The sequence below is a fragment of the Crotalus tigris genome, unplaced genomic scaffold (assembly GCF_016545835.1).
Source record: "Crotalus tigris isolate CLP2741 ecotype Arizona unplaced genomic scaffold, ASM1654583v1 scf7180000018371.15429387391:27106975, whole genome shotgun sequence".
Taxonomy (NCBI): Eukaryota; Metazoa; Chordata; class Lepidosauria; order Squamata; family Viperidae; genus Crotalus; species Crotalus tigris.
Window position 1 is genome coordinate 3,144,857 of NW_024096970.1, and position 55,284 is coordinate 3,200,140.

Sequence of the window (55,284 nt, forward strand, 5' to 3'; positions counted from 1 at the left end):
CTATTTGAATGTCTTTCAGGTTTGTTCTTTTAGCAAATTTATATTTTTGTTGTGATTATAATATGTACTTGTCTCCCCCTTCTGGAAAGGAATGTGGCATTACAATTAAAGATTTAAAAATAAAAGTTGTTAACAACTGGTATGTTGAAAAGTAGCATGTTAACAAGATTAGCCATCCCTACCCCACTCCCTAAATCTAGGATGGATCAAGTAAGGGAATCCATATCATTAGGGCATCAAGTGTCTTATAATGTATACTGGAGGGCAATGCGTAGCAGTGATGTCAGGAGAAAAAAATTACAATCGCTACATTGCTAATGGAAAAGATGTCACGAGGAGGAGATCATCCGGAAAGGATCTGAAATATATGTGTCCAATTTAGCCCTTTATATTTATTTCTTTTTTCTTTCCTATTTCCTGCCTTTCATTTTCTTTACTTACTGTCTAATTCTCTCTCTTTTTTTCTTTTGCATAAAGCTTCTGACCTGAAAGGGAGTAGCATAATGGGTTGGGCTTGCATATATCTCTTAACATCTTTCCAAATTGGAGAAACAGATTTTTTTAAAAAAATCTAGCCATTATTGCTTGGTACAAAGTCCCTCCAAATGTACGGGAACATGTGCAGAAGGCTAGCAGAGGGTTAGAACTGTCTGTTGCTTCCTAGAAAAGTTACATTCTGTGGCAAATTGAGGTTTATATTTCACAGTATAATATGGGAAAGGATCTTGAAATAAAGTAGCTGAAACAAAACCCTGACATGAAAGAATAGTAAAAAGAACCCTGTTAGATCAGATTTTGGGAAAAGTCCATTGAGTCTTCAAGATACAGTATGAACTCCACGGTGGCCAGCCAGATACCCACAATGCAAGGCACCAAGCAAGGAGATGAGTGAGTACAGTTACAGCATGTTTTATAACAATTCTAAATGTTCTGAGGTTTCCTGGATTTATTATGGCCCTTGACCCTTTTGATTCTCCTTTCCTGCACTTGTAGCCTACATAGCTTTTAGAGGGACAATGTTCAACATTGTGGAGAATCTACTATAGTAGGTGTGATGCAGTAAAGGTTATATTTTTTAAAAAAAAAATTCCTAATATTTAGGAAAATGATATCCAGGAAAAAAGTGCTTTATTTTAGCTTAAGTAAAGGCACATAAAGAGAAATGTTTCATATTAAGCACATGCTATGCAGAATCCAAGTCCTTTTATGTGCCTTTTTTATATAGACTCTTTAATCTGCCAAGTGCTCCACCCAAAAGACACTTAATGTGGCTATAGTCCTCCCAAATATTTTTGAGAATTTCTTTTTTATGTCAGATGAGGGGAAATAACAGATTAGTGTTTTGTGGTTTCACTTTACAAAAACCTTTTTTTAGCTCTTAATGTCAGAACCTGAATATATCCTTTTTTATTCTTTATTGAGAAAATATGCTATTAAAAAGAATCTTTTCTTCTAACTCAAACTCCTGGCTTCAGAGAATCTAGTGAATGGTTGGTAAGAGAGTTCCAGTTCTCTATTTATCATACCCTTCTTGATACTTTAAAGCAGTGGTTCTCAACCTGTGGGTCGGGACCCCATTTGGGGTCAAATGACCATTTCACGGGGGTCACCAAACCCTGCTGTCTGCCATTTTTTTCCCTTTTCCCTAGCTGTCCTACTCCCTCTTATTGGTGGCCACACCCACTTGGGGGTCACCACAACATGGGGAACTGTATTATGGGGTCACGGCATTAGAAAGGTTGAGAACCACTGCTTTAAAGGAACAAATAAAGATCAACAAGTCAGGACTCATTAACGTGGCAAAAACTGTAAATTCAAGTTGTTCCTGTTACATGTGAGGTAAAAATCATCTCTTGCCTAAAGAAATGTACCCAGGATTATGATTCATTACCACATAGTAACAAAAATAATTATTTCCACATACATATAGCCTAATGTTCTCCCCACTCCAAATTTCTTAGCAACATGCCAGTGTTGCTTAATGATGACTTGAATCACAGCAGCACCTATGGCTGATCTTAAAAACATATGCAGTGTTTGTCAAACAAGGCTAATAGTTAAATTGTGAGACCGTTAATAAAAAAATAAACAGGGCTGTAGAGTGGAATGGAAAGAAAAACTTGAAGACCACAGCAAATCATTTCCCTCCTGCTTCCAGAAAAAAAACCGTAAGTGTACCTTTGTGGATATCAGGAATCAAATTTGACTTGAGGGAAATTTCATCTTTTGGGCTGTTCCAGGCTTTAGATACAATAAATAATTTACTGCTCAAACTATATTGGAAAACATTTTGTTGGCAGAACTGTTTTCAAAAGGAAATTACTTTCATATTATAGTTCGATATTATGAATGTGGTGAGCTGAAAAAGCAAAACATTATCTCTGTGTGTGACAAATCTTTCTGTATAATACTTGAATGTTATATAATTATAATGTTGTGGATGACAACTATTATATTACACTCTAAGCTTTAAACTCCAAACTTAATAAGCCAACAGTTGCTTTTTTTTAATAAAACATTTTCACATGCAGAATGTTTTCAAATTTTATTTGCAACTACTGCAATTACAAAGAGAAATATCCATGTAAGTTTGCATTGAAAGTGACAATCTATTTCATAAACAGGGTCACAAATTAAGGAGGTCATTTGTCCTTTGGGTGGTTTCTGTTATATGAAAAATCTTCCTGTGTGACCATTTTTTTGTCAAGGGTTTTACAGTATTTTAGTTTTATAGTTCTTTAACATTTAATTATAAAAATCTTTCTACATGATTGACATCTGAATGTATTTCTACAGTTTCTAACCACATCAATAATTATATTTATTACATGGGAAGAAACAGTAGAATTTATTGCAAGATTTTGCTTCTTCACAGAAAACATGTGATCTATATTTAATCAAAAACAACTGTTTTGGGAATATAGTTCACATTAATATCCTCAGTAGAGAGGAAAAATGAACTATTACAATGTAAACTTTTATCAAATTTACTCCAGCTTATTTTGAATTGTTCTGAATAAATACAAAAAAAAACCATTTTCTTAATGTGTCAGTGTGTCTGATTTAAAAGGCTTCTGACAAAATAAAGTAGATTGAAAGCCAAGAATTATAGATTTGATATCTTTATATTTAGAAAAGGATATTGCCACTGCTTGATATAATATATGGTCCCCAAACTCTTAATATACATACAGGTTTATAAAAAGAAATACTGTATGATTTGCTAGATAGTAGGTGCTTAGACATATTTTTAACCATTGAGAAATATAGATTTATAACCTGCATGAGAATTAGGGGCAAGAACTCCCCTCCACTAAAAGTAGATTTAAGTCTCAAAAAATAAGCCTATGGGTGTGACAATATGGAATGTTGGGTTAAGATACCAAGTCCAAAGCAAACAAAATAGACAGAAAGCTGTAAGCAATCTTAGCTCAATGTTCTTAACATCACTGCAAAAGGTCTTGCAGATTTTCCTAAGGTAGAAACTCAAGTGGATGTTAATTTCAACAGAACTTGTAAAACAAATTGCCTAATATGAAATGTTGGTTTAATGATTGCTTCTATTTAATAACAGTATCTGTTACTATACTGGACCAAAAGTTGATCAAACAAGGTAGCCCACACTTCTGGACATTTAGAATAAAAAAGCTTTTATTTTCAGTTGGAATAAATGCATCCTATACTTAAAGGCTGTGAAGAGCCTTAAGAATCTCCCAGGTTATACCAACTGACTGACAGACCTCCACTGGGAAATTACATGAAGTATTCATCATTGGTAAAAAGAAACTTGAAAAAATCTTCAGTTCATCTGCACTGCTTTTATCTTTTCCCAGGTCACGTTGGTAGAGATATCTTGTGCCACACAGTTCGTTCGTCCTACTATTTAGTTATCCTCTTCTTCTTCCTCTTCTTCTTCCTCAAAACTGTCTTCAAAACCTTCGCTGTCTTCCTGGTCTTCATCTCCCTCTATTGCTGCATCCCACTGTGGATGGTTTTCTGGCACAGGTTTTGCTTCATGAACTTCCAGCTGTAGAGAGTTCAAGTGATTGAAGAAGGGACGGAGGCAGGAAGGGGGGGGGGAATATAATTTAAATGTTATCATTGGGGGGAAGTTATTAAAGTTTCTGCTACATAATATTACACATTAACTGAAGAGCACTCGAAGGTTAGGAGTAAACTGCAAAGTATTTTGCACATGTAATAAGTAGTTAAGCGAGTTGTTCCCCTTCTTCTGCAAGATTCCATATTAATCATTTTTTAAAAAATCAGGCATAGCTTGTGTATTTACGGGTCAAAATACCCAGAAAATTTGTTTTGCCCCTCCAGAAGTGGGTACTTATTTCTCTTAAGCAGAGCTGCTCAAAGTCACAAGTACCAAAATGTTTAAAATGGCTGTTCTCGGACAAGAAGCCTTAAAAGATTTAGCTACAGGTACTCCTACCCTTACAGCCACAATGGGGACTAGAATTTCCATGGTTAAGCAAGGCGGTTATTGAGTGAATCACACTTTGTTTTGTGACCTTTTTGCCAGGGATATTAAATGAACCACTGCAGCTATCAAGTGGATCACACAGCCGTTAAGCCGCAGTGTTTCTCAACCTTGACAATTTTAAGGCATGTGGACCTCAACTCCCAGAATTCCACAGCCAGCATTGCTGGCTGTGGAATTCTGGGAGTTGAAGTCCACATGCCTTAAAATTGTCAAGGTTGAGAAACACTGCATTAAGGGAATCTGGCTTCCCCCAGGGATTCTGCTTATTGGAAGTCCCTTGGGAAGGCGACCACGTGACTGCAACTGATATAAATGTGCTCTAATTTTGATCCCATGACCCTAGGGATGCCGCAATGGTCATAAGTGTGAGGACCAGTCATAAATATGAGGACCAGTCATAAATCACTTTTTCCAGTGCCACTGAGCTTCAAACAGTCATTAATGATTGTATGTTGAAGAATACATGTATTTTATCTGATTTCAACCACCTTTATTATAAAACATGAGTTCAGTGCTATGTGTGCGCCCACCCTGCAGATGACTTACATTGCTGATATTATATTGCTGATCCCTGCTTCACAAATTAAGATTTTTCAGTCCCAGCTCTTAGGGTTTGAGCTTAACATCCGTTAAGGAACCCATTGTACCCAACGGGTATTTTGCTACAGAAACGCGAAGTAAACACCAGTTTCTGGCCAACAAACACTGTAAATCATGCTCAAGTGACTGCAGGACTCCACAAACAAGACTGAACAGCAGGTTGCCAAGCACCCAAAATGCAATCAGGTGATCACAGGATAGGGGAGGGTTAGAACATCAAAAGTGAGTCATGCGTAGCTTTGAGAAGGTTCATTGTAACTTCAAATTGTTATTAAGCGACTAATCATAAATTGGGGACTACCTATACAGGACAACTTTTAGTACAAGAAATACAAGTCAGTTGTATAGTATGCAGCAATATAAGTACTGAACTTGTAGAATCCTCCCCAATCCCCAAACCCATCTATTAGAGAAACCTACCTTTAATGGTTTAATCTGATCCAGGCCCATGTAGGAATCCGATCTTAAATAAACGGTATATTGGTAGTTTCCAGGTTTACCTGGTGCAGGAAATTTTAGTTCTACCTGGAAACACATGTAATCACTCAGCTCAGGTTATAAAAGTAGAACAATGACTTCAGTAAAACAGACAGCATACAACTTTAGAAACTGCTAGGCTTTACTGTTGCTCCTTCTAGTGCTGAATTGTTTATATTAGAGAGCTACGTACTGTGGCTTAACAAATCCACTTTCCGAAATTTAGTAAGAACTGAGGAAAAATTTTGTTATGGCCAAAAAGAAAAAGTTTGAAAAAAATGTATTGACAGATACAGATCACGTGGAATCTGTTGTGACTGGAGAACAATTATAAAGATGTAGCACATTTGAATATCAAATGTGCTACATCTGTATAATTGTTCTCCAGTCACAACAGATTCCACGTGATCTGTCAGTATAAAATACCTCATTTCTCAGTTTAACTCAGTCTCACTTTAACATTACAAAGGTTAAATTAGCCTTTTCTTATGCAGCAATTAAAGCCTGCAGAAGGAAAAAGGTCTTCCTTAGAATGAGTCTCTGATTTCTCTGTCAGTACTGGGAAGAAGACAGGTTCCAAGGAAGGATTACTGCAAGATAGCAGTCTAAGCTGAATGAGGAGCTATGAATCAGGCAGGGTCTAGGAAAAACAAAGGCTGAGACAATAATTGAGATCCAGAGAATGAATAGGAGTGAGATGGGGATGACAGACCATACAACACACAGCTCCATATTGCCTACTTTTATCAGCGAAAAAGAGCAAAACCAACCATCCCAGTTTTTAAGAATCAGGAATAAATGCAATACTTCACCTCTTCTTGGTCTTTTAATGTACACACATGATATGGCATTGATATTAGTGTTTGTTCCTTCCTATCTGCTATATATAGCCACCACCACTCCTGTTTTTCCTGTTAAGGAGAGGGAAGAAAGAGATAACATCGGAGATCACAATCCTGATCTGATTTTCATCAACAAAACCTGTTAACTGGAGTTTTAGAATAAAAACTGTAAGTTGGCTCATTCCAAGAGAAAGAGTCAAATTAGGTTCTGTTAACTTTACTCCATCTCACAGAAAGCAAGCTTTGGTCAAGGAATCAAATATTTCTTCTTAGACAATTTTTAGGAACACATTACTACTCTGGCAGTGGCAAGATCAGTAAACATGGAAGCACGTAAGCATTGGGATATGCCCATGGTATCATCCAGTTCAAACCTCTGCCTAATTCAGGACTCTTATTGTGGAATACCGAATACATTTAAAAAAAATAAATTAAAACTTGGTGTCACAAGTTCCGACTAATGAAGCACTTCAAAGAACTTTCAGGCATGTTTCCTAAAGTCTTTATTTGCAGCTACAGTTTTGCCGGTCACCATGATAGACTGGTTGATGCCAGAATCTGAACTTCCTGTCGCTGGCATCAAGCTTTCCTTGCTCAACCCCTCCCTTCTCATGCAGTCACAGGTCACATTATCCAATTAGTGAGAAGGTCAAAAGTTTACTTCCTCTTTCTTTCCCGGGCTTTTTCCCCCCGCCCAGTCTAAGCTAAGTATTAACCCAATAAATGCCAGACAGTTTTGCATATTGTCAAAGCAAGAATATACAGTATTTGCAGCATTGACACTTGGAATGAAGGTGAAGATAATTGCCAGGCTTGAACCACATTCTGGACCGGAAGATAGTGCCTGACATTCAAACTAAGATGTGACAATGTTAAGAAATGAAAATGTAATGCAATATTTTCTCATAAGAGCCCTAGTTGTTTCTATTTTGTCTGAAGCAAAACTCAAGAGGGCACAATCAACTTCCAATAGTCAACAAAGTACCGTATATGCCGGCGTACAAGGCGACCCGGCGTATAAGACGACCCCCGTCTTTGCCGAGTCGCATTCTTAGAACGTCGTCTTATACGCCGGAAACTACCAGTATTTCCGGCATATAAGACGACTCGGCGTATAAGACGACCCCCGTCTTTGGCGCCGATTTTAACGCTTGTGGAAGTCGCCTTATACGCCGGCATATACGGTAGGTTAAATAAAATTATTCATGATTTTTGCAAAAATGCCTAACATGGTTCCAGGTTTCAGATAAAAGTAAACATGTGACCCATATGTAGGTACAGACTGCATGACAACAAAATAAAACTTCTTTTGGTGAAGGTACAGATTGCATTACAGAAAATAAAACTTTGAACACCAAAGTATATGCTTGGTCAAGCTGGACCTGGAACTGTCAAGCGGGCAATGTTCTTTTTAGAAGAGAAGGGCGCTAAATGGGGTCATGCTAGGCAGCCAATATGCACATGTGACGGGCTGAATACAGATATTCCTCAACGTACGACAACTGAGCCCAAATTTTCTGTTGCTAAATGAGACATTTGTTAAATGAGTTTTGCCCCATTTTATAACCTTCCTTGCCACAGTTGTTAAGTGAATCACTGCAGTTGTTAAATTAGTAACATGACTATTAAGTGAATACGGCTTCCCCATTGACTGCTTGTCAGAAGGTTGCAAAAGGTGATCATATTGACCCCGGGACATGGCAACCGTCATAAATACGAGTCAGTTGCCAAGTGTCTGAATGTTGATCACGTCATCATGGGGATGCTGCAATGATTGTGTGTAAAATGGTCGTAAGCCCCTTTTTTCAGTGCTGTTGTAACTTCAGATGGTCACTAAATGAATTGTTGTTAAGTCGAGAATTACCTGTACTAGAACAATCTTTATTATTTTAATGACCGTTTAAACAAAAATTCATCTAATGTTTATCTAAATATTGAATGTAAAAGGAAGATGCAAGAAATCGGAAATCCAGCCTCATTAATTCACAATGTGAATGGTCTACCAGCCACTCCACACAGTCTATTCACTGTGACTTTATAACTATAAAGAAACCAGGAAGATTCAGAGAATACATCTACAATGGCAGGACCATATAGCCTGCTTTAAAGCAGGTTTATGCAATCATTGTTTCTTAACAATTAGCTATAAACCTAGGTTCACATTTTATAACAAATTCCTCCCTTCATATTTAGATTCTTATGAAAACAGAGGAACAAAAATAGATGAACTATGTGGATTTTTTTTTTTTACATTAGCTCATAATAAGAAACTGGGGCATATTGTTAAAACCTAGTTTAATATTCTGCCAAAAACACAAAATGGAACACTAAAAAAAATGACAAAGAAACATTAAATGATGGCAAACTTGACAGATTAGAGCTGCTTCTTCAATCTTAATAAAACTATACTGGGCTTGCTCCCTAATGAATATGGCAGTTCATAAAAGACTGTAACTGTGCATAAGAACAGCCACAGGTTTTGAGTAACTCCAAGCGCTCAAAATCTACCTTACTTTTCTGAAGATATATTGAGAAATTAAATGTTTAAGGCCCAAACAAAAACTGTTCAGAAATTCTGCATTCACTTTATAACTTGTCAAAATGTGAATATTTTCATCTCAAGCTTGTTTAGCTATCTTTTTGCTGACCTCGGGAAAGTAGAGACTGTAAACAGGATGAGTTATTTTTGACTTGGTTTCCAAGAGAGCCCGTTCTTTTCGCTGTATACTCTGTTGTAATTCTTGCCATTCCTAGTAGAAAAAGAAAAGTATGGTTTATTTGTGTCTTCCTTAAGAAAATGACTTTTCTGCAGTTTGAGAAGAGTATGTAAATTAAAATAGGAATGCAATGTATTTGTATCGTAATAATTTTGAATGGAAAAGAACTACCAATTTTAAATGCATTTTACTAATTTCACTGTATGAATAAAAACATTTGGATGGTTTACTCTATTTGGACAGCGACACATTACATGGAAACAGGAAGCTCATATACTTTACAAAGACTTTCCGATTCTATGTTTTACCTAATTTTATTAATTACAAAATAGTATCTCTCCCTTCACCCCACTGAATGGACTGATGAGAGTGTGATGGACTGATGCTTGTGCAGGGAGTTGGACTAGATGACCTCCAACTATTCTATGTTCTATGTGTGTTATCATAGAAAAGGCTTTGGGTTAGATCAAATGACCATCATGGTATTTCTCCAACAGGTAACAAAAAGAAATCTTACAGCTTCGTCATCCTTGCTTTGCTTTTCATCTGCTTCTCTGTCAGAGTCTCGGTCACTGCCATCATCTTTCTCACTTAATGATTCCCGATTAGTGTCATCTTCTTCAGATTCACTTCCTTTATCAGAAACATCGTAATCATCATCCTTGACAATTTCCTAAATTTAAAAAGGGTAACTTTTTTTACATTCCGACATGTTCACAGCACTACACTTACGCAGGTAGCAAATTGTAGCCAATGTTGACTGAACTTATAAAAGTTACGCAGGATCAAACCTGATTAGTCCTAGGACGCAAATACAAACAACAACCGAGAAGGCAGCAGTGTCAAACTACTTCCATGTTCTTTTCCTAGCAACAATACAGCTGTGTCCATGTAATCATTGAGAGTTGAACTTGAATCAAAGGATCCTTTGCCTTTGACTATTACCGTAAATGCCGGCGTATAAGACGACTTCCGCGAGCGCTGAAATCGGCGCCAAAGACGGGGGTCGTCTTATACGCCGAGTCGTCTTATACGCCGGAAATACTGGTAGTTTCCGGCGTATAAGACGACGTTCTAGGAATGCGGCCCAGCTATAAAGACGGGGGTCGTCTTATATGCCGGGTCGCCTAATACGCCGGCATATACGGTAGATTATTTCAGTTCATGAATATGTAGTCTTTACTAGCTTCCTCCTTAGCTTACTTTGGATAATCTCCTATTGCAGTGGTGGCGATCCTATGGCACGAGTGCCAGAGTCAGCACTTGGAGCCCTCTCTGTGGGCACACATGCCATTGCCCCAGCCTTGCCTGCCCCCATGACCCCCTCCTCTCCAGAAGCCCCCCTGAAGGAGAGTCACCCTCAAGGGTGGCCCACATGGAGCAGCGCAGCCAAGGACATGGCAGCCAGGCAGCGTAGACAAGACTCTGCCCTTACACCTCATCATGCAGTTGATGCTGCAGGGCGCAGGCAGATGATGTGGCTGCCATAGCGCTGCTGGGCTGCCTGGGCGATCTGCAGTGGACCCTGGAGGCGTTGAGTGGTCCTGTGTGCAGATGTGACGGGAGATGGGGGGGCAAAGCAGGGGTGGGGCAGGGGGTGGAGTGGGGGTGGGGCCAGTTTTGGGCACTCGATCTCTAAAAGGTTCACCATCACTGTCCTATTGTGAAATTTAAGAGATTCTCTATTTTTGAAAAAAATAAAGGCATGCTACCAAATAAGACTGCACTTAAAACAGGAAGGAGGATATGATACAGTCCTCTGTAAAATGACAAAAAGAACCTCTTCCCTTCATTACTCATCAGGATTTCATAATGCTCAGCTACTGTATTCCACAGGCTTCAGTTAAGCAGTATGGAATTTGCTGTATAAGTTCTAAATAAAAGTGTTGGGTCTCATAGAAATCAAATTATTTTGCAGCTTACAATCCCCCACATAATTTTGCTTGGTAGAAATCTCCATTTTTCATTAAACTATAAACCCTGGTCCACAAGTTTCTCTGAAATGTAAGTACTTCAACAAGCCTGAAAACAAAATCCCAATTCATTTTGACTGATACATACACTCCCAGCAACCCCATTAGCTTGTTTTTGTTTCAACTGCTTTGTTTGTAGCACAGGAGCAGGAGCTGGCTTTTTTTTCACAAGTTTTTTCTTCTTTGATTTGGAAGTCTTCTTTGCTCCTTTATTCTTCTGCTGCCATCCTTTATTCTTCCCTTTATTAAGGTCTCCTTGCTGCAAAGTCAGTAACATTTAAAGTGGTTACTTCAGTCCTTGAGCCACCCCAGTGCTTTAAGTATCAGAACAGAAATTGATAGACTTGTTAATAACAGGCATTTGTGGAGAAAAGCAGCTGACTAAGGCACCGCTAATATCTATGGGCATCTCTACAGGGAACAGCTGGCTCTACAGAAGAGTATTACACCAACAAAGCCCCACCTGGCTATCATTTCATGTATTTTTAACATATGTCTACAACTGTCTTCTCAACAAAAGCTGCTGAATACTATACGCAAAATTTATGTTCTAAATCAGGGGTCCCCAACCAGTTGGTGGCCTGTAAGGAACTGGGCCGCACAGCTTGAGGTGAGCGAAACTAAAACCATCCCCCCACCTTGGGTCAGTGGAAAAATTATCTTCCATGAAACTGGTCCCTGGTGCCAAAAGGGTGGGGAACATTGTTATAAACACAGAAATCAGATTAAATTAGCCTCCTAAATGGTTTTACCCTCCAAGGATTAAAATAATCATAAAGTACTTGGCAATCTTGCAATTTAGCAACAGGACTCATTCAAAGAGGAAACCTCAATGGTTACTAAATAAACTTCATGGAATTACAACACAACCGTCCACACCTATTTATTTTGAACTTACGCCATCCTCTGCAGGTTGTTCTTCAGCTGAACAGGTGGACTGTTCCTTCTCAAACACTTCCTGAATAAAGGGAGAAATAAATTACTTTAGTCTCTTCTGTATCAACAGGAGAAACTGATCAATTAAACATTAATAATGAACAGAAAGTGAAACATTGGTTTGCATTTCTCAAGATGAAGAATCCAGTTATTAATATAGGGCAATTTCAATCAGTCTAATCATTAGTGGAAAGACTTTGGGCTCCTGAGATATTTTTAAATTTAACTGTAAATAACCATTGAAAGCAAATATGTACATGGAAGAATTAAGGAACAGAAAGTGCATATGGATTGGATTAAGAGTTGGTTTGAAATGCCAGAACTACATTTGCAGTTGTGTATGGAGAGTCTCAGTCATCCGGGTCATAGTTGTCTCAAAGGTGTCTTTTGGAAAAGCACTTTTGAGACATATATTTGCAGTTCTTTTTACAAATTTATTTATTAATTTTTTATGCTGCCCATCTCACTTATATGACAACTCTGGGCAGCAAACATTTCTTTCTTCTTTTTTCTTTCGCCTAATTTAAAATGAAGGGTTTTTCATTGTCACTGTTGTAAAGGAACTGCAAGGAAATCGGACAGGTAGATCTATTGTAGATCACCTAGAGATCTACTTTTTGACCATATGTAAAGATGAATGAATGTTACATCTCCCAGTTGATAAACGCATATCTGTAACCTGTGCTATTAACAAAATAATAAAGACAGAAAAATTAGTTTATTTAAAAAAATCAAGAAGCATATCCTTCTCTTGGTAACTGCATTTCCAAAAAGGCATTAACAGTATCCACTTCCACAAAGTGAAAAGTGAATGTAAAATCTTTTGTTCTAATGCCAAGCAAAAAATATTTCAGAGATCTGAGTTCTCAGGGAGAGAGAAAAGACTGTATAGCTCATTTTAATCATGACAAGTTTCTTTACCTAGCACTGAATTAGCTATTTAGCACAAGTACTTGTGATTTTTCTTGAATACCAAAGATCTCTCCCCATCCCAAATCAGCTTTGATAACAGAAGAGCTGCATTTGTGCCCTTCGAACTACGGCATCTTGATTATCAAAGCATAGTCCATGGTTCCATAAAAATTGACCCAGAAATACTTAAGTAGACGGGGAAGGGGGAACTTTTAAGAACAGCTAAGGACTAAATTATTAAGTGCTTCCCAAACTATTTGCTGGAAACCTGATTCCAGGATAACTCTATCTGGAAGGAACAAGTTAGGCTCACAAGCATCATTAGATTCTGTTTCACATTTTAGCAGAATTAGATGGTATTTGGGGCCCTAGTTATCTCTATATGGCATAATATATTTGTCTCTTATAATCATTTATATCAGTGGTTCTCAACCATTTTTTTCTGGTGACCCTGGTCATAAGGACGTGCCGCGCATGCGCGGTGGCACACATGCGCGGCGGCGTCCCCACGCACGGCGCGGTGCGCATGCACGGTGCCGCCAGCTGACAAAAAAAATGGCGGATCGCGTTGTTTGGCGACCCCCGTGAAATGGTCGTTCGACCCCAAATGGGGTCGCGACCCACAGGTTGAGAACCGCTGATTTATATATTACCAATTCTTGTCCATGGAAACAAAGCTTCAGACTGGGCACAAATCAGATTGAGCTGTTTTCTGAGTCATAAAACTGGGATCCAGAACAAATCTTGCAGTCAGTCAGTATGTCTAATTTGAAGCAGAGGGCATGCTTAGAAGTCTCCCTTCATATACCACACAAAAAAGCCAAAAGTGGGGATTTTGGCATGAACTGAGGTCTTAGAGAATTCCACAACCTTGTGCAGTTTGCTTCTTGATGCATTCAGGGATATGATCCGATAGAGCATAAATAAACCCAAGAACAGTGTGTACCAATATGAATACTTACTGCCATTGTCTGTCTTGTCAAGGTGACCAAAACTGTGACTAGCGATCCTACAGTGATGTTATTACTGTCTTCATCATCCAAAACTGAAATAAAGGTTCCCCAATTATATAGCTTTCTTGTGAATAGGTTTTACTCAACTTTTAAATGCATGACTCAAAAAAGCTAATTTTTTGCAGCTTGAGCTCTCATCTGGATTTTATCCAACCACCTCATTTAATGATAAAACTCAAAGGACCTTAAAGATACATCACAAGCAGCTGCAGATTGAAGGACAAAGGAAGAATGCCAGAGTATATAAGAATATAAGAGGCTTTTGATAGCTGCTCAAAGACAAATTTGTATATATATTCAATTTCTGCTTCAAAAACTCTGCACAGAATCCTCTTTTTAAAAAGTTAAAAATGCATACTTTTGAATAAAGGTGTGTAAAATGTTCCAAATCTGGACTATATCAAATTTGAACCATCTCTGTTTTCAGTCTTGAAATAGTCTGCTTTGCACTCAAAACAGTTTTGCATTCAAAATGTGGTATTTCATACTTTGAATTCAAATTGTTATGTGCACTCCTATTTTGGAACTAAAGAACTTTAGACAGCTTGACGTATAATACAAAATAACTAAGGAATCTAAAACTGTATTTTTAGTGCCGTATCTCCCTGGCATCATCTGATGACTGCCAAATGTGCAGGACTATTGCATTGATTATACCTGCTATATAAATTGGCATCAGATAAAGCAACATATCTGAAGGGAAACAGGTTGGGAGAAGCTGTTCTGAATAATGGTCTATGTTACAAATGAAGAATAAAATAAGGCAAAGATAACCCATCAAATCACATAAATAGAAATTTAGAAAATCAAACCATTTCTTTAAAAACAATCCTTTAAAAAGTAATATTAAGAGCTTCAATTAAGCATAGGTAAACAGGTTTAATGGATTAAGGAAAAGAAAGCTATTTAGACAAAATGTTCCTTTTTTTAAATTATCAAATTTCCTCACAGGAACTCTTTAACAAGTAAGAGGGACTATTTCCTTACATGATACTGCACAACATCTACAGCTTCATATGTACTTAGGTTTAAAAATGAATTGAATGACTACTACCCATTTAGATCAATCAAATCTATTTTAATGGGTACATTAAAAACATCAAATAAAATTTGATGTGTTAATTCTGGGAAAGGTGAAAAAGATGCAGGATCAAAACAGGAGTATGCATGCATGTGTGCATGCCTATACATGCAGTGAATTACTACAAATGCAATATTATGTATGATTAATTCATAACCTATCAGCCTGGAATTAATCCAGTCTATTGCCAAAAGCAATTCAGGCAACAGGTTGTTTACACACCAGCTAGCCTAAACTGAATATGGGCTATGTCAAAATTTGTCAAGCTTTATGTGAGAAACACTTAATAGTAAGCTGTGGTTTTCCATCACAGCTGGGGTATGCACAGTATTTCATTCTAAATCGTTAGAATATGAAATTTCACAACATTCTCATTTCAAATATAAAACTATTGTCTTAGTATCCTTCGCATTCTAAAATGATTCAAGCTTGAAAGCCATCGGCTAAGAAGTATTTCATACTGAGAATAGCTTTTTCAAGCTTGAAACCTGAAGTAGAAGCTTGGAGTAGCCTGTTCGATGGCCAGAGTGGTTTCATATTTGCAAATAGGTCATTTTGAGAAATTCCAACCTTGAAACATTTTTCACAGCCCTTGTCCAGACTTATACATGTTAACCTGTCAACATGGAAGCTTATTATGTCCTCTTTATTTGAACCTCAAATCTAAGACAGCCAGTGCAGGGGATTTCAAAATTCCTAAGCAATTAACAGTGTAAATTCACTATTATTATTAAATATGTGGCATTAATTTGACAGTAAGAATCCTGATCAACTCACTAAGAAAACACATATTACTTACCCTGGGGTTTTATATCCATGGTGATATGTGGAAAACTGCCAAGGACAGCCATAACGTCTTCATATTTTTCATCTTCAAGAAAGTGTAGTAAATTGTGACGATCTGAGGCTTTCAAACTCACCAAGTCTTGGATAGATTTAATTTTATACTGTTTTTATTAAACAAAACAAAACATACATTTCTAAGTATTAGATATGAATTATCAAGAATGTTGAGTTGTATCAAACTTTAAGTTTGCTTTTACTTTATTACAAAAAGATTGCAAAATATGTTGAATCTCTATATATCAGGCATGTCAAACTCATGTCACGTGATGTCGCACAACATATTGCGACTTTTTCCCCATTGCCAGCAATGGGGTGGATGCGGTTTCGATGTGACGCATTGGCCCACGAGCCGGCAGTTTAACATGCCTGCTATATGTGATTCTCTGGAAATGGAGTAATGTTTAATTAATTAAATATAAAGATTAACTGGATAATCTTTGAGAAAGGAGACAGGAAAGTGGGAAATGAATATTGCTTCCTTTTTCCTATCCACCCTCTCCTAGTCAACTCAATAACTAGCCTCAAATTATCAAATTTCAATCTACTTTATATTTCACTGCCTCTCTCTGTCTCTCTCACACACAGACAGACACACACAGAGAGACAGAGAGAGATATAATTGCATTTCAGGCACTTGTCAACTGCTTGCATTTATGATCTGTTGCAACATCCTAGAGGCAGATGACAATTTGTGACATTTTTTGCCATTTTCCAGCAGAAAACGGCAAAAACTGCCCATTGCCCATATGGTGGATTCATTTAACAACCAAATGGTTCACCAAACCACTTGATTTTACAACCACAGTGATGAATCAAGTCATAAAATCAAGTCTGGTCACGTGGTACCACTTGTTGCGTGGTACCGCAACAACTTGCAACTAAAACTCTGGGCTCCACTATGGTCTTAAATTGAGAACTACCTGCAGCTGTTTGCTTTTCAGGGACTTGGAACAACAGCTTTTGTAGACTTTTTCTTGTTTTATTACTTTGAAATATAACACTTCGGGACAAATTTTTCTATGAATTGTTCTACTCATTTATTAGATTTTTTATCCTGACGTTTTATTTTATAAGTAACTCAAGGCAGCAAATAAAAATAATCTTTCTACTTTCCCCATAACAAAAACCTTGTGAAATGGACTGTGCTGAGGGTGAGTGACTGGCCCATGGTCACCCAGCTGGCATTCATGCACAAGGTGGGACTAGAACTCATACTCTCCTAGTTCCCAGGCCAGTTCCATAAACATTACACCAAACAATTAAGTGTCTCAAAGAACAAACATTTTCCAGAATGTGGTCAGATCAAGTGAGTTCTAAAATGCTACAGATTATCTCAGTGTCTTCTACCTTTTTATGATTAGACACCCTTCTGAGATTATCTTCTTCAATATGTGGGAGTTGAAGGAGTGGAGACTTAAACTGCTGAAGCCCCTGGACAATCATCTGAGAAAGTTTCATGCAGTTTTCCAAAGAAGCCAATGAGGGAGCACGAAATTCTCTTTCTGAGGGAAAAACATAGGGAAATATTTATACTCAATTGCCAGTATTAACACACAGTACAGGTAATCCTCAAATCACAATGGTAATTGGTACCAAAATTTCCATAACTATGCAATGCGGTCAAAGCACAATGCCATGTGACCACACTGCTTGCAGTTAAGCAAGGATTGTTCTTCGTTAAGCCATCACCTCCTTGCAATTTCCTGCCAACTACCACCAGCCAAAATCAGTGGAGAAGCTGGCAAAAAATTGCAAATCCCAGGCAATTTACAAACAGGTCAGCGGTGTGTGTGTGTGTGTGTGTGTGTGTGCGTGCGTGCGTGGGGGGGGGCTGCTGCCAAGTAGAATGTAAAAGTAGCCAGGAAGAGTGTGCAAATGGCCAGGGAGGGACAGCATGAGTGCAGTGGGACCTAGAGGAGGGTGTATGGTTGGCCTGGAGGTGCAGCACAAATGCAAGGTTCAGGGAGAGTGTGTGAGAATGTGTGGGTACCTGATATGGTGTTAATTGCAGAAAGCTGGGGGAGGCTTACCCAAGCAACTTGTGACTGTGCTTGCAAGGAAGCAGTGGGGAAGATCATCTATCACAGTGATGGCAACCTTTTAGAGACCGAATGCCCCAAAACCGCCCCCTGCCCCCACTCCGCCTCCCGCCTGTCTGCTCTGCCCCCACCCACTCCCTGTTCCGCCCACCCGCAGAGCCATGCACCGCCTCCATAGCCCACCGCAGATCGCCCAGGCAGCCATACAGCACGACAGCCACACCCTCCACCCACACCCCGCAGCATCATCTACATGCTATGAGGCACAAGGGCGGAGTCTTGTCCCTGCTGCCTGGCTATGTCCTTGGCTGCGCTGTTCCATGCGGGCCGCGCCTGGGGGCGACTCTCCTCCAGGGGGGCTGCTGGTAAGGAAGGAGCTGCAGGGGGAGGCGAGGCTGGGGTGATGGTGCGTGTGCCCACAGAGAGGGCTCCAAGTGCCACCTCTGGCATGCGTGCCATAGGTTCACCACCACTGGCCTATCACAATCACATGATGACACAACTATCGTGAAGTGCAAGCCAGTCGCCAAGCACCCACATCAGGATCAAGCGACTGCAGGAGTGCCGGGACTGCCATAATTTCAAAGACTAGCCGTAACCATCACTCATTCAGCATCATTGTAACGTCAAAGGGTTGCTGAACGATTTGTCATTCACTGAGGACTACCTGTTCATTCACCCCGGAACTGTAGTACTAGGTACTTCAGTGAAAATGGAACATGGACTCGGAGAAGGAATAACCTTAAAAATACCATCAGGTCTCTTGGTCTAGTTTAAGGATGCCTTGATGTAATTTAATTTCAGCTATTTAAAGAAAGTTAAAATAAATACAGGTAGTCCTCGACTTGTGACCACAACTGAGCCCAAAAGTTTTCACTGCTAAGCTAGGGTGAAGTGAAATTAAGTGAATTTTACCTCGCTTTGCTATCTTTGTTGCCATCACTGTTAAGTGAACATTGCAGCTGTTAATAATAATACGACTGTTAAGTGGATCTGTCTTCCCCATTGATTTTGCTGGTCAGAAGGACGCATGAAGGTGACCACATGAGCCTGCGACCTTGCGACCATCATAAATACCGACCAGTTGCCCAGTATCTGAATTTTGATCATGTGACCATATGGAGATGCTGCAAGGCTTGGGTGAAAAACGGTCATCAGTCACTTTTTACAGTGTAGCTTTGCCGTAACTTCCAACAGTCACTAAATGAATGGTTGTAAATTGAGGACTGCCTGTACAATGTTACTCCTCCTTTACAGGTTACTTGTTTCCACAGAAAGGTTATAGCAGGGGTAGGCAACCTTGGCTCTTTTATGACTCGTGGACTTCAACTCCCAGAATTCCTGAGCCAGCATGGCTGGCTCAGGAATTCTGGGAGTTGAAGTCCACGAGTCATAAAAGAGCCAAGGTTGCCTACCCCTGGATTATAGGGTTTTAAATATTACTAGACAACCCATGACCCCTTGGGCCGTCCTTTCAGAGATATTTCCTTACCACAATTCTCAATGCCTTCAACAATGTAGTATCTCCAATGGAAGAGCCGGGATACATTCAGAAATGTTTCTGCCTTTAAAATAGCCCATGTTGAGCTGTATAGCACAGTTGAACATCAGCACAGGGAATGTTTTATGACAGTTTGTATTATGTCATAAAACACTTTATAATTTTTAAGTCACACAAATGTTTTATAAAATTTGCCCAATTTCAACGCCATGGGAGTAACGGGTCCGAGATTTGGGACACATTCTGTAAATTAAGCCATTTATTTGAAACGTTTTGCCCTATAGTGAACTGTTTCATCCAGTTAAAACTTACCGGAAAGAATGTTTCAGTAGCATATAAATAGCTTTCACAAATATATCATAGGACTTACCTTCACGGCTACGTGCCATGAGTATTAATTGGCAGATTACGTTTACAATTTCTTGAAGCAAGGAAGGGCACTTTTTTAAGATAAACTGTTGATCTACAAAAAAGGAAAACAATTGAACAATTCTTTGCATAAGGTGAACGCTATACGTGATTATAGTGTTTCCTTTCCTATTATATAGCTACCAAAAGACCTGTCAAATGCATTAGATAAGCTCCAAATGGCATCATACAAGCAAGCTTCTGTTTGTGAAAAAGGTCGTCCCATCTTCTCTTCCCCTTCATATACCTAACTCCACACTACCTCAAAATCTGCTCTGAAGGGTTGTTCAATCCTCTAGGGCAGGCTTTTCAACTGGTGGTATGCGTACCACCTGTGGTACTTTGCCACATGGCAGGTGGTAGCAGGGGAGGGGAAGGAGCCAAAGCAACCCACGTCTGAGGGAGAGGCAGCTGCAGCTGCAGGACTGTCTGGGCTCAGCAGAAGCCCCAGGAGCTGGCAGGGCTCCAGCTGATTGGCTCCAGCTGATTGGTGCTTCCGAAAGCAGCTCAGAGCTGGAGGTGAACTGAAGAAAAGGGGGGGAGGAGAGGAGAGGCTGTAAAAGGAGGTGGTTTGGGTGGCAAAGAGGAAAAAAAGACAACAGGGAAAGGTTTAATCCCTTTAAACAAATGTAATTAGTTTTACCCCCTTTAATCGAGTCTGTCTATGGCTTTTAGAAAGTTTTCTTTGACGGTAAACAGGTTTAATTTAAAGCTAAAGCTTTTCGCAATGTCGGAGCCTTTCAGTCTCAAATTGCAACATTGTGACACGTGACACACCTGAGGCAGCTTTAAGAAAAAAAAACGCAGTTTATGTATTTCTTTATTTTGTGAGACTTTTTTGCTTTGCACTTGATTCCTGTATCTCTAAGGGTACAGGGAAGGGATTGGGGGAGTGCATTCTTACTACACTGTGGAAAGAGCTCAGAAGGGAGAGAAGAAGGGCCGACCAGCTAGCTCAGGGGTCTACAAACTTAGCAACTTTAAGCCTGTGGACTTCAACTCCCAGAATTCCTCAACCAGCCATGATTGCTGAGGAATTCTGGGAGTTGAAGTCCACAAGTCTTAAAAGTGCCAAGTTTGAAGACCCCTGAGCTAGTTGGAAGTCGTGCATATTAATAAACATGGATAAATTCATCATACATTTGTCAGTGCAAAGAGAAAGTGATTCAGCAAAGGAATAGCCACCAAAGAAATTAAAACTGGTACTTTTTTCCTTTTTTTCTACAGTTTGTAATTTTTTATTAGATTATAGAATAAAATACAAAAATACAAAAGCAAATAGTAGGACACAGTGGGGAGGAAAAAGGGGGGAAAGTGAGGGGGAGAAGGGAAAAAGAACAGACTTCCTCTGTTGCAGTAGAAGGAAGCATTAACATTGAACCTCAATTTTTTACTTTTCCATAATATTATAAACTAGCCATTTCTATAACAACAAGCAAATCTAATCAGTAAAACCCCAAATCCCCCCCCCTTTTTTTAAATCATCAAGTTTTTGACACCTTGCTAAGCACTGATGGTACTCAAATATTGTCATGTCCTAAAAGTGGTACAATGTGTGAAAAGGTTGAAAAGCCCTGCTCTAGGGCAGTGGTCCTCAATCTTTTCTTCACCACAAATCTCCTTTAAATACCTTTTGTGGCCATGGACCATGGCAACAGACCACCAAGACTTAACTCAAGATTTAAATCACAACATTTCTTCAAGTTTTGTGGAGCCCCTGTGATGACATAGCGGCCCTCCAGGAGTTGCAGAGTACAGGTTGAGAACCACTGCTCTAGAGCAGATTGGGGGGGGGGGACACTGAGAGACTGCAGAGGAAGAGGGGATTTCTCTATCAGCAGTCCCTTCTTCGATGGTTGATGGACACAGTAAGTTTCATCCAATATCTACATACCGTATTTTCCGGCGTATAAGACGATCTTCTAATGCATGGAAATCAGCGTCGAAGTCAGGGGTCGTCTTATACGCCAAGTCGTCTTATACGCCGGAAATTACGGTAGTTTCCGGCGTATAAGATGACTTTCTTGGCATGGAAATCGGTGCCGAAGTCGGGGGTCATCTTATATGCCGAGTCATCCTATACGCCGGAAAATACGGTACTCAATTGATCAAATCTCAATGTAAATCAAGATATGCATAAACTCTATATTCTTGGGCATGCACAGACAGACATTTCTTTTGCTGCCATGACTCTTCTCCTAAGCAAGTAATGGGGAAAAAATCCAGAAGTCACAATTAAGCATAATTTTCTGTTGCTGAGAGAAACTGAATAGCTATCAAATAACCATATACTATAGCTTCTTGTTTGTCCATTGCCAATAATTTACAACAGAACCTCACTAATTCATACAAAAATGTGTGAAGCAGAAAGAGGGGAATGGTTTGCAGAAATAACTAGTTCAAGAGTAACCTAGTTTAAGAAATATACAGATTTCACTCGGTTATGTGAAGTTTTTGATAAAACTCAAAATTCTATAATTGATTACTGAAAATATGTACGTGGTGAAGGTACAATTTAAGACTTGAGTTCCTTTTGTGAACTTAAAAAAGCAACCAAGTTCTTTGCCATCAAAACAAATACGAGCTCATACAAAACAAGCATGAAACCTGTATTTCAACTAGATAATTTCAAATCCTTGTTCTAGGCCTCTGGTCTCATGGTTTCCAAAAGCAAATACCTTGTTCAAGTGTCTCAGGAACTTTCATTCTGGCAAGGTGAGCTAGTAAGAGCACTCTGGCTTTCAAGCTATACGGACAAGTAAGTGGAGGTTCATTTTTCTTCAAATTAATGCTGCCAATTTCTCTGATAAGCTGGAAATGAAAAAGGTAGATAAAGCAACTGTAGGATACAGGTAGCCCTCAACTTATGATCATAATGGAGCCTGCCCATTATGGTAATAAGTTATGAAAATCATAAAGTGACTCATCACATGACCGACCCGATTCTTTATTTGGTGGAGTTATTAAGCAAATCACCACGGCTAAGTGAATTTGTGGTCATTAAGTGAATTTACAATAATTAAGTGAACCCAGTGTTCACTATGGGAGATTTTTGCCAAAAGCAGAAGTAGGATACTACTAACAGCCATAAAAGCGGCCTAGTTGCCAAGCACCTAAAATACGATCATGTGACTGGGGGAGGTGTGCAACCACTGGAACTTTGGAATCAAGTTTTAAGTACCTTTTGGGGGCTTTGTCAGCACTTCAAATGATCAAATGGTCACTAAATGACCAGGCATAAATTGAGAACTATTTGATACCAACACCCAAAGAAAAAACTTCACTAATAACAAACCTGGGGTATTTGAATATTGTCTACAGGTCTGCTTGTTGCATCTTTATTATACTGAGGGTCAAATTCAGACGCCCCTGCCAAAACCATTGTAAGTCCTGCAGAGAAAATAAAATAAATGTAGTATAAATATGAGGGTGAAGGTTCGTCCTCCAAGCTTGTGAGTTGGTTTCCAAAAGTTTCATCACCAGGCTAAGTAACATCTTCAGCATAGTATAAATAGGTAAAAGGTATTAAGATATATACAAAGACTTTCTCAAACTTTGTCCCAGAAAAATTTTTATTTACCACTTTCTCTTCAGAGATTCATCAACAACAAATAACTAAACATAATTCAAATACCTTAGGATCACTCTTTCACTAAAGAAGCAAGGACTATACTAACAGACAACTATTTTCATGAAAGGGGATTCAGAAATCTTACAATAGGTCATTCTCCACAGTAGCTAAGTACACTGATTTAAGAAACAACATGGATGACAATTAAAAGAAATACCCGCTAACATTTTGCCTCTGTTACTATTCTTTTCATATCAATATACGTTGTCCTCAGAGGCAGCATTAATACCCCATTATTCTACAGTAACATAAAGCTGCATGAGTACATTAGAATGCCAATAATAGGTATCTTCTTTATATTTACTTGTGAATAATTTAGCCTGTTTATCTTTCTTTAGTTGGTACCTTGTACTTCATTTTTAAACCTGAAGATGGTTTGAAAGCCAGCTATATAATGTTAGCATCTACACAGGATTCTTTCCATCTGATCATGCAGCTACTAAAAACTAAATGCAGTTCTATCCAGAGAATCGTGTTAGGGAGCAAAAGGTGCTGGCCTTATCCCAGATAAGTGAGAAAGTACTGCAGCAGCAGTTCTTGAATAAGAGCAACTTCGGATTTTAATATGCTAAAGGAGAGATGGACAACTTTTTTTAGTTTGTGAGAAGCACTTTCTCCTCCTACTGAGCCTGGAGATTATAAGGATGTGGCTGATGATTTTATGATATCGCTAGAGCCACCCAGACAAAGCTAATATTTCTGGATCTTTTGGAGTTGGGGGGAAGAGAGTGTTAAAGAGTGACATGGATTCCTTAAGACTTGCATAATTTGTACCCTACTTATATCAAGTGTTGGAGGAAGATGGTTTTCACAACTGATTCTCCCATAACAACATGATATGCTTTATAGAATGTACACAAGGATCTTCCTAGGAAGAGGAAAATTTCATAAGAGAAAATGTAATTTAACCAATTCCACCTCAAATGTTATACAGCCCATTCATAGACTCAAGAACTTAATCCCACATTCTTCTCAAGAAATCAAGCAGCATACCACAGAAAACCTAGTGCATAAAGTTTAAACATTCTGCAGAATGCAGGTCTATCTCTAAATAACTACAAAGGAAGCACACATTTGTATTTTAGCATTTAACCGGTTTAAAATGCTTACTTTTCATATCCATGTTTCTGGTTTTATAAACAAAATAGGTATAAATTTGGGTTGTGCGGATGAGAATCTGGTCTCCGCTGTAACGAATGGATCGATACCACCAAGAACCCTATGTCATTTGAAACAAAAAATATCGACATTAATGATGCATAAATGCAGTGAATATACTACTATTCTCTAAAGTCTTGAACCTCTGTGACTTCAAGAGCATAATTCCTATGAAAGCAATGAATTATACAGAAACTCCAGCAGTTTAGATCAGAGGTCCCCAATCTTTTGGGCACCAGGGACCGGCTCCATGGAGAGAGGAATTTCCACAGACCGGAGGGGGTGTAGGTTTGCATGCCGCCTGCATCCCATAGATGGGGCTTTACTGGTTTGCGCAGATTGGTTTCTTGCATGCCACGGACCAGTACTGGTCCACGGACCAGAGGTTGGGGACCCCTGGTTTAGATTACAGCTGACATCAGAATATCAAAAGTTAAAAGATACAAAGAATCTGTATTGCATGAAAGTTTTGTATGATGTAGCATAGTGCCAAGGGTCAGGAAAAACAGAAAACAAAATGACTGCAAAGAAGAAAATGCAACAAACTTAAAATGTTAACCTTTTGTATTAATAAGCGTAAAAATGCTGCTCAGCAGAGAACTGAGCACCTATTTTCATGCTTCATCATCTATATATGTTTAAGAAGTATCCAAAACACATTTTTCTGTATTTTGGTGTAAGCGATATAGCGCAGCAATATAGAACATTGCCGCGTGAAAGTCAAAATCTCTGAACACTCAGAATTCCAATGCTAGTCCTTTTGTTTTAGCCAACAATAGAAACTAGCTAGGACACGATCAACCTTCTAAAAACTGGAAACCACAGAGTCTGAACCATCAAGGACATACTTAAAATTAGCTGCACAAATTTGGCACACTGGTATAAATGTAAGTTGCCAGGTTAGAAAATTATCATCATAAAGTTGGGATGGTTGAGTCTGTGAATGCAAGATTTGGTATGTACATACTTTGTATTTTGTGAAATGTACTTTTCACCCTTGGTTTAAAATAATACTTACTACGACCACTGGAAGAATAACCATAAATGCTAATCCATAAACCAGCAAAACCTAGGAAATATGAAAAGAAATATCAGAAACATTGTACTACAATCAGAAATGCTCACATAGGCAGAGACATCTTTTTGTATAAAAAGATAAGTACTGAAAGAAATTTTTAAGGAACAAAGTAGGTAATGAAGTCATATTTTAAAAGACTCCTATATTTTCCTCGCTAGATTTGGATAAAACCAGTATTTCTCAAACTTAACAATTTTAAGATGGACTTCAACTTCCAGAATTTCCCAGCTAGCGTGTGTTTACTGGGGAATTCTGGGAGTTGAAGTCCATCCATCTTAAAACAGTCACGGTTGAGAACCACCGGATGAGATTATTCTAAGTAACCTCAGAAAATATGCAACAACATCTCAAACTAAATATCCAGGGGGGGAAATTCCCAGCAATTCAGTTATTTTTATGTTCACTGCAGCATGGCAATGTGACAAGATTGTACTTCAACGTGTTTACAGAAATCTGAACCTTGCAGAACAGGGTAAGAAAAATCAAATTATCACTGGAACCTGCTACATTACCTTGCCTCCCAGCAATAAAAGAAAGCCTCCAAGACTCGCCATAACTAAATCATAGGCAAAGTACATTTTTTAAAGTGCCATTAAAAGCTGTAGCAAACCTAGAACTGGACTAAAGCTCCAAGTAGAATAAATGCTAACTTTCCCAAAGCTGGCAACAGTTTACGCCCATCAATTGACTGTCATTTTTCTCTAAAAGACTGTTTAAAAAAACCTCTGTAGACTATCAACTGTCCTAAGGTTTTCAGCTTAATACAGCCAAACTGGGAGTTGCTTTACCAAAATAGAGTTCTTCTGATCCACAATCCAAGCTGGCAATGCGATTCCAAAGCTTGTAGCTGCAAGAAAATAGGTTACAAAATAGGTTACAAAATATGGCAATATAGTCAACATACATACAACATAACATAAATTTTTTCGGTCATACAAGCTCAGTAAATTATACATCTTTTCAACCGAACCTTTCCCTTATTAAAAAAATAGTAAGGAAAATATTTTTTTAAAATAAGCTCTATCTATGGTACATATGTGGATGCAGAAATGACTACAGGAATAATCTTGCTCTTAAGGAGATAAACATTCCTTCACAGATAAGGCAGGGTTCTTTTAAAATCAAGAGGTATGAAAAGAAGCTGTATTTATTTGTAAAAGATAGCTAACTACAACCCAAGCTAAGTGTTAGGTGACAAACTGTTCTCCATGTAACAAGACAATCCCATCCATTTTGAGGGGCAACCTTGTGAGATCACTCTTAAATAAACATCCCTAGAACCTAGGACAGTGATGGCGAACTTTTTAGAGACTGAGTGCCCAAACTGCAATCCAAAACCCAATATGCATCATCGGGTGCCGGGTGGGTGTGGCCAATCGGGTGGGCGTGGCTGCGGTGGTAACGGCAGACTGGGTGGGACTAAAAAGTTTAATCAATCAATTCCAACTTTGCGAGATCTTTTTTTTCCCGCAAGAAGTTGAAATTGACTGATTGATTGAACCTTTTTTTTTTTTTTTTTTGCACACAGCAGTGGAAGCCTAAAGCGAAAAGGTTTTATAAAACCCAGCTGAAGGCCTAGGACTGGGGTGACGACGTGTGTACCCACAGAGAGGGCTCTGAATGCCGCCTCTGGCACCCATGCCATAGGTTCGCCACCACTGACCTAGGATGATGTAAGGACAACTCCAAATATTATGTTCTTGATGAAGATGTACAAACTGAATGGATTATGCATACTCAGTTTGGTTTTAGCTCTAAATAACTGAATAGCTTACTACAAAGTAACTTTAGAGCAAGTTCATCATGCTGCTGAGAGCAACTGAGGACAACACAACCGTTCATTATCCTTGTCTTCCATGCCTATGTAAACAACCTCCCTTCAACTGTCCCATAGGGAGTGGAAGCTCTATAATTATTCCAAGAAAAGCCATCGATTGATTTGGAAATATCACTAGTTATGAATTTACAATAGATATGACACTGAAATTGAAATATTCCAAATTCTTCAGAATGTTCTGATAGCAAGAAATTCTGGCTTGGGAATGTTCAGAATTCAGTCTGATTTGGTATGTAAATAAGAACGACTATTCCCATGTAGCAAGCAAAAATGTAAATTAAACAACATTTCTATGCGGGGTTGTAATCAAACAAGCCAATAATATTAAAGGTTGATGAAGCTAGATCTCTGAATAACATGGCATGAGTGACACTGAAGTTAGCCCACACAGTACTGGGGCTTATCAAAACTTCACAATTAAAATTTCATAAATACTTAGCTACGAAGATAAATGACTTTACTGTACAAACATAGTATACAAAATGAAAACTGTTACTGATAGAATAAATCACAGCGCAAACGTCAGGATGCTATGTAAATTATGACTTGATACAATAAACTATGGAATTACCCTGTGGTCCATCAGGGCTGCCATATTCTTCCCAATTTTTTCGAGATTCTTCATCAGTTAAACTACAAAATAAGAGGCACAATTATGTTAGAAGGGGCGTTGGTCTTACCTGAACGCCTTTTCTCAGTACGGAGATGGATAATCCACGGATGGATAATCCACAGATGGGTTTTCTCTGTCTGCCTGCTCTTGAGACCAAGTAGCCAAAGCTTGACACGCCCCCACTTCCTGTGGAGTCCATTCTTAACGAGGGCGAATTGGCTGATTATTGACGAGGTATTGGCTCTCAGCTCCCTACTAGCGGCCTGCTGGCCTTGGGGTGGGTGTGGATTATCCATCTCCATACTGAGAAAAGGCGTTCAGGTAAGACCAACGCCCCTTCTCCAGTACAGGAGATGGATAATCCACGGATGGGACGTACCAAAGCCTCACTGTCCCAAGGGGTGGGAAACAGATAAGGCCGGTAGATTGATCTCTGAGACAACTTGCTAGAGGACCCTCCTACCAAAGGAGGCGTCCGCCGATGCAAAGCGGTCTATCTTGTAGTGTCGTATAAACGGGGAAGGCGAGGACCATGTCGCGGCCCTGCAAACTTCCTCGATTGACGCCTGGTAGCCCATGCCGCCGAAGTTGCAGCGCTTCGGGTGGAATGGGCCGTGAGATGACTTGGGGGCGGCAGGGATGATACATTGTAAGCTTCTGCGATACAGCTTCGGATCCACCTTCCAATGGTGCCCGCGGAAACTTTCCGCCCCAAGGTGCCCGCTTGGAATGACACAAATAGGGCCTCCGATTTGCGGAAGGGTTCTGTACGCTTTATATAACGCCGCAAGGCTCTGCGGACGTCCAATGTATGCCACTGCCGCTCCCGGTCCTGTGTTGGATTTGGACAGAAGTTTGGGAGAATTACTTCCTGTGTCCTGTGAAAGAGTGAATTCACCTTCAGTATGAAGGCAGGATCTAACCTAAGGACCACCCTGTCCTTGTGGAAAATGCATAGGTCGTTTCTGACTGACAGTGCGGCCAGTTCCGAAATTCGTCTGGCCGATGTGATGGCAATCAGGAACGCCACCTTTAGCGACAGGTGTCGCAAGGAAACGGTCGCCAATGGTTCAAATGGTGACCGAGTGAGTGCGTGAAGGACTCGCGGTAGTTCCCAGGACGGGTACCTGTGAATTACTGGAGGTCTGGTGTTATAGGCGCCCTTGATAAAGGCGCGGATCCTGGGGTGGTGAGCTAAGGGAACCGAATCCGTGCAGGTGAGGAGGGTGGACAAGGCCGCCACTTGCCTGCGGATGGTCGCGGGGCGAGGCCTCTGTCTAGTCCCTCCAAGAGGTAATCTACTATCTGAGGGATGTAGAGTTTGTGTAAGTCAAACTGCCGTTCCCTGCACCAAAGGCAAAAATTTTTCCAAGTGGAGTCGTAAATGCGGTTTGTTGCCGGACGGTGTGAAGCTTGAATTATGGTAATGGCCCCGGGAGAGAATAGTTCCTGTGCCATTATCTGGCGCTCAAGTGCCAGGCGGTCAGTTGTAACCATTGGGGTTCCAGGTGACTGATGGTTCCCTGGTGTAGGAACACTTGATGAGGGGGAATGTTCCATGGGGGCGACTGAGACAGGTTCATCAGGTCGGCGAACCACGGTCTCTGTGGCCAATATGGTGCTACTAGGAGCACTTCTGCCCGCTCCTGAATCAGCTTGCGGATGACCGCCGGTATGAGTGGTAGTGGGGGAAAGGCATAAAGCAGACCCTGAGGCCACTGAGTTCTCAGAGCGTCCGTCCCCTCTGCTCGCGGGTCGAAGTAACGAGAGTAAAATCTGGGGAGCTGGGCATTGTCTGATGATGCGAACAGATCGAGGATCGGGTACCCGAACTTGCGGGAGATGTCTAGGAACAAGTTCGGGTGTAGCCCCCACTCCGAAGGTTCCACTGTGGTGCGGCTTAGGAAGTCCGCTTGCTGGTTGTTGACCCCCGATATGTGTTCCGCTTTTAGTGACTTCAGATTGGGCTCTACCCAGCTGAATAGGAGTCGTGACTCTGTCATCAGGGTTTTTGATCTGGTCCCCCCTGCCGATTGATGTGCGCCTTGGCTGCTACGTTGTCTGTTAGGACTAGAACGTGGTGGCCTCTGATTCTGTCTTTGAATTGTTGCAAGGCTAGGTGGATAGCCCTGAGTTCTAGCCAGTTGATGTTGTTTCTCAAATCCGTGGCGGACCAACGTCCCTGTACAAACTGGGAGTCCAGATGAGCTCCCCAACCATACAGATTGGCGTCTGTAGTGATGGTAACTCTGACTGGTTCCTTGAAGGGTGACCCCTTGGTCACGGCCCGAGAGCACCACCAGCGTAGCGCCCTGCGGATTTGTGCCGTGACCCTGACTAGGTGGTTGGATGCGCTGGTGTTCTGCCATTGGTCAGGGAGCAGAAACCACTGTAGTTCCCGTAGGTGGAGCCTGGCCCAGGGTACAATGGCTATGGCCGATACCATCTTGCCCAATAATTGGGAAAGTGTTAGTATCGGAACTGAACGTTGCCTGTGAACGAGCCAGTTCCCTGATGCCGGCCACCCGGTCTTGGGAGAGATAGACCATACAGTTGGTTGTGTCTATCGTGGCCCCCAGATGCAGCAGCCTGGACGAGGGAACTGTCTGGCTCTTCTGAAAGTTTACTGAGAATCCGTGTAATTGGAGTACGCGAATGACGGTCCTTACGTCCGCCTGAGCTGTCTGTAGGGATGTTGCTTGGATTAGTATGTCGTCTAGGTAACATTGGACGCGTATTGGGATTTTTCTCAGTTTGGCGGCTACCACTGCTAGTATCTTGGTCAATACCCTGGGTGCCGAAGATAGACCGAAGGGGAGAGCTCTGTATTGGAAGTGTTTTCCCCCGTAACAGAAACGTAGGAACCGGCGGTGGTTTGGGTGTATGGGGATGTGAAGGTAGGCTTCCGTGAGGTCTATCGATGCCAGGAAGTCTCCTTCTCTGATGCTTCCCAGGATGGACTGAAGGGATTGCATCTTGAATTTTTTGTATGTGATGTATCGGTTGAGGTTTTTTAGGTCCAGGATTGCCCTCCATCCTCCTGAAGTCTTTGGAACCACGAAGAGGATGGAGTAAAATCCTCTGCCTCTGTATTCCGCTGGGACCGGTTCTATGGCTTGAATGTCAAACAGGTGTTGGATGGCCTCCTGCATGAGTTTGCGTTTGGTGGGGTTCCTGGAGACCGAGCAGTTGATGAGTCGGTCTGGGGGTGTGACCAGGAACTCCAGGGACAGCCCGGACTGGATGGTTTGTAGTACCCAGTTGTCCGTGGAGGTCTGCTCCCACTGGTGGAAGAAGTGAGCTAGTCTTCCTCCAATGGGTAGGTCTATGTAGGAGTCATTTTGTCTTCCGGTACGGACGACCCGTTCCACGAAAGGGTCGTCTCGACTGGTTTTGTTGTCTGGGCTGGAACCCCGGTCTGTCGTAGGGGCGGCCGTACGGTTTGTTCTGCCTGGGAGTGAATGGCTTGGGTGCCTGACTGATAGGCGGGGTTGTCGGTTGGCGAAAGGACTGCCTACGAAAGTAAGGTGTGGTACGTTTGTCTGACCTTTTGTTCAAGTGTGCCATGACCTTCCGCTTGTCTTTGTTCTCTACAAGATAGGGGTCCAAGGCATCCCCAAACAGACCGTTGCTTGAGTAAGGGGCGGTCGCTAGCCGCCACTTAGCCTTGGTGTCAGCTTGCCAGGGTTTTAGCCATAGCATTCTCCTGGCAATTATGTTGGATGCTATGGATCTGGATGAAAAAATGGCCGATTGGAACGTTGCGTCTGCAGCGTATTCTGTGGCTGCTACCATCTTAGCCAGGTCCTGGTGTGTTCGTATGTCCTCCATAGGAACTATGGTTTGTAGTTGTTGCAACCAGATGAGGGTGGCCCGGACAAAAAAGGAGGCCGAGGTGGCTGCTTTGATGGCCCATGCCGATGTCTGGTGGGTTTTGCGAAAGGCTTGTTCCCACTTTTTGTCATCTGCCTTAAGGGCCTCCACTAGGTCCCCAGCCATGGCTGTCTGGGAGACCAAGGGGGTCCAGGCTTCATCTACGTGAGGAATTTCTAAGGCCTCATTGAGGTCTGTGGCAGTGCTGTATAATTTTTGTCCGTACCACTCACTGATGGGAAGGAAGCGGGAGAGTCTCATGGCTTCTTGATCCCTTTCAGGAAAATGGCGGGGCAAGGTATATGGTGTTGCGTTGTCACCTTTTCTACGAATACGGGTCTGGATGTGGTGGCCGGTGTCGCTTGCGGCTGAGAAAACTGATCCGTCCCCATGTCCGCAATGGCTGTGGCCTTGCGTAGTATCGTGAGGAAGCGGTTGGGATTAAATAATCCCCCTGATGGGGGCTCAGGGGGAAGTTCCTCATCCTCTGACATAGAGATCCCAGGTTGATCCTCCTCTTGTGGTGAAGAATAACCACTCATGGAGGACTGGGCCGGGGAGACGGGTTCCTGAATGCCTGAGGACTCTGAGGGGAGTTACGAGTGTGGCATGGCTGAGATGGAGGGCCCCTGGTCGTGGTGGGCGGAGCGCTGTGCTAGGGCTCGGTCCACCACTTTGTTTAATAGGGCCTCTAGCCGTCCATCTGCCCAGATGTCCCCTATGTCATTACCTTTGGGTGTGGTGACCGCAGGTGGAGAGGTGGACTCAGTGGTTGTGCCTGCCGCCGTGGTTGTTTGTTGGGCTGATGTAGATGGCGGATCCAGTGGTTGCGGTGTTCCTGGAATGGACCACGCGCTCTGGGTTGATGTGGATGGACCCAAGGGTAATTCCATCTCGGTGGCCGCTATTTGAACCAATTCCAATTGGGCCTGCCTCTGCGCTCTGGAGAACTCCTTCTCCAGGGCCTGGTGCCTACGGCTGGCTTGCTTTTCCGCCAACTTGGAGGGCCTCTTGAGCGAGTGTTTTGTCTTCGCTTTGCACTTGCCTGCCGCCTTCTGGTCAGAAGGTGTGTTGCAGCCGTAATTGGGAGGTGGAGGGGTCGTGCTCATGGATTGAGGCAACGAGGGTCCCTCCATTCCGCTTGAGCAGTCCCAAAAAAACTGAGAAGACGCTCAGGCAGGCAAGTATTGGCGGGAGCGAAATTGGAACAAGTACCAGGACTGTTCCCCTGATCACCCGACCACAACAAAAATATTCTCTCTGGGCTAAGGTCACGGTAGCTGAGGGAGGGACCGAAGGCACGTTTGGAACCACTCTTTGGGTTCCGCCCGGAGGCCTTAGGTGACCAGGCAACGTGCACCAGTAGAAAAAGGAAAAGGGAGGCAAAAAATATCAGTGGCGACCTCAAAAGGGTCTGTAGGCCTGACTTAATACACAGCAGGTATCAAATGGCGGTCACCTAGAGCGGAATTAATTCTTATTAATACTATTACTATTATACTAATAATAGGAACAACAATAATAGTAAAATAATAATAATAATAACAACAACAACAATAATGGTGATGATGATAATATTGTGTGTTCTGCCTTTAGGCCTGTTGGCCCTGCAGTCGCTTAATTTTTAGCTTTAAAAAAAATTTTTTTTAATTATTATTATTATTATTTTTAAAATTTATGTATTTATTTTTATTATTATTATATTTTGTCCTATTATTATATGTGTGTGTCGGGGGTGGAGCGCTGGCTGTGCGCTCCTATTCCGCCTCTATCAGTGATTCCAGATATGATGTGGAGCTTCCTTAAGCTCGGTTTGCCTTCCTCTGGCAAGAGATGGCAGCCGCAGCTCGTTTCTCCCTGAAAACGGGCTTTGCGGATCCCAGGAGGGTTCTCAAGCCTCCGTTTCTTGGTTGGGGCTTACTCCCTTCCTGTGCTTCGGCTTTTTAAAAAGGAGGGTGGCCGCGGCTCGTGTCCCTCTGAAAATAAGCTCCTCAGCCTCCCAGAAGCTGCTTGTGCCCGGGGATTTAAATTTGGCGCGCTGGTGACGTTTTAAGGGAATCCCAGTCAGGGATTGCCTTTGTTGCCTGAAAACGGCAACTAAAATGGCGCCCGCGGTTGCCCTGGGCTGCTAGGGAATCTCCGATGATCCGAATTCAAGTTTGAATCCGGACCTGGAGATTGTTATTTTTTCCCGCAATTTGAGGAAAAAATCCCTTGGAAGGTTGGGGAGAAAAGCTCAGCAAGTGGTCTCTGCTGATGCCTTCCCCCCCCCCCTTTTCCACCTCCAGAGCCCTGGGGCTGGCTGGGATCCGTGGGGAGTTTCCCCCCCCCACACCCCCTTTTTCAATTTTAATATAGGATCAGGGATGATCCCAAGGAAAACTTAGTGGTTGGGGGAAAGGTTCAGCAAGTCGTCTCTGCTGATGCCTTCTTCCCCCCCTTTCCACCCCCCAGAGCCCTGGGGCTGGCTGATATCTGTGGGGAAGTTTCCCTCCCCACCAATCCCCTTTTTAATTTTAGGTTTCAGATCAGGACTGATCCCCAGAAAATTTTGTGGTTAAATTCCTATAGGTGGCAATTTTTTTGGAAGGGGAAGCCAATTATCAAGGGATAATCAATCAATGGATTTCTTGTCTAACCTGATAAGCTGAGAGCCACGCCAAAACGAGTCTTCTCAAGCAGAGACCAAGTTAAGAATGGGCTCCACAGGAAGTGGGGGCGTGTCAAGCTTTGGCTACTTGGTCTCAAGAGCAGGCAGACAGAGAAAACCCATCCGTGGATTATCCATCCGTGGATTATCCATCTCCTGTACTGGAGAAAGCTTGTTTCAAGGGTGCACGTTATCCCTGCTCAAAGCAAAGCTTTAAAATTTGCCACATAAAAACTTAAAAATCTTCAGGATGATCCATACCAAAATAGCACAGAAGACAGACATGCCAGAGTATACATACAAGAACAGCATGCAAGAATGTCACCAAGGTGTATCCATTACTAACTTCTGTTGATAACAACCAAGGAGAAAATGCAATTTGAAATGGGAGTGAGCCAGTATTATCCCCAGTAATAAAAAGGCTCCTCTGAGGTCTAAATGAGCACTTCTCATGATAAAAGGGACAAAATGATTTATAGTAAACTGATTTTCTCTTCCTCTGAAGCCTTTATATGGCTGAAAATCTACTCTAAATGATTAGGAAACCTTAGATCTTTGCTTGTTTTATAAACCAGAATCACAAATCAACTTATATACTTAGAAGAAAACAAAATCAATTCTTATTGTAATAACTGCTGTAAGTAGACAAACTGGTTGAAACATATAGAAAACATATGGTATTAGTGTATATTCATGTTGCTTACAATAACATTCCCTCCTATGAGCAGAACTTAAGAAACTTACGCTGCATAAGCCTTAGCAATATTCATAAACATAACTTCATCGCCACCTTTATCTGGATGGTATTTCAGCGATAATAAACGATATTGCTTTTTAATTTCTGACACTGTTGCACCCTATTAAAATAAGAGGTACAAATTAATTATTTGCAATACCTAAAGGATGCAATCACCTTCACTTACCTGAAAGTAATTTCTACTGAAACTCACTACACCTTGACTCTGATTATTCAACAACAAACCTCAAATACAACATAATAATATACTACTAAAATTTAGTTTCATAGCCCACATCCAATTCATCATTACATCCAGAAAAGAGTTTGAGAGCTACAATTTATTATAGACAATAGTGGCTGAGAAAGCCAGTAAAATAACAGTGATACAATCACTTATTCCAGTGATGGCGAACCTTTTAGAGACCGAGTGCCCAAAAACTGGCCCCACCCCCACTCCACCCCCTGCCTCGCCCACACTCCACCCCATCCCGCTCCTGCTCCACCCCACCCTGCCTGCCCACGGGGCCACTCATCATCTCCAGGGCCTGCCGCAGATTGCCCAGGCAGCCCAGCAGTGCCATGGCGGCCACGCCCTCTGCCTGTGTCCCGCAGCATCAACTGTACGCAGTGGGGCGTGAGGGCAGAGTCTTGTCTACACTTTCTGGCTGCCATGTCCTTGGCTGCACTGCTCTGCATGCGCCAAGCTCGGGGCCGACTCTCCTCCAGGGGGGCTACTGGTGAGGAGGGGGTCACGGGCAGAGGCAAGGCTGGGGCAATGGCACGTGTGCCCACAGACAGGGTTCCGAGTGCTGCCTCTGGCACCTGTGTCATAGGTTCGCCACCACTGACTTATTCTATTTCTGGCATTCAGGCAGAACTAAATTTATGTCCACAATAGGGACTGTTACCTGGTATGGTCTTTAAGTAAGGTACCACACAACCACACTAAATTTTAGAACCTTTTTGCCATGATCATTAAGAGAATCATCAATGGTCATTAAGGGAGACACCATCATGCAACTATGACTTGCAACCTCCTTCTGACTTCCTAGTGACTTTGTTTGCCGAAAGCCAGCTGGGTAGGTCACAAATGGCAATCATGGGGCCATGGGCTGCTGCCACAGCCAGAAATCCAGGCTGGTTCTTGAGTGGCCATTCTCAATCACATGACCACAGGGCCCGTGACAGATGTAATTGCAATTGTAATTTTTTTTTCACTGCCATTGTAACCTGAACAGTCACTAAACAAATGGTTGTTCAGTGGCACTACATGCGGTCCTATTATCTAAAGCTCTGACAGTCCTAAAATAGATCTAAACCAGGGGTAGGCAGCCTTGGCTCTTTTATGACTCATGGACTCCCAGAATTCCTGAGCCAGCACGGCTCAGCTTGGAAACCTCTCCCTGCCTCTCAGCATGGCTGGCTCAGGAATTCTGGGGGTTGAAGTCCACGAATCATAAAAGAGCCAAGGTTGCTTACCCCTGATCTAACCAACTGAAATTCTAAGATATAATCCCTCTAATCTGCTGCTGTTGTTCGCTCTGCTTTCTTTAAAGTTTATAAAGCAAATTTTAAATTCCATCTGAGTAAGTCCTAAGCACTGAGAATTTTTTTGGGGAAAGCATGTATAAGTGCCACTTTTAAAAAACGAAAAATTCTCTAAATGTTTAAAAAAGTACTAGATTATTCAATGTCTTCTACTTCTCCATAAGTAAATAGAGGAACACAGTCAAAATTCAATTACGTACAGCTGACCTACACCTTTTAAAAATGTATCTTTTAAATAAACTATTCAACTTTCAAAAAGAACATATACAAATTTGCTTTCCACTGTTAGATAATTTTGGTGATCAGCATATTAAATTAAACCACCACTGTGAAACTGTAACTACGGTAGTTCTTTTCCTTCTATTTGCAGACAGGATTTTTATCTACAACATGGCCCCAACCTTTGGGGCACCAGAGACCGGTTCCATGGAAAGAGGTTTTTCTGTGGACCAGAGGGGTGTGGTTTCACACGCTGCCTGTATCCCATGGATGGGGCTTTGCTTCTTTGCGCCACCTGGTTTCTGGTATGCCGCGGCCTGGTGCTGGTCTACGGACCGGGGCTTGGGGATCCCTGATCTAGTTGTCTCTAATTACAGAAGAGGCTGTGATGAAGTAACCCTAATGCTTTTATTTTGTTGTGCTGCTGTTGTTTGCTAACTTCCCTTTTTTTCTTCCTATTGTCCCATCTTTTTACCTTGGACTGTTCCCCAATTTCCTGTTAACATGGAAGAAGAATGAAAGGTTTATTTCCTCCTATTACAACTGGAGGTGCAAAAAAGTCCTTACATGAACAGACTCAGAGATATGTGTCATTGCTTCATAGAAGGATATTTTTTTAACAAAAAACTTTTAAAATACATTTAATTTGTAAGGCATTTTCTTTAGGCCAGAAAAGCATTTCTATGTTTTAATACAAATGGCACTGTTTAGTAAATATGTTGTTTACTTTGCATGCCTATTTACATCATTTTATGAAATAGTGCCAGATATTCAATGTAGCTTCAAACAAGATCCTCTGTCAAAAGTTCAAAATGTGACTAACTCAAAACTGAAATACTTAAAATGTCATATATCATTTACATCTAGTCTTACCTCGCATGACTTTTCAAATAAAAAAAATAACATTTCTCTGCTGGCTGAATGCTTCCTATTGTCATGAGACAAACACAACTGGCAGAACAGATTTCCCTCCCTCCCTTTTCCATGTGTCCCTAATCTGTCTTTTGAAGAAGATTTTTGGAGTGAAAAATAGATATATAGACTTAGAATGTCATATTCCATTGAGGGCCCTGGTGAAATATTTAGTGTCAAATTTAATTTAAATAATGAAAAATGGTGCTACTTACTGGGTCTAATTGTAGTATTTCATATGGATTGTATTCTTGATATTCTCTGTCTGTTTTGGACACTTTGTAAGCAAGAAACAAAAACAGTGCCCATCCAGCAAGCAACACAGCTTTTCTGTAAAATTGAAAATAAAAGAGAAAGCAATTTTAAATATTTAAATTTTCAAAAAGAAATCCCATGCAACCAAAATATCCAGCCACATTTAAAGAAGAGTTAACTTCACAGGAAACAATAATCAAAATAATCTCTATCCATCGCTGTAAATCACAGGAATTATACAAGTATGTCTAATGGTTTCTGCCAATATTCTACAGCCCCATCAAGTATTTACAGTGGGCACTCAGCTTAATTGATAAGCCTTAAATATTAAAGCCATATAAATAGTCCTAAACTTACAACACCAGCTGAGCCCAACATTTCTGTCCCTAAGCAAGGCAGTTGTTAAATGAGTTGCACCTCATCTTATGACCTAATTCGCTATAGTGGAATCATTCAGTTGTTAAGAGAATCTGGTTTCCCCCATTGATTTTGTTTTGTTAGGAGGTTACAACTGGTGATCTCGTGACCCTGGGATGCCAGTTGCCAAGCACCCAAATTTTGAACATGTGCCAGTAGTCGCAAGTGTGAAAATCAGTCTTATCACCTTTTTTCAGTTCTGTTGTAACTTTGAATGGCCACTAAATTAACGGTGGTAAGTCAAGGCTATCCGCATACCCAACAATTCTCCATAAGGTAAGTTGCTTGGAAGGTTGGCTTTCTGATGTTGTTGTTCAGTGAAGTTTCCCAGTTCCCACTGAGAAATCTTCAGCCTATAAAGAATTCTAGGGTTTCCACAATACAATTTTAAAAACACTGCATCACAGACACATCTTTCTTTCCCCAAAGCAGGAAGAACTGTGAATCCCCAAACACTGCATTTTGGATGCTCAATAGAGTCTTTCATTACCTGAAATTCAATCCATGACTTAGGAATCATTTTCAGTTTCTTTACCATTAAAATCTCATTGACATCTCCTGGGAGTTATTGGTAAAATCCTGACCTTATCATTTTTCTAAATATTTTACAATGTTGAAATAATCTGCTTTTATTAAAATTCTTTAAAAAAAACCTTGTAAAATAGAAATCCTATTAAAGTATACTTACTTTACTGTAGGCATTATATTCTGCTGGGGCTTTAACAATCGCAATCGATACCACAGGCATCTTCCATAAACTTTTCTTAAATTCTTTAAACGAATTTGCTCTGGGGAAGATAATTTTACTATTTAATAAAAATAAAATATCTTACATATCAGACTTTCTTCTTTAATCTGTTCAAATCTTAAAGGAAAAAAATTGCAATACTACCAGCACAGGCAAGTATTCCATCTTTTCCCTCAACATTATTTACCTTCTACTATACAAATGCACGGAATATGATCCATCTGTTTTCTGAAATAGCTTCTCAAAACCTTTTTTACTTTTTAAAAGTCATCAACCTAATGCAAAGTAAAAATCCCATCTACGTATTAACCAGACACAACCCAACTTAGCTTTCACAAATATTTTAAGAGTTACCAAAAAGAGACTATACAAATGTGATGCTGGCTTGGTAGTAGTTAAGGAAAAAACATTGGGTAACATATACCTTCCACTCAATATAGGTAGTCCTCAACTTACAACAGTTCATTTAGTGACCATTCAAAGTTACAACAGCACTGAAAAAAGTGACTTATGGCCATTTTTCACACTTACAACCATTGTAGTATCCCTGTGGTCACATGATCAAAATTCAGATGCTTAGCAACTGCTTCATATTTATGATGGTTGCAGTGACCAGGGGATCATGTGATCAGCTTTTGCGACCTTCAGACAAGCAAAGTCAGTGGGGAAGCCAGATTCACTTAACAACCATGTTACTAACCTAACAAATGCAATGATTAACTAACAACTGTGGCAAGAAAAGTCGTAAAATGGGGCAAAACTCACTTAACAAATGTTTCACTTCGCAACATAAATTTTGGACTCAGCTGTGGTCGTAACATGAGGACTACCTGTATTGATTGTGTAGGAACACTGCCAACTAGCACTGACTGTTAGAATTTAGTGGGTGTTAAGGTTGTATCCTTCTGTTCAAAGAAGGGACTTAGTAGATCTATCTCCATGAATGGAGATAGGTCATTCCCCCTCTATATTAGCCTGTATTCCAGGTCCAACAGTTGAAGGATCACTCAGAACACCATGAAAGATGCAAGAAATCTGTGAAACTAACATTCCGCTTTATTTGTTAGTGGATGTCTTTCTAGAGCGAAACTCTTAATCAATGTACTACAATCTAATCTATTCAAAGAAAGGCACTGCATTAACAGATGTCCAAAGCTTAACACGTTTAACAGAAGGGTGTGGGGAAAGAAATGGAGAGGAGACTCCACAGGAACTCTAGCTTCTACCACCATTGTGGTTTACACAACACTACATAATATGGTTTCTACATTCAAATTTACAAGCCACCGTTTATACTTTTTTTCAAAAATTCAACCCAAACCAGTCAAATACTACATGTAAGTCAAATACTCTGCCAACTAAATTATACTGTCAACAAGCTATTCTTTTCATAGTAAAAAAAAAAAAAATACCTAGATTTTATTCAGCCTCCATAAGATTGGTGAAATACATTCATTATAGAAACTTTAGAGAAATTATATTTCAGGGAGTTTTTAAAACAAAGGGAATAAGAAACAAATGGAAATTTGTTCCCCCAAATATGCAACACAATTTTATTTTTTTACTGGGGCCAAACTTTCTTTGTTAAGAATATTTAACAAATTCACACTCTAACATGAAGTAAGAACCTACAAATAGTGGGGGGAAGCAAGTAGTCACCTGTTGAAATTTAGACCGTTATTGTGATATTGTGGTACTATGTAATCTTGCATCATCTCAATTTGTAACAGTGCCACAGTGTTTTGTGAATCTTATTCATAGATAAGCATACACAGAACTGTGCATTAAGTTTCCTTCTTACAGTGCAATTTATATTCCTCTAGCTCTCAAACTGGTGAAAACTACACTTGACGATCATAATAAAAAAGAAATGGGGAATTCTTATTTTATCCTCAATAGTTTTCCATTCTCTGTTTTCTCATGGGTATAAATAGTTTTACTGAATACAATTACATTAATAGTAAAATCGTTTTTAAAACGAATCTTTATACTTACAATTGTTTCTAACAAAAAAAATTTTAAAAGTGTTTCTTAACACAATCTTCTGAAATGTGATAAAGGCTTCTAAAGCACAAACAAAAGTAAGACAGGACGTGGAAAGGGAGAAAAGAGAACATTTCAAAATACAAAAATACCAAATGCAGCTGACTAGAATAAGTGTGGCTTAATTTGATATTGTATACGTAATAGAATTACTTCTGTGTTTAAAAATAAAGTCATAGAATGGTGCTTTTAAGTTCCAACTCAGTTGTATTTATTCCACCAATATATAGGTGCCACTTTAGTCTTAATGGTCATCAAACTCACAGGGAAAAGTGTAGCAAAATTAATTAAGGTGTACTGTAAAATGCATAAGAAAAATGAGATCATAAATCAAATTTAATGAATGTGGAATTTGTATTAGAAGTGCTCCATTGCACAAATTTGTATTTTGGTTACTTAATACTGTTAGTTGGTTCCTGAGCATGATTTTAAAGAAAAGGGTCTCAGTAAGAGTAACTGAAAAAAGTATGGATACAGCCTAACATAAACTTGGTTATAAAATAGATTAAACTAGTATGCAATTAACTGATTTGGTGAATGCTCATGTTGCCCATCCCTGCTATGAAAAATGAAATGTGGAACAAGAGAACATTTTAGCCATTTGTCCGAAATGGTGTAGGGTTTCCTGCCCGAGCAGGGGGTTGGACTAGATGACCTCCAAGGTCCCTTCCAACTTTACTATTATTATTATTATTATTATTATTATTATTATTATTATTATTATTATTATTATTATCTCTCTCTTTCCCCATCAGGATCCTAGATTGTAGCCCCCTTAATAGTGTTGTTTCCACACACTGCATTTTAATTGCCTAAAACATTTACAATAGTAGCCACATTTACAAAAGACCAGGGTTATTATATGAATGAGTTGTAACTGCATGCATTATGCTTTTCTCTCATCCTCCAATACACCTTCAAGAAGATCAGAAACTTGCTTTTACTTATAACTGCAAAATTGTACCCAAATTTATATTTGGTTAGCCTCAATCATGCTTTGCTGAAATGGACACATTTAAAAACATAGGTGGCTTGTTATTGTAAGACATTAAGATAACTGGTTACCTATTGTTCATCAGGTTCATCAGGTTACAAAGAACCAGAAACAAATGAACATACAACTAGTGTATAAATTAGATTACTGAGTAACTCCTTTAACACGTCCTTCTTTAAAATACATAGCATAAGTCTTTCAAATGCTAAAAGGCTGGCACTGTACTCTGAATATAGCCCAGTGGTTCTCAACCTGTGGGTCAGGACCCCATTTGGCACAGGGGCCGCCAAACAAGGCTGTCCGCCATTTTTTCCCTTTTCCCTAGCTGTCCTACTCCTTCTTATTGGTGGCCACACCCACTTGGGGGTCACCACAACATGGGGAACTGTATTATGGGGTCACGGCATTAGAAAGGTTGAGAACCACTGATTTAGCCAGTATCATCTAGGCCAGTGATTCTCAACCTTTCTAATGCCGTGACCCCATAATACAGTTCCCCATGTTGTGGTGACCCCCAAGTGGGTGTGGCCACCAATAAGAGGGAGTAGGACAGCTAGGGAAAAGGGGAAAAATGGCGGACAGCATGGTTTGGCGATCCCCGTGAAATGGTCATTCGACCCCAAATGGGGTCCCGACCCACAGGTTGAGAACCACTGATCTAGGCTAAATAGCTAAATAGAGTCTGCCCTAAAAGTCCTGTTGCCAGAACTGTTCCCTAGATTGGGAAGTAAAATACACATCCACACAATAGAGGAATACAATGGCATATTGTATTCCTTATTGTTACCAAGAAGTCTACAGGAATGCAATCTTGATTTCTGATGAAATCATCAGAAGGTTGAAACACAAAAGAAATTTTACTTTACAATTAAATACTGTATACGATTTACTGTATTTCAAAGGCTGAATTTCAAAAATTAAAAAACCACATGCCAAATAGATTCCATATAATACTAATTTGGTTTGTGTAAATCAATCTTTTATGGCTTACTAAGCAAACAATAAAATTTTGAAAACTCTGGTCATTTTATCAGTAAAACAGAGAAACTTTGTCGTAACTAATACAACCATTTAAACTGGAAGGCAGAACATGGACTACTTCGGCTATAACAAACTCTGATTCAGTATTAATAAACGTCCCTGGATACAAATTCTGATGTGAAGGTTGACCATTAATAGCTAGACATAACAATGATGCATCATCTATTTAATCTGTGATATTCTTGCCACTGCCATTATCCATCCTAATACAAAGATAGAGTCAGCTTTCAGCAAGATGGTAGGCATAATTACTCTTGAAAGGAGCTATTTGGATATGTACATAGATCTAACTTTGCAATAAGTAAACTAGGCATAGTTTTGCACAGATTGTTCTATTTCAGTGGTTCTTAACCTGGGTGATATTACCCCACAGGGGGCGATTTCATTTTTCAGGGGGGCGATGGAACGAAAAGGGGCGATGCGGGGGCAAAGGGACAAAAAGGGGGCGATATGGGGGCGATGGAGCGAGAAGTTTTGGGGACACTTTTGAGACTTTTTTGTACAGTGAATCGCTGTATATCTGTCGTACAAAAACATCAGATCGAATTGAATTGTGTTTTCAAACGTTCCTCCAGCTAGCTTCAGTACAGAACGCCGTACATATGTGAAAACGCATCGCTTATCTTCATGCGTGTTGCGCAGCAGCCTCTACCCATACAGTGGTGTGCCATTGGCCAAAATATGGGAGATATGGGAAAAAGAGTGGAAATAAATTATTTGCATCGATATGTCCTGATGACAATTTTAAAGAAAACAAAAAAAGTGTTTGCATAAATTGAAGAATTATTTCCTATGTTGTGATTGAGAGGTTATGTTGGGGGAGGGGAGCGATGACAACTTCCTCATTAGCTCAAGGGGGCGATTCATTCAAAAAGGTTAAGAACCACTGTTCTATTTTACCCACTACACTTATTGCAGACAGATCTAATTATGACCATGCATGTCTTAACTCAGGGCTTTTCAACCTTTTCACCCATTGTACCACTTTTAGGATATGGCAATATCTGAGTACCACCAGTCGCCTAGCAAGGTGTCAAAAACTTGATGACCCAAAAAAAAAGTGATAAAGTACAGGTAGTCCTCGACTTACAACAGTTTGCTTAGCGACTGTTCGAAGTTACAATGGCACTGAAAAAGTGCCCCCGAAGCCACAGCCAAGCAAGACACTGCCTGCCCACCCAGCAGCGCTCTTCCTCCTGTCCAAAGTTTTCATTGTTGTGAGCATTTCTGTTGAGGATTGGCAGTGGGGATGGGATGGGGGGTGTTTGGTTTGTATTCCCCCCATTTGCTGGGTGGTTGCAGCAGGTTTTGGTCACTTCACAAGACCCTGGGACACTGTGACCGTCATAAATATGAATCAGTTGCCAAGCATCTGAATGTAAATCACAAGACCCTGGAGATGCTGAAACATTCCAGCTGATCGGCGCTTCTTCTGGGCTCAGCAGAAGCTCCAGGATCAGTGCTGCTTTCCAGCTGATTGGTGCTTCTTCAGGGCTCAGCAGAAGTGCCAGGATCAGCGCCAAGCTCCAGCTGGAGCCTGGCGCTGATCCTGGCGCTTCCACTGAGCCCTGACAGCCCCGAAGAAGTGCCAATCAGCTGGAAAGTGGCACTGATCCTGGTGCTTCCGCTAAGCCCCGACAGCCCTGCAGCTCCAGCCATCTCTTGCTCAGGCTTGTGCGGTGCTGCCACCGGTTCAGCTCATTCCCCTCCCCCGCTACCACTTTTCTAGGATGGTCACGTACCACCTGTCAGGTGACAATGTACTAGAGGTGGTACCCATACCACTGGTTGAAAAGTCCTGTCTTAACTGTATTTAAATTAGTTTGTATTTAAGTCACTTTGTCCAGTACTAACTGAAAGAATGTTTGAAGCGTGCAACTCTACTGCTTCCCCATTTGCATTAATTCCTTTTTTTCCCCTTTTATTCAATGGTGCCCAGTTCTCAGAAACTGCCTGGACAACGTTTTTGCAGTTTTCTTGGTAAGGTTGTCCAGAAGTGGTTTGTCATTGCCTCCTTCCTAGGGCTGAAAGAAAATGGCCCAAAGTTACCCACCTTGCTTTCTCCCTATGACAGGCCTAGAATTCAGTCTCCTAGTTTCTAATCTGATGTTTTGAGCACTACACCAAACTTGCTCCACACTGACTCTACTGTACTTCTAAACATTTGAAGGTGCTCATTTATCTAACTATATACTACTAAAATTTTCATTCCCAGAATCTTTAGCTGGGCGAAATGGTGCATCATAGGGCAACAATTTTTAAACCAAGGTAACTCAAATGGGCTAACTTATAGAATGCATCCCAAATTCAGGATCCAATGACTCCTGCACAGCTAAAACCAGGCAAATTTTATAAATCATTTTATAATGTAAAATTATAATAAAACAGTTTAAGACATAATACAAAATGCCATAAAACATTTCCTGTGCTGACGTTTGAGTGTGCTATGCAGTTCAACACGAGCTATTTTCAAGGTGGATATGTCTCTGAATGTGTCCCAACTTTTCCAGTGAAGGCAATGCATTAGAAATTGTGTTACTGTTGAAGGCACAGAAGAATCTTGTGAGCAAATATCCCTGAAAGAATGACCAATAGGTCATGGATTACCTAGTTGTCTTTAAAAGATTCAGGAGCTTGGGGCCAGGTTTGTTAACCTGTAAATATTGTATATGCTTATCTTTTGCTAGTTGATTTGTTATGTTCAGCTCATAATTGTTCAAAAATTACATAGTAACCAACTTTTCTAATAATCTCATAGCAAATTAAGGGATGGAATCTACTTGCAAAAATAAGAATAAAGTATCAAAATAGAAGTGACATATGTATTCAAAAAAACAAATCCTGTTCAGACTCAAGATTAACATTTTTAAGGTAAGGAGGAACAAATGAGGCCTCTTAAAAATCAGATCACTTTTGTTAAACCCAGAAATAATTTTATATAAAAAAACTTGCAATCTTGTCAACAGCTATACCATTTAAAACACTGTAAAAACAAATAAACAGTATTGAGAGCATCAAATGCAATGTTAAAAGAGATTATAATTCAGACAACATTTGGGAATTATTTTTTAATATTCTTGGTGCCAATATTAAAAAGCTGGACCTGTCAAAATGTTTTAAATGTGTAACTACTACATATTACTTCAATGCAATAATCACTTCAAACTTTATACAAGAAAAACATGTTTTACCTACATATTAGGGAAGAAGTTTCTACAAAATAATTTTTATATATTGGGAAATAAAAGAATTTTACAAAATCATCCTATATGTGATCTGGAAATACTAAATTCTTTATTCCCAAATACCCATTCTACTTTTTATACTGAGACAAAAATGCCATACATAAAATATCTGATAGTTACTAAAACCACTTAAAACCAAGAATTTACAGAATTATCTCACAATAAGAGGTATAAATAATTGCACATTATAAACACGGACAACTGCTTCTGTTTCTTTTCATTATGATGGAAAGTAAGGAAAAAAATATAGAAAGAATGCATCTCATTTACAATATTACCCAAAAACAAATTATATGATCAATTGAACATGGAAGAGACAAGGTATGCCCCACTTTCTTGAGATTCCATTACACCAAATGCTTTTCTTTATGTACAAAAGCTATACTGGAAGAAAGCTTGATGTCAAAATGCTATCCTATAAAAATCACTGGGGAAAAAATGTCTAGATTACTATGATTACAACCTTATGCTTTCTAGGCATGGTCATTTAATTAATATTTTTGGTCCTAAAGTCTATAATAATTAAAATCAATAATAGGAACATTTTCCTTTCAACATAAAATCTGGTAATTCCCTTTCAAATCAAAAGTATACAGTGTTTCCTGGACAAAGTTTATAATCTTGACACTGATGTCTGCTTTCCATTCTCAATACAGAGCCTTCAACCCTAGTCAGAATTACTTTGGCACTTGGTTGGGAAAAGTTGGCATATGCCTGTTCAATGCACATATATTCATGTTCTTTTATGTTTCATATTCTTTTGTATTCATATGCACTTTTATTTTCTGTAACAAATAGTAACGTATGGCCTTCCAGATGTCAAACTCTTTGCAAGGTACCAAGCTAGAGAAATTTGTTATATTTCTGAATCAAAACCATAAACCAAGATAGAATCTCCAATCCAGAGTGAAACCCAGCAGATGATAAAGTATGACCCATGGAAGGCCTTGTATTCAGATATGAAAAATCAAGTGCATAGGTACAGGACAAGGGATGCTTGATGGTGGCAATGTGTGTGAAAATGGTCTAAGGGTAACTACCAGCAGAAAATGAGCAAGCAATTTATTAGATTATGTCCAGTTTATGGCATTTGACACTAGTCAGACAGCACTTGGATTGCGGTGTTCCTTTCTTAGCACGATAAAGTTGGAGAAAATTCAGAACAGAGCAATCAAGGTGTTAAAAGATCTGGAAATTAAGCTCTCCAAGGAACTAGGAATGCTGAGTTGGCAAAAGAGATTAAAGGGAATCATGATAATGATCTACAAATACCTAAAAGGAGGTCATGGGCAAATGGGATGATCCTGTTCTGCATTGTGATGTAAAACACAGCAAGGGCCAATGCACAAATGAAGATTCTGGCTAAATGTTAGAAAGAACTACAAAGTAGCAAGAAATGTCTCGGCTTCTATGGAGGGGTTGAAATGAAGGCTGACAATCACCTGTTGGGATTTCTGCAGAGAGCAAGGGGAGGTACAGGTAGTCCTCAACTTACAACCGCAACTGAGCCCAAAACTTACGTTGCTAAGTGAGAAATTTGTCAAGTTTTGCCCCATTTTATGACTTTTCTTGCCACATTTGTTAAGTGAATCACTGCAGTTGCTACATCAATAAAACAATTGTTAAATGAATCTGGCTTCCCCATTAACATTACTTGTCAGAAGATCGCAAAAGGGGATTGCATGACTCCAGGACACTGCAATTCATAAGTGTGAATCAGTTATCAAGTGTTGAAATGTAAATCACGTGACCATGGGGATGCTGCAACGGTCATAAGCGTGGGAAACGGTCGCAAGCCACTTTTTTAGTGCCGTTATAACTTTGAACATTCACCAAATGAATTGCTGTAAGTCGAGGACTACCTGTACAAGCCTCTTCACATTGTACAATTCCTCTCAGGTGTAGCCTGATGGGTCCTGCTCTTTCCCTCCCTCAAGAGTTACTTAACATGAGAACCAGAGGCTGAATTAACCAGGGCTCCAGGACGAACTAACCCAACTGCCTCCACGGCACAAAGAGTAGGAGGGAAACCTGTAAGGTTGTTACTCCAAGCCAAGCCCGAACTCCTCCGCCCTGAGATTTCCCACCTGCTCGGATAGAGCAGGAGAACCAACACCAGGGGAAACGAAGGCCCAGAATGCTCGGTAGGGAAGAGGGAGGCGGGTAAGGGGACCCCCGCACCTCCCCTTCTCGAGGCCCGGCTAGAGGAGAGCGAACAAGGGGGAGGCAAGCCGAGGCCCCGGGCCTGCCACCCCGAAGGGAAACGCCGGGAAGAGCAAGGCGGCGTGGCGAGGCACTCACCGACGTGCTGGTCCCGCGGCCAAAGGTAGTAGGTGGCGGGGATAACGATGAGGGCTACGAAGCTGGTAAGGAAGTAGAAGAAAGTGTTGCCGCTGTCATCGTACTGGAACTGCTGCCCGGCCATGGCTGCCCGCACGCCCCGCCCCCCCGCTCGGCTTGCGTGCTCGCTCCTTCAAGCAGCCCCAGCGGCGGTTCTCTACAAGGATCCCGCGAGAACGAGGACGGGGGACAGGGAGGAGGAGGAGGAGGAGGAGGAGCGGGAAGAGCAGCGCCCTCCTCGCTGGCTCGCCCGCCCGCCCGCCGCTCTCGGCGCCAGTTCACGCTTTGCCCCCCTCGCCTCCGGCAAAGCTGACACTCCTCCCAAGGAAGGCGACGTGTCACTGCGCAAGCGCCATCGCAACTATTGTGACGTCGCAGTGGCAAGGGGCGCTTCCGGGTCCTTGGCCGGTCCCGAGTAGGATTGGCTGAGCCGACGGTTCTCTCTCCGCCCGACTGGCTGGCGGGTTTTTGGCGGGGTAGTTCGAAAGAACGCCGAAGCAGGTGTGACTTGTTTCAGGTGACGTCATAATAGTGGGTGGAGAAGGGGTGGGTTTAAAAATATTAAGTTTCCTTCCAAAATTCCAAATGGAGGAAACCCGCAGCTTCCTTGTCAAGAGGTGGTTTGCCTATTTCCGAGATTTTTTTTCCCCAGTCGAGCTTATAACACTATAATTCTTTGGAAATTTCTAGGTACTTTTGCGACTTGCGAGGGTGAAAATGTTCTGTGATTGGATCAATTCCGGATCTGTTTTAATAACACACTTGTATCTTATGATTTATGTTGATTGTTTTTATGTAGTATCTTATGACTATCACTGAGTGTTGTTTCTTATGATTGATGATGATTGTATGTATGGCTATGATCATGATTTATCACTTGTTGCTTATATGTACACTTAGAGATTATGCACCGAAGACATATTCCTTGTGTGTCCAATCACACTTGGCCAATAAAGAATTCTATTTGTTGCAATCAGTTGTTTAGGTTTGCACAATGTGTCATTAAGAAACTACAAAGACTGGTTTCTCACAGTAGTACCTATGAGCGGACCCCATTTTATTAGTCCACATCAATCACATCACATCAATCCCACAGACTACTGTATGATTTCCTTTTACAGTATATACACATTAAGCTGTAAACATGGTTTATTGTTGTTGTTAATTGCGATCGCGACCCCATGGACAACGTTCCTCCAGGTCTTCCTGCCCTCTACCATCTTCTGGAGTCCATTTAAATTCACACCTACTGCTTCAGTGACTCCATCCAGCCATCTCATTCTCTGTCGTCCCCTCAATTCTATTGCCCTCAATCTTTCCCAGCATTAGGCTCTTCTCCAGTGAATCCTTCCTTCTCATTAGGTGGCCAAAGTACTTGAGTTTCAACTTCAGGATCTGGCCTTCTAAAGAGCATTCGGGGTTGATCTCTTCTAGGACTGACCGGTTTGAACGCCTTGCAGTCCAAGGGACTCGCAGGAGTTTTCTCCAGCACCATAGTTCAAAGGCCTCAATTCTTTTGCGCTCAGCCTTTCTTATGGTCCAACTTTCACAGCCATACATTGCAACTGGGAAAACCATGGCCTGGACTATACGCCCTTTTGTTGGCAGGGTGATGTCTCTGCTTTTTAGAATGCTGCCTAGATTTGCCATAGCTTTCCTCCCCAGGAGCAAGCGTCTTTTAATTTCTTGGCTGCAGTCCCCATCTGAGGTGATCTTGGAGCCCAGGAAAATAAAATCTGTCATTACCTTCATTTCTTCCCCATCTATTTGCCAGGAATTGAGAAGGCCGGATGCCATGAGTTTGGTTTTCTTAATGTTGAGTTTCAAGCCAACTTTTGCACTCTCCTTCTTTACCCGCATCAAGAGGCTCTTTAGTTCCTCTTCACTTTCTGCCATTAGAGTGGTATCATCTGCATATCTTAGGTTGTTGATATTTCTTCCGGCAATCTTAATTCCAACTTTTGATTCATCTAGCCCTGCCTTTCTCATGATGTGCTCTGCATATACGTTAAATAGGCAGGGCAACAGTATACAGCCTTGCCGGACTCCTTTTCCAATTTTGAACCAATCAGTGTTTCCGTGTCCAGTTCTCACTGTTGCTTCTTGACCCGCATATAGGTTTCTCAAGAGACAAATGAGATGGTCTGGTACTCCCATCTCTTTAAGAACTTGCCACAATTTGTTGTGATCCACACAATCAAAGTCTTTTGCATAGTCAATGAAGCAGAAGTAGATGTTTTTCTGGAACTCCCTAGCTTTCTCCATGATCCAGCGTATGTTGGCAATTTGATCTCTAGTTCCTCTGCCTCTTCGAAATCCTGCCTGTACTTCTGGTAGTTCTCGATCCACATACTGCTGGAGTCTAGCTTGTAGGATTTTAAGCATAACTTTACTAGCATGTGAGTGCAATGGTGCGATAGTTTGAACATTCTTTGACATTGCCTTTCTTTGGAATTGGAATGTAAACTGACCTTTTCCAATCCTGTGGCCACTGTTGAGTTTTCCAAATTTGCTGGCAAATTGAATGTAGCACTTTTACTGCATCGTCTTTTAAGATTTTGAATAGCTCAGTTGGAATACTGTCACCTCCACTAGCTTTGTTGTTGCTCAGATTTTCTAAGGCCCATTTCACTTCACATTCTAGGATGTCTGGTTCGATGTCAATGACCATCTCATTGTGGTTATCTGGGATGTTAAGCTCATTCTTGTATAGTTCTTCTGTGTAGTTTTGCCATCTCTTCTTAATCTCTTTTGCCTCTGTTAGGTCTCTGCCATTTTGGTCCTTTATCATGCCCATCTTTGCATGAAACGTTCCCTTCATATCTCCAATTTTCTTGAAGAGATCTCTGGTCCTCCCTATTCTGTTGTTTTCTTCTATTTCTTTGCACTGTTCATTTAAGAAGGCATTCTTATCTCTTCTAGCTACTCTCTGGAATTCTGCATTCAATTGGGTGTATCTTTCTCTTTCTCCCTTGCCTTTCGCTTCCCTTCTTTCCTCAGCTATTTGCAAAGCTTGCTCAGACAGCCATTTTGCTTTCTTGCATTTCTTTTTCTTTGGGATGGTTTTAGTTGCTACCTCTTGTACAATGTTGCGAACTTCCATCCATAGTTCTTCAGGCACTCTGTCTATCAGATCCAGTTCCTTAAATCTATTTGTCACCTCTACTGTATATTCGTCAGGAATATGATTTACTTCATACCTGAGTGGCCTAGTGCTTTTCCCTACTTTTTTCAATTTAAGCCTAAATTTTGCAACGAGAAGCTCATGATCTGAGCCACAGTCAGCGCCTGGTCTTGTTTTTACTGACTGTATAGAGCTTCTCCATCTTTGGCTGCAGAGCACATAGTCAATCTGATTTCTATGTTGACCGTCCGGTGATGTCCATGTGTAGAGCCGTCTCTTGGGTTGTTGGAAAAGAGTGTTTGTTATGACCATCGTATTCTCTTGACAAAATTCTATCAGCCTGTGCCCTGCTTCATTTTGTACTCCAAGGCCCAACTTGCCTGTTATTCCGGTTATCTTTTGGCTTCCTACCTTAGCATTCCAATCCCCCATGATGATAAGGACATCATTTTTTGGTGTTAATTCTATAAGGTCCTGTAGGGCTTCATAGAACTGGTCAATTTCATCCTCTTCAGCACCATGGTTGGGGCATAGATTTGGACTACTGTGATATTGAATGGTTTGCCTTGGATTTGAATTGAGATCATTCTGTCATTTTGAGGATTGTATCCCAGTATTGCTTTTCCTATTCTTTTATTGACTATGAAGGCTACTCCATTTCTTCTGAGGGATTCTTGCCCACAGTAGTATACCTGATGGTCATCTGAGTTAAATTCACCCATTCCTGTCCATTTTAGTTCGCTGATTCCTAAGATGTCAATGTTCAGTCTTGTCATCTCTTTTTGACTACGTCTAGCTTGCCTTGATTCATGGATCTTACATTCCAGGTTCCTATGGAGAAAAAATCTTTACAGCATCGGACTTTCCTTTCACCACCAGATATATCCACAGCTGAGCGTCCTTTTGGCTTTGGCCCAGTCGCTTCATTCTTTCTGTCGCTACTAGTACTAGCCCTCTGCTCTTCCCCAGTAGCATATTGGACACCTTCCGACCTGAGGGGCTCATCTTCCAGCATCATATCTTTTTTCCTTTTAGTACTGTCCCTGGGGTTTTCATGGCAAAGATACTGGAGTGGTTTGCCATTTCCTTCTCCAGTGGATCACATTTTGTCAGAACTCTCTGCTATGACCTGTCCGTCTTGGGTGGCCCTGCACGGCATAGCTTATAGCTTCATTGAGTTACGCAAGCCCCTTCGCCACGACAAGGCAGTAATCCATAAAGGGGAAACATGGTTTACTGGTTTACAAACCATTCTGACTAGATTGTACAGTATAACATATTAAGCCACAAATAAACCCTGTTTTAACATAATGTAATCTGAAAAATCTCCATTTCATTGTCTCCATTTTGTCCCTTTGATTCCAAAGAATGCTTGTTAAGAATCTAGGAGAGAAAGGGAGCTGCTGAGGAAACAACGATGGATATACAGTGTTTCTAGGCCAGCTGATAGACTGGAAATTGTGAATCTGTTTCTAAACTATTACAGTTCCAAATTATTTAGGAGTGGATTATATTCTGTAATTTCCCAGTAACTGGGGGTGGATGTAAAATATTAATAAATTATGCTGGCAATTTATTGAGTTCAATAATTTCACTCTTTTAATGGTACAGGGCTTTTATGTATCTAATCACAGTGCAAACATGCCCTGGCAATTTTTTTATTTCACTGTATCCCCATAATATTTGCTTTATTTTGATCCCAGCTCATGTGTGAGATAGGCTTAACTTATTCTTTAAAATCAATCTGGTTTTAAAATAACCTGCAGCAATGTCAATGCAACTAAAATCTGATGCACTTCATTTCACAATTCTGGGAGTGTCAGTCAGGTGACAAGTAGGGGATGGAGTCAGCCTAGCACTACTGGACACCTCAGCTTAATTTTGGCATGCCTCTTTCCTGTAGCTCTAGCTATTCTTCTCTGCCACCATCCTTTTTTCCCCTCTAGGAGAAAACAGCTGAATCATATTTGTACCAGCAATTCCCCACAACCTGTCCCAACAGCTGATCAGCTACTAAGAGAGTAACAATGTAAATCTAGAAACCCAGCTCTCTTAAAATCTAGGCTTTGAAAAAGACATTTCTCACACTTTTCAAGGCAGTTTCTCTGTCCTGCTCACCAGCTAGTTGCAATCTTGTTTTGACTGCAGTTAAGGATTCTTCAAAGCTTCAAGATTGTTTCCAACCAATACCATAACTACAATTTGTATAAAGTTAGAGTGAACACAATTTTGTATTTGTCTGCAAAAATTGTAAGGTCCTGATCTTGCTTTCCCACACTTAGCACCTTTAGTTTGTACTACTTAATGAATTGTACTAAAACTGTGATTTGATGAACCATGGTTTACTGAATAAGCCACCACTGGAAGGATTTCTACAACATGCTATGTTCCAACCAAAAAAACTACAATGACTGAATCCATGTCCTATGAAGGAGTGAAAGTGAAGGAGAGTGCAATTTGCTTAGTCTTTGTCATTGAGAAGGAAGACTGCATTATTTGTAACTAACACACTATCCCCAGGAGGTTAACAGGGAATATGGAAATTCATTGGCTCTTTTTCCATAACAACCTTAACTAAATAAATGAAGAGCTTAGTATGTTGTGGAAGGACCCAAAAATGGGCAATTGGCCTAGTCAACTAACTTCCAAAGACATTAAATTTAAGCCAAAACAACATGTCATGGATAAACTTAAATTTAATTCCATCTGGTCAGCTGTACCATGGGAGAAACTGAACCCAGTCTGCTTTAGCTAGCTAGAATAAAGAATTGAAAAGCAATTCTCTTTGTTATCAAACTCATTGTGCCTGGCAGCACAAAACGTAGTCCCAAAGTTTGGCTGTAGTGGCCAAATAATATCTGTTTGCCTGAAAAACTGGAAGACAATGAAGACCCATGAAGCTTTGACAGTCTTCTCTCAGCGTAAGGGGTCACGAAATATCATGCAACTCCTGGAAGGGTAGAACTCTATTCCCTAAGGCAG

The 55,284-nt window shown here is 40.7% G+C and overlaps 1 protein-coding gene across 2 annotated transcripts; it reads right to left on the reverse strand.

Moving 5' to 3' along the window:
* Positions 1-2,530: 2,530 nt before the first annotated feature.
* SEC63 (SEC63 homolog, protein translocation regulator) lies at positions 2,531-49,426 on the reverse strand. Of its 2 annotated transcripts, XM_039351138.1 has the most exons (21): positions 49,140-49,426; positions 39,456-39,555; positions 38,311-38,425; positions 35,422-35,534; positions 28,113-28,174; positions 26,493-26,551; positions 25,645-25,695; positions 24,579-24,687; positions 23,133-23,227; positions 22,516-22,648; positions 19,800-19,892; positions 17,237-17,391; positions 15,843-15,990; positions 13,912-13,994; positions 12,000-12,059; positions 11,190-11,360; positions 9,646-9,801; positions 9,060-9,161; positions 6,382-6,480; positions 5,513-5,617; positions 2,531-4,027 (listed from the first exon to the last, which is right to left on the reverse strand). In XM_039351138.1, the coding sequence occupies exons 1-21, from the start codon at positions 49,261-49,263 to the stop codon at positions 3,884-3,886; spliced, it is 2,277 nt and encodes a 758-aa protein (XP_039207072.1). In that variant the 5' UTR covers positions 49,264-49,426; the 3' UTR covers positions 2,531-3,883. The 2 variants fall into 2 exon arrangements, with proteins under 2 accessions (XP_039207072.1, XP_039207073.1); XM_039351139.1 differs by lacking the exon at positions 49,140-49,426 and having other exon boundaries at positions 39,452-39,555.
* Positions 49,427-55,284: the final 5,858 nt, after the last annotated feature.

Coding starts and splice junctions, on each gene's coding strand:
- SEC63 (XM_039351138.1), bottom strand. CDS start 49,263: ATGGCCGGGCAGCAGTTCCAGTACGATGACAGCGGCAACACTTTCTTC. Junction 19,893..22,515: donor TCCTGAGACACTTGAACAAG/GTATTTGCTTTT, acceptor CCTTTTTTGTAG/ATCAACAGTTTATCTTAAAA. Junction 11,361..11,999: donor AACAACCTGCAGAGGATGGC/GTAAGTTCAAAA, acceptor CTGACTTTGCAG/CAAGGAGACCTTAATAAAGG.